The sequence below is a fragment of the Anabas testudineus genome, chromosome 10, assembly GCF_900324465.2.
Source record: "Anabas testudineus chromosome 10, fAnaTes1.2, whole genome shotgun sequence".
NCBI classification, from domain to species: Eukaryota; Metazoa; Chordata; class Actinopteri; order Anabantiformes; family Anabantidae; genus Anabas; species Anabas testudineus.
Window position 1 is genome coordinate 21,860,834 of NC_046619.1, and position 68,062 is coordinate 21,928,895.

The following is a 68,062-nucleotide window of genomic DNA, read 5'->3' on the forward strand; positions in this document are numbered from 1 at the left end:
ACCAAACTTCAGCAACATTGTATCAAGAATTTCTTCGTGAAACTTGTGTGTGATATTTGTCTGAGTCGAATTAAATGTGATTGTATCTTTGAAATAAACAGAACTTCAGAGAAACTCAGAGAAACATCAGTTTATGTCGAAACAAAGAAAAGAAGAGAAAGAAGCTTCAACCGCTGCTGGAGCTCCGCCTCCTGTCCTCTATCACGTCCGCAGAGCAGCAGTAAAAAGCCCCAGTCGGACTCCGAGCTCCAGATCCGACTTTGATCCGACGAAGAAGATCGGTGAACGATGAGTGGAAGAGGCAAAGGCGGGAAGGGACTCGGGAAAGGAGGCGCCAAGCGGCACCGGAAAGTTCTCCGGGACAACATCCAGGGAATCACCAAACCCGCCATCCGACGTCTGGCTCGTCGCGGCGGAGTCAAGCGCATCTCCGGTCTCATCTACGAGGAGACCCGCGGGGTGCTCAAGGTGTTCCTGGAGAACGTCATCCGTGATGCCGTCACCTACACCGAGCACGCCAAGAGGAAGACGGTGACCGCCATGGACGTGGTCTACGCCCTCAAGAGACAGGGCCGCACTCTGTACGGCTTCGGAGGTTAAACCTGCTCCTGGACTCCAACTACAACCAAAGGCTCTTTTCAGAGCCGCTCACAACATCGACAGAGCTGCTTCCTTTAACAGGTTCCTTTAGTTCTCTACAGAACACTCACTGTCAATAAACACGTTGTACAACAGTTGGTCTCAACCATCAAACACAAGAAGAAACTCAGGGAGACACGAGTGAACACGATCTGGACGAAGGATGAAAGGGGATCAATCATTAGAGAAGGGGAACTCGATTCTTTCAACTGACTCAGATCCGTGAGTGTCCAACTGTGTTGAACGACTCATTTTGTTCGTTTCACAGCGGGTTTCGGTGTCGCTCTCTAGTGGCGAAGTAAAAATGGCCGCGGTTCTCAGACACTACATAGTGAAGACAACATGGTTTGTTCAGCTGACAAATCCACGAACAGTGAACTGCTGCTGCAGCCTGAGCTGTGACGGCTGGAAAAGGACGAGAAAAACTTATCGATGTTGTTATTAATAATGTTACATTTAATTATTTTATGGAAGAGAATAACACAATTAACATGTTTTTAATTTTCCAAAGTATTTATTTACAAACATAATTTACATTATATACACAAAATAACTACACAACAACTACCACTAATTAATTAAGATTCCATAAATCCAAATGAACGTCAGATATCAGACATCATTCGTTACTTTGTTTCTCAGTCCACAGCCCGTAGCTACAGCTGTCACGTGACAAATGAACGAATCACTCACTGAGAGAACTCATTATTCCCCAGTCATATAAGAGATTAGTTCCCCACCTCGTTACAAAAGGAGAAAGGATTTGCACAGTTTAATGGACAAAGGCGAAAAGAACCTCCTGTAGTTCTCTGGAGAACTTGATGTTGATGAGTTTGGACAGCATCAGTTCATATAAAGTGGTTCCTCTCTTAAGGGTTAGAGGAAATAATGCCAAATCGAATATGTACTGGTGGATGACGATTTTCTGCAACTATGTATATATATATATATATATATATATATATATACATATATATATATATATATATATATATATATATAAACTCTTGTATAATGTCAAATATTTGCTTCTCTTTACAGATCAAATGAGTAAATATAAATGATATATTTTTCATAATATGTGTCCTGTAAGATACTATTGTGTGAAGTCCAAAGACATCAGAGAAGTTAAACATGAATCAACTCAATGAAATGAATCAATTAATTAAATTTGAGAAACTTTTTATTTATTTACTTCTCATTGAACTGTGGTGTCTGTCTGGCGCATGCTCAGTCGCATGCTGTGCACAGCCAATCGTGTGAGAGCGACAGCACAGTCGTATTTGCATGAAGCGACTATAAATCCACCGTCACGGCGTCACTGACTTCATCCGTGGAAGAATCTACCGAGGAACCAAAATGCCTGATCCAGTGAAAGCACCGAAGAAGGGCTCCAAGAAAGCCGTCTCTAAGAGCGTCACCAAGAGCGGCAAGAAGAAGAGGAGGACCAGGAAGGAGAGCTACGCCATCTACGTGTACAAGGTCCTGAAGCAGGTCCACCCCGACACCGGCATCTCGTCCAAGGCCATGGGCATCATGAACTCGTTCGTCAGCGACATCTTCGAGCGGATCGCCGGGGAGGCCTCCCGCCTGGCGCACTACAACAAGCGCTCCACCATCACCTCCAGGGAGATCCAGACCGCGGTCCGCCTCCTGCTGCCCGGTGAGCTGGCCAAGCACGCCGTGTCCGAGGGAACCAAGGCCGTCACCAAGTACACCAGCTCCAAGTAAACTGCTGCTGCAGCTCCATCAACACAAAGGCTCTTTTCAGGGCCAAACACCTCATCTAACAACAAACGTTCCTTCACTGTCACCAACGCTCGTTAGGAAACAACAACACTCACTCTTCATCCTCTCCTTCTCTTTCTGTCTCATCTTCTTCAATCACTCATCCTAAATCCATCAATCATTACTGATGCTCACTGGAAACCACACATTTCATCCACATCTTCCACTCAAAGGCTCCAGCTTCATCGGCTTCAACACATTTTAACCACACACTCATTATGTTGCAAAGCAAACGTAGAACCGGATCTGAGCGTGTTTGTCGGGGAGAGGCCTTCATTAACTGTCCTGGATAAAAACACTGCTGCAACAGGAGCCTGTTACCTCTACCTGCTTTGAACAAATCATTAAAATTCCAACAATAATACAATGACCAGCAACAGTCGATCTACATTTAAACATCATAATCAATGTTCAAAAACAACTGCTCGTGTGCAAAACAACATTGATAACAATAATTATAACAACATCAATAATCATGTTCATGAAAACGGTAATAATTATATTATAAATATCATTAGAATAACAACACCAGCAACAATATAATATGGGCTAAAAGTGCAGGATGAGCAGTCAAATGTTCAGTAAGAACCAGTGCAGCTGTTGTTCTTCTTACTTCAGAGTGTTTTACTGTCTATTACAGTTCATTTTCCATAATTGTCCACGTCTCCAACAGCTCAGCAAAAAAGGGAAAATGTAAAAGAATAAAAACTGCTAAAAGTAAGAATGAATGAACATTGACTAAAAGTTAACTTTTAGAAATTGCTTTTGAGTTTTCATTTATTTAAAGAAAAAGGTTGATTTTATAAATCCTTCTTTTGAACCACTACTGAAAAATGATTTCAGACTTTTCATGAACCTTAACGTTTCACATTTGTTCCGTTTTTCTTTAATCGAGAGGAAACAATAACTAAGTCCATGTCTGTAAATAATGCTCTGAAAGGTGTCGCAGTTACATTAAGAGAAAGATGCAACAAAATATCTTTATGTTACATGTAAATCTTATTATTTAAAACTATGTTGTTTCACGATTATCTTAATCTTAATCTTTCGTGCATCTCGGACACAAATGTTTTCAGTAAGAAAGAAAAACTAGTTCACTTGTGGTCATCAAAATCCTTGATGCCATATGTCGATTATGTAGTTGTACTTCTTTAGATGAGGCGCGTGGCTCTGACACGAGGCCTTGTTTCTAGAATCAGTCCCTTTATGTAGTTTTTTCCTCTTCCAGATTACGGTTCTAACAAAGCTCACTGGAACATTGAAAAGTGTAGAAATCTGTCAGTAACGAATTTATCGGTAGAGAACTGTTTACATTTTAAACTAGTTTTAAAGAAAACAATTTACATATAATAGATGTACATAAGCATCTGTACATGTGTTCACAAACAGAAGCAGGAAAATACTGAATTTATTGATAATTGACTATAGAAGAATGATGATGAGTGGAGTAAATGAGAGGAGGTGAAGTGAGAGGTGTGTGTCTTTAGAGAAGGAGTGTGTGGCTCTGAAAAGAGCCTTTTGAGTGGAGCAGCTTTGCTGTGAGCTGCTCACTTCTTCTTGGCCGCAGTCTTCTTGAGCGGAGCTTTCTTGGCAGCAGCAGCAGGAGCCTTCTTGGGGCTCTTGGCGGCCTTCTTGGGGCTCTTGGCGGCCTTCTTGGGGCTCTTGGCGGCCTTCTTGGGGCTCTTGGTGGCCTTCTTGGGGGTCTTGGCTTTGGGTTTCTTGGCCGCTGCGGGTTTCTTGACCTTCTTCGGGGACTTGCTGGCGGCTGCCGGCTTCTTCGCTGCCGCAGCTTTGGTCTTCTTAGCGGCGGCGGCTTTGGCCGGTTTCTTGGCGGCGGGCTTCTTGGCTTTAGGAGCGGCGGCGGCGGGTTTGCGTGCCGGCTTCTTGGGCTTGGTGTCCGCCTTCTTGTTGATCTTGAAGGAGCCGGAGGCTCCGACGCCCTTGGTCTGGAGCAGAGTCCCCTTCAGCACCAGGCTCTTGATGGCGGTCTTGACGCGGGCTCTGTTCTTGTCCACGTCGTAGCCTCCGGCAGCCAGAGCCTTCTTGAGGGCGGAAGCAGACACGCCGCTCCGCTCCTTGGACGCGGACACGGCCTTAACGATCAGCTCGCCCACGCTGGGACCAGTCTTCTTGGGCTTGGTGGCCTTCTTCTTGGCGGCTTTGGCCGGAGCGGCGGCCGGAGCTGCAGCTGGAGCTTCTTCTGCCATTTTGTCTGCGAGTCGTTTCACTTGGAGTGTGGAGAATCCCGGAGCAGGAGGCGGCACTTAAACACAGCATGAGGACCGTGGAGACTCAGCCGCTCCGGGGCTCCTCGGTGCGCTGTGAACACCGGGACTCTGTGTTTTCTCTGCACCGATCAAACCCAGAAAAAGCCCCGTGGGAGCGGACACGAGGGCGGAAAGTGAGCGGAGCTGACAGCGGACATGCGGGTCTTCATATTCGGCTCGTGTCGAGTCTGAAGTTCGCTGCATTTTGTCGGTGAAGCCTCCAAACGTCCCCGTGTTCCGCGTCCTGACGAGCGCTCCTCTGCTCATTTCTCTCCTCAAAGGACTTGAAACGGATCCAGAATCCACCAGAACCGGTTCCTCCGCTGCTCCACATGTTTGTTCGGGGACTGAAAGTCAAATCAACCGTCTGCTGATGATCCTGTTGTAGTGAAGTGAAGATGTTCTGGTCGCAGCAAACACACTGATGAGGATCATGGTGGAGTTCAGTCAGACTGAAAACAGGTTGGAATGAAAAGTGTTGTTCTAGATAAAGAATAAACTGGAACACGTTGTTTGTAGAATGACTGATATTTTCAGATCTAACGATCTAAATAAGAAGTTACAGTGTCACACAGATCAATGTATCATCACGGTGAAGGAGTTCAGTCGGTCAGTGATTTACTTATGGAAACCTGCAGACAGCAGAATTAAAGAGGCTGTAGAGTCATTTAAGAAGAACTGCTCATTTAAAAATACATCTTTTTAATATGAAATCAATAAAATCTTGATGGGTCTCAACTGATTTCTGGATATTTATGATTCATGATTAAATAAACTTTATTAATCCCTGAGGCAAATTGTTTTGCCTTGTTCTCAACTCAGACAGAAAGAAAAACAACAACAACCAGAAAAGAACCACATCAACACAAATACAGAATATGTGAGATAGATTAAAATAGGTGAATGAAAATGGGTCAATGACAGTGATGATGACAGAAATTGTCAGTTCCCCACTTCTTACAGAGGGGGGAGGAATTGTACAGTTTGATGTTCACAGGTAGAAAGGATCTCCTGTGGTTCTCTGGAGAACTTCTCTGGCTGATCGAGTTCCTCTGTCCAGCAGCACACTCTGTAGTGGGTGGGAGGGATTGATTGTTATTTACAACTCATAAATATGTATTTATTACATGTTATACAGATATGTCAGAGCAATAACTATTCAAGTTTTCTTAGTCTTTGTTTATACTTTTTGTATTGTTCACTGACCAGGACCTATTCGATTTATTAATCATATTTATTATATTATTATTTTTATTGAGATTCAGTTGTTAGATGCTTCCATTCAAAGCAGACAACAAATCAGGGAAGTGCTGATCTTTCTCATGGGGAGGGAGACGTGGTCAGTGAAGCTTAGTTGGTCGTCACTAATGACCCAGTATGGCCGTATTAATATTAAAGAGTTTGAATCGGAATATCCATGATCACTTTGAAGATAAAATAACATTTGACATAACATGAAATTATCATTACAGCTATCTACAATTGCATTCTGACCGTTAGGAATGACATTTGAAGATACACACCACTAGTTACAATTCCTTGTTATTGTAGATATCATTAATAACATCAATGCCATGGCACCAATTTAGCGTTTTTGCGACAAAACAGCTCATATTCCAGATATATCTGCTATGACTAACTAGTCAAATGTGTAATTAAAGATATCTGAAATCCATCCTGACTAATCAGAATGACTCACTGACTGCACCACTAATTTAAGATATCTACAATACACTTTTGCCTTGTGAAGTCCAGATAAATTTAATTAAATGATAACTAGGTGAAATTCAGATGACACATGTGTTTAATGGCATTTGGAATAGTAAGAAATAATCTATAATTCCTAATAACAATGAATTTGTTTTTTTCTTCAATTCAATTCAATTCAATTTTATTTGTATAGCGCCAATTTACAACAGAAGTTATCTCAAGGCACTTTACAGTGTAAGGTTTAAGACCTTACAGAAAATATTTATACAAAATATTAGAGAAAACCCAACAATCCCATTTGAGCAAGCTTTAGGCAACAGTGGAGAGGAAAAACTCCCTTTAGAGGAAGAAACCTCCAGCAGAACCAGGCTCATAGTGGGCGGCCATCTGCCTCGACCGGTTGGGGTGAGTGGAAAGAGAAGAGAGAAAAGAACAGCAGGCAATAAAGACAACAACAAGCAATAAAGACAACAACAAGCATCAAGAACATTGGGCAGATGAACTGGATTCTGGAGATGTACAGCTCCAGGCCGAGGATACCTGCAGAAAAGTACAGAGAGAGGGAGACAGAGAGGAGGAAACACAACTACAGGAGAGAGAAGACACAAAGTTAATGACATGAAATGGGGGCATTTGCATTGATACAGGAGAAAGGAGAGAGGAGAGGAGCTCAGTTTATCAGTAGAGGTCCCCCAGCAGAATAACCTATATCAGCATAACTAAGAGATGGTTCAGAGTCACCTGATCCATCTCTAACTATAAGCTTTATAAAAAAGGAAAGTTTTAAGTCTAGTCTTAAATGTAGAGACGGTGTCTGCCTCCCGAACCTGAACTGGGAGCTGGTTCCACAGGAGAGGGGCTTGGTAGCTAAAGGCTCTGCCTCCCATTCTACATTTGGAAACTCTAGGAACCACAAGTAAACCTACAGTCTGAGAACGGAGAGTTCTGTTTGGAAGATATGGAACTATGAGGTCTTTAAGATAAGATGGAGCCTGATTATTAAGGGATTTATAAGTTAGGAGAAGAATTTTAAATTCAATTCTGGATTTAACAGGGAGCCAATGGAGAGAAGCTAACGTTGGAGAAATATGATCTCTCTTGCTAATTCCAGTCAGAACTCTGGCTGCAGCATTTTGGATTAACTGGAGGCTCTTTAATGAGTTATTGGGACAAACTATTAATAAGGAATTACAATAGTCCAGTCTGGAAGTAACAAATGCATGGACTAGTTTTTCAGCATCACTTTGGGACAGGATGCTCCTAATTTTAGCAATGTTTCTTAGGTGAAAAAAGGCAGTTCTAGAGATTTCTTTTATGTATGAAGTGAAGGAGATATCCTGATCAAAGATAACTCCGAGGTTTCTTACAGTATTACTTGAGGCCAGAACTAAGTCATCAATGGTGAGAATGTGTTTAGACATAGTGTCTCTGAGATTTTTAGGCCCAAACAGTATAACCTCTGTCTTGTCCGGATTTAGGAGAAGGAAATTGGAGGTCATCCAGGCCTTTATGTCTTTTAAGCATTCCTGAAGTTTGACTAATTGATTAGTTTCTCCTGGTTTCATAGATAAATATAGCTGGGTATCATCTGCATAACAATGGAAATTTATAGAGTGTTTCCTAATAATATTGCCTAAAGGGGACATATATAACGTGAAAAGAATCGGTCCAAGCACAGATCCCTGTGGAACTCCATAGCTGACTTTGCTGTGCATGGAAGACTCATCATTAACGTGTACAAACTGAAATCTATCCGATAGATACGATTTAAACCACTCTAGTGCTGTTCCTTTGATTCCAATGACATGTTCCAGTCTGTGTAATAAAATGTTGTGATCTATAGTGTCGAATGCAGCACTAAGATCTAACAAGACGAGTATAGAGAGTAGACCATTGTCTGATGCTAATAGAAGATCATTAGTGACCTTTACCAGTGCTGTTTCTGTACTATGATGTACTCTAAATCCTGACTGGAAATCTTCATACAAGTTATTGCTACGCAGGTGGTCGTACAATTGCTTAGAAACTATCTTTTCAAGGATTTTAGAGATAAAGGGCAGATTGGATATTGGTCTATAATTCGCTAAGACCCCTGAGTCCAGAGTAGGCTTTTTGAGTAGGGGCTTGACTACAGCAACCTTAAAAGCCTGTGGTACGTAGCCTATTTGTAAAGACAGATTGATCTGATCTAATATGGACGTGCTGATCAAAGGTAAGACATCCTTGAGGAGTCTAGTTGGGATGGGATCTAAGACACATGTTGATGGTTTAGAGGAATTAATTACTGAAATTAATTCAGAATGATCTACAGGGAGGAAGCAGTCTAAGTACGAGCGTGGATCTAGAGTTGTTGTACAGTCCATGCTATATGCAGGGAGGATCTGATCAATTTTTTCTCTAATAGTTATGATTTTATTTGTAAAGAAATTCATGAAGTCATTGCTGCTGAGAGTTGAGGGAATACTAGGCTCAACAGAGCTATGACTCTTTGTCAGCCTGGCTACAGTGCTGAAAAGAAACCTAGGGTTGTTCTTATTTGCCTCTATTAATGAGGAGTAATATGAAGTTCTAGCTTTACGCAGGGCTTTTTTATATATTATTAAACTATCTTTCCAGGCTAGGCAATATTCATCTAAATTGGTGGAACGCCACCTCCTTTCCAGCTTACGTGATTTCTGCTTTAAGCTACGGATTTGTGAATTGTACCATGGAACTAACTTCCTCTGACTCACTAGTTTCTTTTTCAGAGGAGCAACAGTATCAAGTATTGTTCCAAGTGAAGCACCAGTACTATTAACAAGATAGTCCAATTGTGCTGGAGTAACATTGAAATAACTGCCTTCCTCTGTGTTGGTACATGGCTCTGAAATAAAAGATGGAATCAGTTCCTTAAATTTGTCAACAGCATTTTCACATAAACATCTACTGTAGTGAATCTTATCTGTAGGTTTAGTAAAGTCTGGTACTGTAAATTCAAATGTAATTAAGAAATGGTCAGATAAAAGAGGGTTTTGGGGAAAAACTATTAACTGATCAACTTCCACACCGTATGTCAGAATAAGATCAAGGGTGTGGTTAAAACAGTGAGTGGGTTTATTTACATTTTGGGTAAAACCAATGGAGTCTAATAGTGAATTAAATGCAGTGTTGAGGCAGTTATCATCAACATCTACATGGATATTAAAGTCACCCACTATAATGACTTTATCTGCACTAAGAACTAAATCAGATAGAAACTCTGAGAATTCAGTTAAAAACTCAGAGTAAGGGACAGGAGGACGGTACACAATAACAAACAGGACTGGCTTTTGATTTTTCCAGTTAGGATCAGAGAGGCTAAGAGTGAGGCTCTCAAATGAATTCAAACTATGTTTAGGTCTGGGGTTGATTAACAAACTTGAGTGGAAGATTGCTGCTACTCCTCCACCCCGACCTGTGCTTCTAGGAACATGATAATTAACATGACTTGAGGGGGTCGACTCATTCAGAGAGACATATTCATCCTGCTGCAGCCAGGTTTCAGTAAGACAGAATAAGTCTATTTGATGGTCAATTATCAAATCATTCACTAAGAGGGATTTAGACGAGAGAGATCTGATATTTAAAAGTCCACATTTGATTGTTTTCTTGTTATTTTGTTCTAAGAGAGGAGTCGTCTTTATTTTTATTAGGTTTTTATGAATAACTCCTCTTGTGTTAGTTTTAGATATAAATAATTTAGGTACTCGGGGAGCAGACACTGTCTCTATGGGGTTATAGTAGTTTTTGGGGGGTGACGGCTGTAAGGAAGCTGCAGAGAGGTGTGTAAGACTGCGTCTCTGCGTCCTGGGCTCCACTCTGACATGTCAGGGTTTAGGTCGTCTAATAAACTCTGTCATATTTCTAGAGAGTTGAGACGCACCATCTAAAGTGGGATGGATGCCGTCTCTTCTAATCAGCCCAGGTTTTCTCCAAAACGTTTTCCAATTGTCTATGTAGCCCACGTTGTTAGTGGGACACCACTTAGACAGCCAGCGGTTGAATGACGTCATGCGGCTAAACATGTCGTCACTGGTCAGATTGGGAAGGGGCCCAGAGAAAACTACGGAGTCCGACATCGTTTTTGCAAAGTTACACACCGATTCAACATTAACTCCTGTGTGAATTATTATCTTACTATATTTACGTTTATCCTTACACAGGAGTTTTAAATAGGACTCGACGTCGCCCGCTCTGGCCCCAGGAATACACTTGACTATGGCCGCTGGAGTCTCTAACTTCACGTTTCTGACTATGGAGCTGCCAATAACCAGAGTGGGTTTGTCAGCAGGTGTGTTGCTGAGTGGGGAAAACCGGTTAGAAACGTGAACCTGGTCGTGGTGAACCTTGGGCGAGTGTCTAGGGTTATGCTTCCTACGAACCGTCACCCAGCTGGCCTGACTTCCCGGCTGCTCGGGAACTGCCGGGGGACAGATAACAGGAGCTACGCTAGCTGGCTCCACACCGGCTACCGGGACCTGGCTAGCTGGCTTATTTTCCACGGTGCGGAGCCGAGTCTCCAAATCAGTCAGCCTCGCCTCCAAAGCTGCAAATAAACTACATTTATTACAAATTCCCTTCTCACTAAAGGAGGCAGAGGAAAAACTAAACATGTGACAAACCGAGCAAGAGAGAGCAGGAGGAGAAGAGGGAGAGGGAGAAGAAGAGGGAGAAGAAGAGGGAGAAGCAGCCATGGCTAACAGAGTTAAGCTAGCAGACCTCACAACACAAGAAAACAAGAGTAATAAGTAATAAGTATTATGAATGGTCCTTAAGCAACACAGATGTATGTTATAACTCTTACGCCAGTAGTGCTTTTCACTAACACTATGAATTTAGCTTAAAGTTTGTTAAATTTAGCAAAACAAACAGAGCAACTGAAAAGCGAGTCAGCGTCAGCGTCGACAACAGGAAGAGATACGATACGCCTACCGTTTCTTGATGTCTCAAACTAAGATGAAGTACTTTAAAATCAATTAGAGATTTCTTTCATTGGAATTGTGACTAGTCAAACTGTGACTGATGTGAATCCCGTCTACCTTGTAGATGTTACATGTGTTTGCTGTACCCCAAACTCCCAGCAGACTTTGTGGACAATCACTCAAAAACTCTTGATCTTGAGTTGATGATGATGTTGTATGAAAGGTTTGGCTGCTAAGAACAGAACTTCTGTTTCTGTCAAAGTTGAGCAGCTAAATAAGAAATTACCATGTCAAGTAGTGATGGGCAAATGGTACAGAGACTTTGGCACTTCTGTCACTCTTCATGAAGCGCTGTGATACGGAACGCAGTGTCCGAGCTTGTATAAAAACACCAGTGTCACGTGACCGATGTTTCTCTTCACGCTTCGTTCCTTCAAAATGTTTCAAAGCTTTTCATTGGCTTGTGGTGTTTCAATGCATTCTGAGCCAATGACAGCTTGACAGGTTTTACAGATTTGAGATTTTGAGAGTGAGAGTATTTTGACAAGTTTCATTGTGAGTACCATCAAATTCTGACAAGAGCAGAGGTTCCCCTGAAAGACCGGGTGGCACAAAAAACTTCATATCCAACGCTGTGGAAACTTGCATGCAAGTATCAGTGCATCCCAGCATCATGCATCTGAAGCTGGGGAGCTGATCAGCCAGAAGAGGAGCCGACTGAAGCCTGCGACAGTAGAGAAAATGATATTTCTCAATAAAAACCTGTGACGAGAACAAACTGCTTGTCTGCTTCTGTAAATAATCATTTCAAATCAACCATACAAGTCCTCAAATGACAAATGACAAACCATTATCTTTAAAGGTTTTCCTTAAAAACACTAGAAACACACACAAAAGATAAAATGTTTCAAACACTGATCATCTGCAAAGTAGAAAGGATCTCTAATCCTGTTAGGGACTAAACCCTGAACCAACATTTAACCCATAATATAATTTGCATTGATGATGTGTTTTAGAGTATTGGAGAGAGCATCTGCATATTTTATGTTAATGACTATATAATCATTATTTGATTGAACAAAACATTTAAATGACCACACAGACCTTTCTGAACTTTTATTGCTGTCATGGGATTGAAACAGCGCCAGAGCTTCAGTCGTGCTCTTTAGAGGCGGCTATGGCTTCAGTTGTCCATCACTAGTTTCAAGTTTAGTTAAAAAAACAGAACAATCTATCACATATTCTATAGATACACACAGTTCTGAGATTTCTGTGTTGGTGTTATTCTGTGATTGTGTTGATGTGGACTTTTTCAGCTCTGCAGATGTTGTGAGCGGCGGATGGCGGGTTTGGTGATTCCCTGGATGTTGTCCTGGAGAACTTCACAGTGACGCTTAGCGCCTCCTTTCCCAAGTCCTTTGCTGCCTTTTCTTTTTTTTTTTTTTTTTTCTTTTAACAAATTTTTATTGAAGTTTCCAGGATAATACAAATGTTTACATTTAAACATAAAAAAGTGCAAATAACACATCAATACTTCATAACAATAATAAATATAACGACGATATCATCAATTATTAATAGCAAAAAAAATTTAAACAAAATAACAGCAAAAGCAGCAGCAACAATAATAAAACAGCTTAAAGGTGCAGAGTGAACAGTCAAATGTCCAAGAAGAACCAGGTCAGCTGTTGTTCTTTATCCAGAGTTCTTCTACTTCTTCCACTCATCGTTCACTGATCTTCTTTGTTGGATCAAAGTCGGATCTGAGCGTTTTCCACTGCCGAAAATGTTGAAACGTTTCTTTTTACATTTTTAAAAATGATTTTAAGATTAAGATGCCACAGTGATTAAATGTACTTATGATCTTCTCATCGTTTTTTATATTACCTTGTCTGTATATTAAATGCAATACTTCAACACCAATAAATATTTTTATCAACAACAACAAGGATCAAATGTAAAGATTTGCAGCCAAGTAATAAGTTCAAACAGAGTAAACATTTAATACGACTCACTTGATTGACAAATAAATAACAGAGGAGGAGGTAGTTATCAAACTGTTTAGGGGAAACTGAACTTGGATCATGTTTTGTTCCAACACAATTTCTCCTCTTGTCTTTCAGATATGAAATTAAAAAGTTTCCACAACACTTTTTGTTCCAGTTTACTTTGTTGTTGAATGATGAATTCTACTTTCTAGTTTTGTTCAGTTTTTCACGTGGTTCCATCCAAACCAGTTTATTTATCATGGAAGCTCTTTGGACACTGATTCACTGGATGTCCCCGAACACGTCCTGTTTATTCCGTTTCCGTAGTGTAGTGGTTATCACGTTCGCCTCACACGCGAAAGGTCCCCGGTTCGAAACCGGGCGGAAACATGTTGCTGTTTTAGTTTTTTCTGTTCCACCCAAGATCACATCTAGAATCATATTCTATCGTTGGTCCTCGAGAGAACATTCCTCCGCCACACAATCCTTTCGAGGATAGACTGTATAAAACAGTGCATCTTGGATAAACATTTCAATACAATGTTGTATTCCTGAATAAAGTTTGATGAACTTGTGGAGATATTTTATAACTTTGATTCTTTTAATCTTGAAGACTTAAGGTCATCAGCAACGTATACTTTTACAATTCGGATGGAAAAAGATGTGACCTGACCTCACAGCTGGGAGCAGCCTCTGATTCCTTTGGCGTCAAAAGGGGAACGATGTTTGATCGTTCTGTTAGAAGCAGCTATACCATAGCTTCCTTAAGTGCTTTCCTCAGCTGCTTGACTTGTTGGCTTGTTCGTGTTATGACCTTCAATTGTTGACCAAAAACTAAAAACTATAAAACCTGGGACTGTAAAATGACCCATGCTTTAAATACGAACATCAGAATTTTGCTGTTCTTTCATATAAAATCAATTCTGATTTCTAGAAAGAGAAAGACTTAACTTATGGCACTGAATAGTTTTCAATTGGTTTGTGTGACACCCGGTAGGTCCCAAGACAAAACCAGGTCCAGAACACTTACCTTTACCAGACGCTTTTATCTAAAGCAACTTACAGGGGTACGCAGGGTAAGCATAAGGAGATCTTGGTCCTAAGGACCCCTACTGGAGGTAGGCCACAGTTAGGATTTGAACCCCAGTCTCCCCCATAGAAGGTGGTGATCCTCCCACAACACTAACACGCCACTTGTTAGTTCTTATTCTGTTAGTTCAGCACTGCTGTCACACTAGGACACAGACAAAAACGTTAATCAGGAGTGAGTGCAACTGATTATATATATATTAAATTACAAACCAGCCGAATAGTCAATCCTCAATCTAACTGTAGCTGTTTCTGGAGAGCTGCCAAAAAGGAATCGAATGATTGCAGGACTTCAGGCACACATCCTCTATGAATGAATGAAATCCACTATTGATTATGTAGTTTATCTGTGTTGCAAACATCGTAACAACTAGACGTTATTTGGAATTGCTCTCCAGCCTCTAATTCTGTTTAACTAGGCCTCCCTGCTTTTTATTCTACGCAATTATATTATTTTCTTACCTGCCACCAGAAATTGACACTTTCAAGCAAGATTTCTGAAGTGGATGGACTCGAGTGCTCTGGTTGATCCTGAAACAGCCTTGTAACATCTGTGTTCCCAGAATGTCTTTTCAACTCACTTAACTCTCACTTAGTTTTCACAAACACTTTAAAACGAGACTCTATTCTCTGATGGACTCAGCTATACATGTTCGCAGTTATTGTAATTCACCAAGGGCAGGACTACTACCTTTCTGGTCTTGTACTGTGAAAGTAGTTCAGACGTATCTCGAGTCTCGCTGCTGTGGTGGCATCTTGTTCCCATTTCCACTTTGGGAGATAACAAGGTGCATGAATCAGATGAAATGTGACTTTTCCTGGACGAGATGCTACATCTTCCTGCACTTCCGTTTCATCTAAGATTGATCTGCTCTGCTGAGACTGTGACGGATTCCAAGATGAAAACATCTGGTTCCTCTGCACCAGGAGTATCAGTATCAATACCATCAGTAACAGATTGAGGTTCAGCAAAGTGTCAATGTGGCCAATGCAACTTGGACTATTCTGCCACCGCTGTAGGAATGGTTCTGATCAGGTCATGGAGCCAGTTTCCCTGAGTTCATTAAGTCTATTATAAGTGTTGTTGTTGATCCAGTTATTATATTATTATAGTTTATTATGTATATTTATGTTTCTCTTCTTGATATTTTGGCTTTTCGTTGTTTTCTCCCCGTTTCTGCTAAATTGGACCAATTAAGATTAATTGATCGCTGTTAACCTGCACTTCTTCCAGACTGTATTTCACAGCTCTTTACTTTAATACATATATTCTGTATTTATGGTTGAGTGTGTACTAATAACAGGCAGCATTTGTTATTGACAGGATGGATTTAGTGGAGTTATAAAATACTGAAACGAACAGTTTTAATAGATTTCTTCTCTTTCTCTGATGTGTAAGTATGAGATGAGTTAAATGTTTGAAGTTGATCCAATTGTGGACATTTGGAGCTGTAAGAAATGTAGATGATAAAAATGAGGAACAGAAGTGGATCTTTAGTTCCAGGTGAGTGGCTCTGAAAAGAGCCTTTGTGCTGGTTGGTGTGGAGCGGAGTCCTTAAGCTCGCTCTCCGCGGATGCGTCGGGCCAGCTGGATGTCTTTGGGCATGATGGTGACCCTCTTGGCGTGGATGGCGCACAGGTTGGTGTCCTCGAAGAGCCCCACCAGGTAAGCCTCGCTGGCCTCCTGCAGAGCCATGACGGCCGAGCTCTGGAAGCGCAGGTCGGTCTTGAAGTCCTGAGCGATCTCCCTGACCAGGCGCTGGAAGGGCAGCTTGCGGATCAGCAGCTCGGTGGATTTCTGGTAGCGACGGATCTCTCGGAGAGCCACGGTACCGGGCCTGTAACGGTGGGGCTTCTTGACTCCGCCGGTGGCCGGGGCGCTCTTACGGGCAGCCTTGGTGGCCAGCTGCTTCCTGGGAGCTTTGCCTCCGGTGGATTTACGGGCGGTCTGCTTGGTTCGGGCCATTTCTTCGACTGTTTGCTCTGAACAAGACAAATGTGGAGCAGAGAGCGGAGCCGCTGCTCTTAAACCGGGGGAGCAGCTGGGACACGGTGACGCTGCAGCTCAGCTCCGCCTGGAGGAGCGAGTCCCGCCTGAATCTCCGCTGCTTATTGGACAAGAGACTTTTGAAAATGTCCCCAACACCCGGAGCGGGCCGCCCTCTGCTGCTGGTTGGTCTGATGGGAACCGGGCCGCCCTCTGCTGCTGGTTGGTCTGACGGACGGGCCGCCATCTGCTGCTGTTGGTCTGGCAGACGGCCGCCCTCTGCTGCTGGTTGGTCTGACGGGAACCGGGCCGCCCTCTGCTGCTGGTTGGTCTGGCAGGAACCGTCCGGGTCCCGCGCTCTGCGGGGACGTATAAAGGAGGCTTTGGTCGGTTGGAGCCACATTTTCTCAGAGCAACGTCTGTAGAAAAAGACCCAAGTCAACATGTCAGGCCGCGGAAAGACCGGTGGAAAAGCCAGAGCGAAGGCCAAGACCCGCTCGTCCAGAGCCGGACTCCAGTTCCCCGTGGGTCGTGTCCACAGGCTGCTGCGTAAAGGCAACTACGCGGAGCGCGTCGGCGCCGGAGCTCCCGTGTACCTGGCGGCTGTCCTGGAGTATCTGACCGCTGAGATCCTGGAGCTGGCTGGAAACGCTGCCCGCGACAACAAGAAGACCAGGATCATCCCCCGTCACCTGCAGCTGGCTGTCCGCAACGACGAGGAGCTCAACAAGCTGCTGGGCGGAGTCACCATCGCTCAGGGCGGCGTGCTGCCCAACATCCAGGCGGTGCTGCTGCCCAAGAAGACCGAGAAACCCGCCGGCAAGGCCAAGTAAACCGGGACCGGCTCCGACCACCAGCACAAAGGCTCTTTTCAGAGCCACACACACCTCAACTAGAGAACAACTTCCCTTCATATTCTTAAATTCATAGACTTTAAATTACTGTTACAGTTTAGTTAAAACGTAAAATCAACAAGTAGAATTCATTTTATAGAAACTAGTATTTTTATTTTTTTTTTTAGATTCTTCGCGGTTCTCAAACACTATAAGCTGAAGACAACATGGTTTGTTCAGCTGATAAATTATAATACACAAAATGCCACATTCAAACCATGTGATAACACTTAACGTGAAGTTACATTAAACTAACAACAAATAACTAAAATTACTTTTATAGAAACACATTTATTAACCAGGTTACTGTAGAACAATAACATGATTCAGTGTAATCTGAACATATTCTGTTGAATCTTTCTCTTAATGCAGCTGTCACACAAAGTTTTCTACAACACAGTTTACAGATGGTTGATAAAGTGTGAAATTACTTTTCAGTTTTGGTTCAACAGAAACATTTACACTGCTCAAAAAATAAAGGGAACACTAAAATAACACAACCTAGATCTGACTGAATTAAATATTCTTTTATTGTTATTGTTTTCATAGTTGAATGTGCCGTCAACAAAATCACAAAAAATATCAATGGAAACTAAATGTATTAACCCATGGAGGTCTGGATTTGGGGTCACGCTCAAAACTGAAGTGGAAAAACACACTACAGGCTGATCCAACTTTGATGTAATGTCCTTAAAATAAATCAAGTGTGTGTGGCCCCCACGTGTCTGTATGACCTCCCTACAACGCCTGGGCATGCTCCTGATGAGGTGGCAGATGGTCTCCTGAGGGATCTCCTCCCAGACCTGGACTAAAGCATCTGCCAACTCTTGGACAGTCTGTGGTGAACGTGGTGTTGGTGGATGGAGCTCTGGACACTACGCTGACAGACACAGCAAACCTTCTTGCCACAGCTCGCATTGATGTGGGTTGTAGACTCCGTCTCATGCTACCACTAGAGTGAAAGAACCGCTAGCATTCAAAAGTGACCAAAACATCAGCCAGAAAGCAAAAGAACTGAGAAGTGGTCTCTGGTCACTACCTGCAGAACCACCCCTTTATTGGGGGTGTCTTGCTAATTGCCTATAATTTCCATTTGCACAACAGCATGTGAAGCTGATTGTCAATCAGTGTGGCTTCCTAAGTGAGCAGCTTGATTACTCAGAAGTGTGATTGACTTGGAGTTAGATTGTGTTGTTTATTTTTTGAGCAGTGTATAAAATCAAACTAAAGAAACTGGACAAAAATGATGAAGCCACAGAAAAGACTGAAAATCCTTTGACCACAGAGACTTATTCAACTGCTGTGTGTCTGTAACGAACATCACAGATGTCTTCACAACTATTTAATGGGAGAAGTTGAATCACTGGACTGTTTGGTGTCATGGTGTTTACCACACTGAACATGAAGCACAGCAGACGAAGACTTAGGACCCAGGGTTCATCTCAAGACTGCCAAGACTTTGTGGAGCAAAACGTTCTGTCCAGTGTCAGAAAGCTTGGTCTCAGTGTGACGGGATAATAAAGGAAAACACGGGTAGAAACGGCCGAATCAGGGGAATATTGTGAAGCGACTAACTCCTATTGAACATGTGTGGAAAGAGCTGAAACATGCGACGGGAGAAGACGCTGAGACAACAAGGAGGGAAACAAAACACCTGTGGACAGGTGAAGACGTCTCAGTGAGAGTGAGAGAAACCGGTGGAGGGATGAGCAACAAAATATGAAGTTAAGGAAACCATCGTTTATATCCAGGACCGTTTACTTTATTTTATTAAATGAAAAGTCAAAAGTAATGTTTGATTTTCATGATTGAACTTCAATTTTCATTGATTATTATTTGGACCAGTTTTGTCCTGGTGTGTAATTTTCTCTGTGAGCTGAAGTGAGAGGTGTGTGTCTTTAGAGAAGGAGTGTGTGGCTCTGAAAAGAGCCTTTTGGAGTGGAGCAGCTTTGCTGTGAGCTGCTCACTTCTTCTTGGCCGCTGTCTTCTTGAGCGGAGCTTTCTTGGCAGCAGCAGCAGGAGCCTTCTTGGGGCTCTTGGTGGCCTTCTTGGGGCTCTTGGCGGCCTTCTTGGGGCTCTTGGCGGCCTTCTTGGGGCTCTTGGTGGGCTTCTTGGGGGTCTTGGCTTTGGGTTTCTTGGCCGCTGCGGGTTTCTTGACCTTCTTCGGGGACTTGCTGGCGGCTGCCGGCTTCTTCGCTGCCGCAGCTTTGGTCTTCTTAGCGGCGGCGGCTTTGGCCGGTTTCTTGGCGGCGGGCTTCTTGGCTTTAGGAGCGGCGGCGGCGGGTTTGCGTGCCGGCTTCTTGGGCTTGGTGTCCGCCTTCTTGTTGATCTTGAAGGAGCCGGAGGCTCCGACGCCCTTGGTCTGGAGCAGAGTCCCCTTCAGCACCAGGCTCTTGATGGCGGTCTTGACGCGGGCTCTGTTCTTGTCCACGTCGTAGCCTCCGGCAGCCAGAGCCTTCTTGAGGGCGGAAGCAGACACGCCGCTCCGCTCCTTGGACGCGGACACGGCCTTAACGATCAGCTCGCCCACGCTGGGACCAGTCTTCTTGGGCTTGGTGGCCTTCTTCTTGGCGGCTTTGGCCGGAGCGGCGGCCGGAGCTGCAGCTGGAGCTTCTTCTGCCATTTTGTCTGCGAGTCGTTTCACTTGGAGTGTGGAGAATCCCGGAGCAGTAGGCGGCACTTAAACACAGCATGAGGACCGTGGAGACTCAGCCGCTCCGGGGCTCCTCGGTGCGCCGTGAACACCGGGACTCTGTGTTTTCTCTGCACCGATCAAACCCAGAAAAAGCCCCGTGGGAGCGGACACGAGGGCGGAAAGTGAGCGGAGCTGACAGCGGACATGCGGGTCTTCATATTCGGCTCGTGTCGAGTCTGAAGTTCGCTGCATTTTGTCGGTGCAGCCTCCAAACGTCCCCGTGTTCCGCGTCCTGACGAGCGCTCCTCTGCTCATTTCTCTCCTCAAAGGACTTGAAACGGATCCAGAATCCACCAGAACCGGTTCCTCCGCTGCTCCACATGTTTGTTCGGGGACTGAAAGTCAAATCAACCGTCTGCTGATGATCCTGTTGTAGTGAAGTGAAGATGTTCTGGTCGCAGCAAACACACTGATGAGGATCATGGTGGAGTTCAGTCAGACTGAAAACAGGTTGGAATGAAAAGTGTTGTTCTAGATAAAGAATAAACTGGAACACGTTGTTTGTAGAATGACTGATATTTTCAGATCTAACGATCTAAATAAGAAGTTACAGTGTCACACAGATCAATGTATCATCACGGTGAAGGAGTTCAGTCGGTCAGTGATTTACTTATGGAAACCTGCAGACAGCAGAATTAAAGAGGCTGTAGAGTCATTTAAGAAGAACTGCTCATTTAAAAATACATCTATTTAATATGAAATCAATAAAATGTTGCTGGGCCTAAAACTATTTCGTAATATTTATTATTGAAGATTAAAATTAATCCAAGAAGGAAATGATTTTGATAGAAAAGATCCACATTAACACAAATACAGCAAATCCTCAATACAGAAAACTCAGTATATATACAGAATATATGAGATAATTATATAATATTATAATTATGGACCAGGAATTGTACAGTTTGATGGTCACAGGTAGAAAGGATCTCCTGTGGTTCTCTGGAGAACTTAATGTTGATCAGTCTCTGGCTGAACTCTGAGCGATTGTCCAGGATTGAGAGGAGTGTGAAACAATCCAATCACTTTTTAAACAGCTATTACTTTTAACTCTTTAGTTGTAAATATGTATTTATTACACGTTATCCAGCCACGTTACAGCGATAGTTCTTTTCAATTCATTTCAGTTTTATTTGTATAGCACCAAATCACAACAGAAGTCATCTCAAGGGACTTTACAGTGTTTAAGAACTTATAAAATATAACTGTACACAGAATTATACAGAAAAACAACCCCTCTGAGCAGCATCAGTGGAGAGGAAACACTCAGATCCAGGCTCAGGGTGGGCGGCCATCTCCTTTTTAACAAGTCTTTCAAGAACAATACAAATATTTACATTTGAACTTTATAATAAATGTACAACAACATCTGTAGATGTGCAAAACAACAGTATAATTATTATTATGATTAAACAGCTCCATCATGTGCAGAATACTGAGGGAGAACATGTGGAGATGTTCCAACTCATAATCACAATACAAGGGGATCAACAAGGTATTTTATTATTATTATAAAACCAGATGTATGATGGTCATAAATCAAACTGTAATAGTAAAGATAATTTCATTATTGTTGCTGTTACTGGTAAGATAATTAATAACACTGATGTTATATTTGTAATTAGATGGGTCTTTGTACAGTAAATGTAGATTCGTGTTTTTGAAACTTTAATATTTAACCAGGACGGTTAATGAAAACCTCAAACAGCCACAGAGACAATAGAAGAATTGACCTGTTGTAAGAAGCAACATAATGAGTGTGTGGTTAAAATGTGTTGAAGCCGATGAAGCTGGAGCCTTTGAGTGGAAGATGTGGATGAAATGTGTGGTTTCCAGTGAGCATCAGTAATGATTGATGGATTTAGGATGAGTGATTAAAGAAGATGAGACAGAAAGAGAAGGAGAGGATGAAGAGTGAGTGTTGTTGTTTCCTAACGAGCGTTGGTGACAGTGAAGGAACGTTTGTTGTTAGATGAGGTGTTTGGCTCTGAAAAGAGCCTTTGTGTTGATGGAGCTGCAGCAGCAGTTTACTTGGAGCTGGTGTACTTGGTGACGGCCTTGGTTCCCTCGGACACGGCGTGCTTGGCCAGCTCACCGGGCAGCAGGAGGCGGACCGCGGTCTGGATCTCCCTGGAGGTGATGGTGGAGCGCTTGTTGTAGTGCGCCAGGCGGGAGGCCTCCCCGGCGATCCGCTCGAAGATGTCGCTGACGAACGAGTTCATGATGCCCATGGCCTTGGACGAGATGCCGGTGTCGGGGTGGACCTGCTTCAGGACCTTGTACACGTAGATGGCGTAGCTCTCCTTCCTGGTCCTCCTCTTCTTCTTGCCGCTCTTGGTGACGCTCTTAGAGACGGCTTTCTTGGAGCCCTTCTTCGGTGCTTTCACTGGATCAGGCATTTTGGTTCCTCGGCAGATTCTTCCACGGATGAAGTCAGTGACGCCGTGACGGTGGATTTATAGTCGCTTCATGCAAATACGACTGTGCTGTCGCTCTCACACGATTGGCTGTGCATAGCATGCGACTGAGCATGCGCCAGACAGACACCACAGTTCAATGAGAAGTAAATAAATAAAAAGTTTCTCAAATTTAATTAATTGATTCATTTCATTGAGTTGATTCATGTTTAACTTCTCTGATGTCTTTGGACTTCACACAATAGTATCTTACAGGACACATATTATGAAAAATATATCATTTATATTTACTCATTTGATCTGTAAAGAGAAGCAAATATTTGACATTATACAAGAGTTTATATATATATATATATATATATATATATATATATATATATATATATATATATATATATATATATATATATATATACATAGTTGCAGAAAATCGTCATCCACCAGTACATATTCGATTTGGCATTATTTCCTCTAACCCTTAAGAGAGGAACCACTTTATATGAACTGATGCTGTCCAAACTCATCAACATCAAGTTCTCCAGAGAACTACAGGAGGTTCTTTTCGCCTTTGTCCATTAAACTGTGTAAATCCTTTCTCCTTTTGTAACGAGGTGGGGAACTAATCTCTTATATGACTGGGGAATAATGAGTTCTCTCAGTGAGTGATTCGTTCATTTGTCACGTGACAGCTGTAGCTACGGGCTGTGGACTGAGAAACAAAGTAATGAATGATGTCTGATATCTGACGTTCATTTGGATTTATGGAATCTTAATTAATTACTGGTGTTTGATGCTTGAAGATGCGTGTAGTTATTTTGTGTATATAATGTAAATTATGTTTGTAAATAAATACTTTGGAAAATTAAAAACATGTTAATTGTGTTATTCTCTTCCATAAAATAATTAAATGTAACATTATTAATAACAACATCGATAAGTTTTTCTCGTCCTTTTCCAGCCGTCACAGCTCAGGCTGCAGCAGCAGTTCACTGTTCGTGGATTTGTCAGCTGAACAAACCATGTTGTCTTCACTTTGTAGTGTCTGAGAACCGCGGCCATTTTTACTTCGCCACTAGAGAGCGACACCGAAACCCGCTGTAAAACGAACAAAATGAGTCGTTCAACACAGTTGGACACTCACGGATCTGAGTCAGTTGAAAGAATCGAGTTCCCCTTCTCTAATGATTGATCCCCTTTCATCCTTCGTCCAGATCGTGTTCACTCGTGTCTCCCTGAGTTTCTTCTTGTGTTTGATGGTTGAGACCAACTGTTGTACAACGTGTTTATTGACAGTGAGTGTTCTGTAGAGAACTAAAGGAACCTGTTAAAGGAAGCAGCTCTGTCGATGTTGTGAGCGGCTCTGAAAAGAGCCTTTGGTTGTAGTTGGAGTCCAGGAGCAGGTTTAACCTCCGAAGCCGTACAGAGTGCGGCCCTGTCTCTTGAGGGCGTAGACCACGTCCATGGCGGTCACCGTCTTCCTCTTAGCGTGCTCGGTGTAGGTGACGGCATCACGGATGACGTTCTCCAGGAACACCTTGAGCACCCCGCGGGTCTCCTCGTAGATGAGACCGGAGATGCGCTTGACTCCGCCGCGACGAGCCAGACGTCGGATGGCGGGTTTGGTGATTCCCTGGATGTTGTCCCGGAGAACTTTCCGGTGCCGCTTGGCGCCTCCTTTCCCGAGTCCCTTCCCGCCTTTGCCTCTTCCACTCATCGTTCACTGATCTTCTTCGTCGGATCAAAGTCGGATCTGGAGCTCGGAGTCCGACTGGGGCTTTTTACTGCTGCTCTGCGGACGTGATAGAGGACAGGAGGCGGAGCTCCAGCAGCGGTTGAAGCTTCTTTCTCTTCTTTTCTTTGTTTCGACATAAACTGATGTTTCTCTGAGTTTCTCTGAAGTTCTGTTTATTTCAAAGATACAATCACATTTAATTCGACTCAGACAAATATCACACACAAGTTTCACGAAGAAATTCTTGATACAATGTTGCTGAAGTTTGGTTAAAGTGAAAAAATAAAAGTCTTCATTTGTTTCCATGCGCATTCTGTACTTTCAAAGTAAAAGGTTAAAGATTAGACTTTACCACATACTAACAGACAATAATATTAATCCCTAATTTACTGTTTGTCTAATTCAGTCTACAAATAGTTTTTTGACAGATGTGTGATTTCTTCTTGTGGCCTGCAGTGATCACCTGGGACCAGGTGCGAGTTGACCATGGGAAGGAATTTTACCTGACACGCAGGAGACTGCAGGAGATGCTGTCACATCATGGCTTCAATCAGCAGAGGCCACCTTATTGACAGACTTCATCCACAAGAGATTTCAGTACTATGAACAAAAGAACTGAAACTCTTCTACTACCACGTACATGCTTTTAGTACATTTAAGACATGTTTTTTGATCACTCAGAACCACACAGTTGGAAGGCTTTGGCCTGAGATCAACAACCAAGTCAACTGCCCACTGAAAACAGCCCTACTCCAGCTGATGGACCAGGAGGAGATGAATATGGGGGTCAACCTTGTAAGATGCTGTGTGTCCAACCTCACCAGCTGTGCCACATTGGTCTTGAAAGTGTGGCAGAATCGTGAAACGCTCACAGAATTCCAGATTAAAACGTGAATCCGATTATAGTGCTGAATGTTTTAATTTTGATACTAACACCTGCAGACCAAATCACTTAGCAGAACCTGGGTATAAAGGACAGATTTCTCCAGAGCCCTCGAAGCTGCAGACCTTTTCAGACAGCATTTGGGATGTGCACTTACACCATATTCAACTTTTGGAGCTGATCCTTTCACAACAGAACAGGAGCTAAGAGCTAACCCTAACCCTAACCCCAGAACAGAGAATGATTTAGCTGACATACATGCTGACATTTGACAGTTGTTTTTCAGGGCTGTAAACAGTGACTTTACACCATACAAAGAAGCTCTATTCTCTCTCAAAATAATTATATACGTACAGACGTACTCCTCTGTGAAAACTTATTTCAGCACAGAGCATGCAGCTGTTAGACCAGTGATTTTTATCAGACCATTGTTGGCCTTCCTACATCTGGCACATTGTGGGGAGGTCTCTAACCATGGTTCCACACGACTTGCAGCCAATGATGCTTCTGCAGCATTGTGAGAGCACTGGCTCCTCGTTGATGTCTGCAAATGTAAATTTGAAAAGTGTTATCCACGGCTGGAACAGAGTTCACAGTGTCTGTTCCAGGTCTGTCTCACAGCAGTTGTTTAGAAGCAGCATATTCATATATAGGGTTAAACTTTGGTGATTCTTGTAGGTTTTGCACAACAACAACACATTTCACCCCTCCCTTACACTAATCAAGATGGAAAGTGTTATTTTCATAGTTAGAATTCAGATCAGGGATAACTGCAGCTGAATGTACACGAGTATGTAGCTCTGTCTGCGTATTACGACGTCTCTAAACAGAAACTGCTGAGCAGAGAGTCGAATGTGGTTTAACAATGTTTTTACAATTAACAATGTGGATTCATTTCACATTTTAAGTGCTTAAAATGTCATTAAATTGTATTGATTTGTAGTGTAACTAGTAGCTGAATTCTGTCCATACTCATACAAACCACACAGCTAAATCCTTCCTTGATGGTCTGTAGCTTGGGAGCAGTAAGCATCATTCTCAGGATAACTGTGAGATCAGTGAGCTCTCTGATTGTTGCTGTAACAGCTGGAAGACTTTGAGATACCATCACCAGCTCTCTGGTCTCCAGAGACAGTGGTGTCAACATCTTTCCAGCTGCTACACACAAACAGGGGAAATAAACAGTTAAAGTCGCTTTGGATAAAAGCGTCTGATAAATGACAAAATGTAAATGTTAATGTAAGATAAAGCTATATTAAAAGAAGCTAATGTCCTAAAACTAAAAACTATGCTTCTGGCATGAGGTGTATTACACCATCATCACCATCACCACCAGGTGTAATACTGTGATTGCCTTGAACTGCATTGCTCTGTGCATCTGTTAAAATGATGGGGTTGTAATTGCCAATGGCATCTTGCACTTTTCCTACTATTCCCTGAAGAGTAGCCTCACGGTCTAGGAATGGTTCTTCATTAAGTTCATTGTAAGTGTTGTTGTTGATCCAGTTATTATATTATCATAGTTTATTATGTATATTTATGTTTCTCTTCTTGATATTTTGGCTTTTCGTTGTTTTCTCCCCGTTTCTGCTAAATTGGACCAATTAAGATTAATTGATCGCTGTTAACCTGCACTTCTTCCAGACTGTATTTCACAGCTCTTTACTTTAATACATATATTCTGTATTTATGGTTGAGTTGTCATTTGTACTAATAACAGGCAGCATTTGTTATTGACAGGATGGATTTAGTGGAGTTATAAAATACTAAAACGAACAGTTTTAATAGATTTCTTCTCTTTCTCTGATGTGTAAGTATGAGATGAGTTAAATGTTTGAAGTTGATCCAATTGTGGACATTTGGAGCTGTAAGAAAGGTAGATGATAAAAATGAGGAACAGAAGTGGATCTTTAGTTCCAGGTGAGTGGCTCTGAAAAGAGCCTTTGTGCTGGTTGGTGTGGAGCGGAGTCCTTAAGCTCGCTCTCCGCGGATGCGTCGGGCCAGCTGGATGTCTTTGGGCATGATGGTGACCCTCTTGGCGTGGATGGCGCACAGGTTGGTGTCCTCGAAGAGCCCCACCAGGTAAGCCTCGCTGGCCTCCTGCAGAGCCATGACGGCCGAGCTCTGGAAGCGCAGGTCGGTCTTGAAGTCCTGAGCGATCTCCCTGACCAGGCGCTGGAAGGGCAGCTTGCGGATCAGCAGCTCGGTGGATTTCTGGTAGCGACGGATCTCTCGGAGAGCCACGGTACCGGGCCTGTAACGGTGGGGCTTCTTGACTCCGCCGGTGGCCGGGGCGCTCTTACGGGCAGCCTTGGTGGCCAGCTGCTTCCTGGGAGCTTTGCCTCCGGTGGATTTACGGGCGGTCTGCTTGGTTCGGGCCATTTCTTCGACTGTTTGCTCTGAACAAGACAAATGTGGAGCAGAGAGCGGAGCCGCTGCTCTTAAACCGGGGGAGCAGCTGGGACACGGTGACGCTGCAGCTCAGCTCCGCCTGGAGGAGCGAGTCCCGCCTGAATCTCCGCTGCTTATTGGACAAGAGACTTTTGAAAATGTCCCCAACACCCGGAGCGGGCCGCCCTCTGCTGCTGGTTGGTCTGACGGGGACCGGGCCGCCCTCTGCTGCTGGTTGGTCTGACGGGGACCGGGCCGCCCTCTGCTGCTGGTTGGTCTGACGGGGACCGGGCCGCCCTCTGCTGCTGGTTGGTCTGACGGGGACCGGGCCGCCCTCTGCTGCTGGTTGGTCTGGCAGGAACCGGGCCGCCCTCTGCTGCTGGTTGGTCTGGCAGGAACCGTCCGGGTCCCGCGCTCTGCGGGGACGTATAAAGCAGGCTTTGGTTTGTTGGAGCCACATTTTCTCAGAACAACGTCTGTAGAAAAAGACCCAAGTCAACATGTCAGGCCGCGGAAAGACCGGTGGAAAAGCCAGAGCGAAGGCCAAGACCCGCTCGTCCAGAGCCGGACTCCAGTTCCCCGTGGGTCGTGTCCACAGGCTGCTGCGTAAAGGCAACTACGCGGAGCGCGTCGGCGCCGGAGCTCCCGTGTACCTGGCGGCTGTCCTGGAGTATCTGACCGCTGAGATCCTGGAGCTGGCTGGAAACGCTGCCCGCGACAACAAGAAGACCAGGATCATCCCCCGTCACCTGCAGCTGGCTGTCCGCAACGACGAGGAGCTCAACAAGCTGCTGGGCGGAGTCACCATCGCTCAGGGCGGCGTGCTGCCCAACATCCAGGCGGTGCTGCTGCCCAAGAAGACCGAGAAACCCGCCGGCAAGGCCAAGTAAACCGGGACCGGCTCCGACCACCAACACAAAGGCTCTTTTCAGAGCCACACACACCTCAACTAGAGAACAACTTCCCTTCATATTCTTAAATTCATAGATTTTAAATTACTGTTACAGTTTAGTTAAAACGTAAAATCAACAAGTAGAATTAATTTTATAGGAACTAGTATTTATTTTAGATATTTATTAGAGATGGGAAATTCGATTCTTTTAACTGACTCACATCTTTAACTCTCTGATGGTAAATTGAATGAGTCATTTTATTCATTTTACAGCAGTTTATCTGTAGTCGTTGTAAAAATGGCCGCGGTGCTCAAACACTATTAACTGAAGACAACAGCCCGAGCTGCCTTTCATGTGACAGCTGGTGGAGGACAAGTGAAAGTAAAACTCATTTTGACAATTACTTTTAAAGCAAAGGTAACATTAAGTTCCCTAAGATGTTGACATGGTGCATTTATTGTGTCCAAAACGTGACGTTATTATATTTGTTATTAATATTTTAATAGAAGGTTGGTTTTACTCTGTTTTGTGGGAACCAACCTTCATCTGCTAGAAAAGGTAAAGGTCAAATATCAACCATATATACCGTTTGCTTATAATCAAGATGAAGTAAAGTTTAATCTCTTTTACATAATAAAAACATACATAACATTAAATTGTTTGTGGACATAAAATGGCCAAAAAAGAGTCAACCAGACCCACATACGCTGGCTGAGTAACAAAAATATCACCACACTAGGAGGAAATTAAACAAATCTAATCAAAAATACAGATCCTCAAACCCTTAAATTGCAGATTACAGCTAGTAATATAGAATATAATCAATTAATACATTTCATGTCTTTATTATCAGTGCTGGAAGTAATCGCATCTTGTACTTCACTAATGAAAAATTACTGTGAACATGAACAAAGCTTCCATAAGATATAATAAAGACTAATTTAAAACTGTTCAAATGAAAACATACAACAAACAAAAAACGTATATGTTCTTCATTGTCAACCATCACTGGTTTCTAACGGCCGGACTGGAGCCGCTGATCCACAGCTACCGCCTTGGCTGCACCTGTCCCACTGCTGCCATCTGAGTCCAGAAAGGTGAAGTCACACTTGGGGGCGAGGATGCTCAGCTTCTCCTGGAATTCTGTGCTGAAACTACAGGATGTATAAAAGAAGGATTGAGAGATAAGAAAAGAACAAAGGTAAGAGGAGAGAGAAGAGGACAAAAATAAATGTAGGAATAGAAACTAGATAAAGACAAATTACATGTAGACATCTAATAAATTATAATGTCAATGTGTGCTTCATGAATGTAGCTGTAACAGTTCAAACTAAAATGAAGGAAAAGGTAAAAACATCTGAAATTCTCCTTTTGTGTCTGAAGCTGGGGCGTGTTAATGTTTGATTGACAGCAGCTGGAGGGGCGGGTCTGTGTCAACATGTCTGCCGGTTAAAGCAGCTTTAATATTAAACTTTTTGAAATCACAGGCTTTAAAATTCATCTTGATACATTTTTATTCTCACACAGTTTTACTTTCCCTCATGTTCGATTTCAATTTGAAATAGATTTATTAATATATCTGGTAGATATCACTACACAATTCTGTAAATATCTTAGTAAACACGTCATAAATACTTGTATTATAGATTTAATTCTCTTACATGTCTCTCTGAACACGTATATTTTGTGGGACCAATAAAGTTAGATCTTAACTTCTCTCTTACTTGGGGTGCTTTTTGTAGACCGTCCCATCCACCCCCACCGTGATCTTCAGCTGGTCCAGTCCACGGTTCTCCCGGATTCGCTCTGCTACAGCGGCTGTGGCGGCAGCGCAGAGATGTGCAGAACGGGTGGAGACGGTTTTACAAACCAGACGAACCACGTGGACGTCGACCATTTGAAACTCCAGTTTCAAATCAGTCAGAATTTTCTTGGTGTTTTCTAGACCTTTATTCAGCCTGAACCAGAGACACCGAAGTAAAGACAGACGACACGAGGGAACCAGAAACATTTCTATGTTAATGTGGTCATAAAACTCTGTCTGTCTGTCACAGGATCACTAATGTCTTGAAATAAAATGCACTCACTGCTCAATAGCAGAGATGAACTCTGTCTTAAAGCTGTTCTTCTTCTCTAGTTCTGTTGATGTCTGTCCTTTAAACAGCAGATTTTTCTCCGTCAGTTTAATCAGCACCAGTCGGACGATTTCTCCCAAATAAAGGCCACTGATCATCTTCTCAAAGCTGCAGGAGGAAACAAGCACATAGATAAAAATGAGAATAAATGTGGACATTTACATATAAAACTAGTTCCAAAAATGATCAGTGACATATCAACTGTTAATGTGTGAAAACAGAAGCTCTTCTGCACGCTGTCTTTATTTCCTGTTTATTTCTTGTTGTCCCCTTTTCATTTCAGGTACATCCCTCCTCCTGCATGTCTCCGATTCTCAGTCTCACCTCATCTCATTAACCCTCACCTGTTTCACCTGCGTCTCATTGTCTCCTCCTCACCACTACATAAGCCACTTTACTACTTCCCTGTCAGTCCATCATCTTCCCTTAAGGAATCACTGCCGCCTTGATCTGAACCTGTTCAACATGTTTCCTTGAAAAACTCTGAATTTGATTCCTGAACACTGTATGTTTGACTATTTTCCTGCAGCTGATCTCAGTTTCTACCTTTTGCCATTTTGTTTGGATCCTGTTGCTAACCTGTCATTAAAAGAGACGTTCACAACTTCAGCCTGAAAATTAATATGATGTTGATGAACAACAAATTTCCAACTTGGTGATGTTAAATATGTAAAATAATATAAGTGTTTATTAATTTAATATTATTTTCAGTTTGAATAATAAATCTGGGCTGAGACATTTTCCAAATGATCATCTTACATGTGGACACCAGGACTGTCTGATTTCTCGTCCACCATCTTGTCACACTCGGTCTGGATGTCTTTTAGTGAGCCGTCGTCTCCGAAGCCGCCCCACTCTGTGTTGATGCACATCCTCCCCTCCTCGCCCTCCACATGTTCCACGTTCTTCACTTCCTCCATGTAGCAGGCGTTGGTTCCTGTACCTGCAGAACAAGAAACACAAAAATGTGACTAAAGAATAAAATGAATCAGGGTCTGATTCAGATTTGTGTCTGTTTTTTTCTCGAGGTCTTTATTCATTAACGTCTTTTGTTACCTATGATCAAGCCGATCTCACAGTTCGGGTCCTGGTAGCTGCAGCTCAGCATCGTGCTGACAGTGTCATTCACCACTGCAACTTGGCCTATGTTGAAGTCCTGCCGAGAGAAAGAGACAAACAGTAATGTGTATGTCCTTTGTATTTCTAATCTCAAGATAAAAAAGCAGTAGTTATGTACTCAAAGTATTACTAATACAAAAGTACCTCTGTCGAATGTTTGTCAGTTACTGTTTTCAAATCCAGTTCAACATTGGGATTGATGAACTGGACATTAGCAATATTTAATGTTCAGTTGATGCACAGTCCAGATCTAAGTAACTAGTAACTACGAAAAGTTAAAATATTATATCTTGACATTTTTAATTATTTTCTTTTATCTGACACCACTCGTGTTTTTACTGACCCCCCTTTTGTGAATGGCCTCCTTCAGTAACTCCACCACATCTTTTCCTTCCACTCCAGAGCAGCTGAAGTCTTTAGTCCAGCGAATCAGAAAACACTGTGCAGAGAGAAAATGGACCAAAAACGAAAGATATTTACAACACAGAACGATTTCTGACTTCAGTTACAGAAGTCATTTTAAATTAAAATGTTCTGCAGTGATATTGATTTAAAATTGTAAACTAATAAATAATAAAGCTCAGTAAAGACATTAACTGTGTTTGTGACCTTGTCGATTGCTTCCTGTTTACAGGGGAAGGAGAAGCTGAAACCCAGAGGAAGAGTTTGTCCCATCAGATTCTGATCCTCCAGGAATTTACCAAGACGGCCAGCGATGTAATCGAAGGAACTGTTCAGAGAAAGAGACAAACAGAGGCGGGAAGAACGTCCAAATTAATGTCTCTCAGACTGTTTGGAGTCTATTTTGTACAGCTGAGCACAAATAATTAAAAAATATCCATAAAGATAAAATGTCATACATCTTCTCCAGATCCCTTCCTGATGGCTTCTTTGATGGACTCTGCTTCTTCATGTTTCATCTCCAGCTTTTTCTGTTTCTCGTTCACATGGACAAGTTGCACACGCAAGTTTGTTCCACCAACATCTAATGTCAGGTAGTCGCCTTTTTCTGCCGAGAAGAAAAAAGTTGTTTATTTACAGGGGGGCAGAAATGAATTAATACACATTTAAATCAATATTATAGAAAAAATTATAATTCTAATCTGACTTTTGCAAGTCATTAGGAAACCACTGGTTGGTGGTTATATCTCACAGTAAATTAGAGCTGCCATCAAAATGATTTAGCCCCCGTTGATAATTAGATGTACTGGTTACATTTACATCACCCAGCTGTCAAACACGAACATTTAACATTAAAATAACTCAACAAATGTTACAAGTGGTTTCTCCAAAGTCAACACAAATAAACATAATTTTAAAGCGGGGTTGATTTATTTTGAGTTCAGCTGCAGTTGTTTGTTTGTTTCTTGACTAAGTCAGATCAAGTTATCTGGTTCAGTATCTGCATGTTCAGAAATCTGGTCTCCTAAAGTTCCTCGATATAGTACTATAGTACTAATATTATTATTAAATATCCCAAATAAAAGCATAGTTACCGTTTCCATTTGGTAGGGACCTGACGAATGTGGGCAACATCTTAACAGGGGACGTGTCACCTGTCTGTTTCTTTAAACCTCGAATCAGGTCCTTCTTCAGACGATTAGAAACCACATTCAGCTTCTTTAAAGAGAGATTGAATTTCTGCAGCATCTCCTCCACCTGCTGAGGAACACAAATCTATAATGTTTAACAAGCAGTTCGATAAAATACAGTGCAGATTAATTAATTACTAAAATTGTTCAGCAGATTTAATAAATGAAAAACAGGTGATACTTACCTCACTGAGATTATCGGAAGAGGTGTTTTCATACATTTTAGGTTTCTTAGAACTGTGCGAGCTGTTTTTGACTGAAAAAGGATTTTAAAGAGTTAGTGCAGCTATAGAAAAGCAAACTTTTAGTCACATCTCAACTGGCTGGAATATATAATAACAACTGTTTATAACAACTGGTACCATCTATGAGCACATATTACTTATGTAACTTGTCTTTCATACGGGACGATTAATAACAGTGTGGTGTGTACTTGGAGAGCTGCAGAACATTATTTTTTTAAGTAGTATTCCTGTATTACTGTATTTCCTGCACACAAAGAAAACCAAATAGTTCCATCACCTGTATTCAATGTGTGATCTATAGGAGGGCATTAATATATTCATCTAGAAATGTGTTATTAAATGTAGAGTACATTCTTTCCTTTCCAGAAAGTAAAAGCTTCTTTTAGCACAAAGCTGCAGAGTTCTTTCCACTAAACAGTACATTTTACCAAAACGAAATATTTATTAAATGAAATACTACTATTATAAAAACCTCACACCTTAATATACATACACATTAACATTGAACAAATAAAAGGAAGTCTTACCTTAACCTTGACAGACTGAATGTAGAAACAAGGAGAATAGTTTTTTTTCGAATGAATCAAAAATGTACTGAAATTGTATAAGAGAGATTAAAAAGGATTCTTATTTGAACTGAGAACTGGGTTCAAACGTGAATGAGTGAGATTTTCTCAGAAGTTGATTTTGAACTTCTCAAATGGAACGTCCCCTTCTTAGAAGTAATATGTGCATCTTCATAGGAAGCTATAGTTACAGGAAAATGCATACATGACCTGAGGTAAAGTTTTGTCCAATCAGCAACAATTCAGTACATGTACGGTTAGAGTCTATAGCATAACCACATACAGCTGTGGTTGTGTTGTTTCAAGTCTATGTGTGCCAGCGGGGGTTGGTATGTGTGAACATCTATGTTATATGACCTGAACTGAAGTCAGAAGAATACAGAATATCAGCTTAGCTATGAAAGATGATAAGAAGTATCCAAGTATCAGACTCAGAAAATAAATCTGCATCTCAGTTCCTGATATCTGTGAGAAGATGAGAAGATGAAAAGACAGAGTGATAATGATTCTTTCCATCAGAACAGAGGTCTACAGCTGTACTGTCTCTATACAGTTAAGACGTGGGCCACTTCCCTATTCTGTTTCCTGAACATGCCACATGTACTTCTTTAAAAGTTGTTGAAATGAGGGTGTTAACTAAGGTCTGACTTTAGGAAAAGATGTGACTATGTCTAATGAAGTGTGCCGCTCTCTGTATCAGTGTCTGTGTAAGTTTATTGTTACAAAGCAGAAATTTCTGGCACAACTTCACCTACTGCCAGGGTGCATGGAAGAGAGGAAACAAACTGAAAGGATCACATTTCCAGCAACACTTGCAGATTGTAGATCAACTTTCTAATAATTATCACTCTATGTTGCTTGTTCTGTTTTTTTAAATTCAATGTAATTTTTTTTTGTATAGCACCAACTCACCACAGAAGTCATCTTAAGGCACTTTACAGTGTTTAAGACCATAACAAAATTAAACTGCTTACTGTTTCATATAAAAAACCCAGCAACCCTTGAGCAGCACTAAGCAACAGTGGAAAGGAAAAACTCCCTTTAGAGGAAGAAACTTCCAGCAGAACCAGGCTCATAGTGGGCGGCCATCTGCCTCAACCGGTTGGGGTGAGTGGAAAGAGAAGAGAGAAGAGAACAGCAGGAAACAAAGACAACAACAAGCATCAAGAACATTGGGCAGATGAACTGGATTCTGGAGATGTACAGCTCCAGGCCGAGGATACCTGCAGAAAAGTACAGAGAGAGGGAGACAGAGAGGAGGAAACACAACTAAAAGAGAGAGAAGACACAAAGTTAATGACATGAAATGGTAGAATTAGAGAGGAGAGAGGAGAGGAGCTCAGTTTATCAGTAGAGGTCCCCCAGCAGAATAACCTATATCAGCATAACTAAGAGATGGTTCAGAGTCACCTGATCCATCTCTAACTATAAGCTTTATAAAAAAGGAAAGTTTTAAGTCTAGTCTTAAATGTAGAGAGGGTGTCTGCCTCCATAACCTGAACTGGGAGCTGGTTCCACAGGAGAGGAGCTTGATAGCTAAAGGCTCTGCCTCCCATTCTACATTTGGAAGCTCTAGGAAACACAAGTAAACCTGCAGTTTGAGAGTTCTGCTTGGAAGATATGGAAAATATGGAGTTCTTTCAGATAAGATGGAGCCTGATTATTAAGTGATTTATAAGTGATGAGAAGAATTTTAAATTAAATTCTGGATTTTACAGGGAGCCAATGGAGAGAAGCTAACGTTGGAGAAATATGATCTCTCTTGCTAATTCCAGTCAGAACTCTGGCTGCAGCATTTTGGATTAACTGGAGGCTCTTTAATGAGTTATTGGGACAAACTATTAATAAGGAATTACAATAGTCCAGTCTGGAAGTAACAAATGCATGGACTAGTTTTTCAGCATCACTTTGGGACAGGATGCTCCTAATTTTAGCAATGTTTCTCAGGTGAAAAAAGGCAGTTCTAGAGATTTCTTTGATGTATGAAGTGAAGGAGATATCCTGATCAAAGATAACTCCAAGGTTTCTTACAGTATTACTGGAGGCCAGAACTAAGTAATCAAGGGTGAGAACGTGATTAGACATAGTGTCTCTGAGATTTTTAGGCCCAAACAGTATAACCTCTGTCTTGTCCGGATTTAGGAGAAGGAAACTGGAGGACATCCAGGCCTTTATGTCTTTTAAGCATTCTTGAAGTTTGACTAATTGATTAGTTTCTCCTGGTTTCATAGATAAATATAGCTGGGTATCATCTGCATAACAATGGAAATTTAGACTAAATTTAGAGTGTTTCCTAATAATATTGCCTAAAAGGGGACATATATAAAGTGAAAAGAATAGGTCCAAGCACAGATCCCTGTGGAACTCCATAGCTGACTTTGCTGTGCATGGAAGACTCATCATTAACGTGTACAAACTGAAATCTATCTGATAGATACGATTTAAACCACTCTAGTGCTGTTCCTTTGATTCCAATGACATGTTCCAGTCTGTGTAATAAAATGTTGTGATCTATAGTGTCGAATGCAGCACTAAGATCTAACATGACGAGTATAGAGAGTAGTCCATTGTCTGATGCTAGTAGAAGATCATTAGTAACCTTTACCAGTGCTGTTTCTGTACTATGATGTACTCTAAATCCTGACTGGAAATCTTCATACAAGTTATTGATACACAGGTGGTCGTACAATTGCTTAGAAACTAACTTTTCAAGAATTTTAGAGATAAAGGGCAGATTGGATATTGGTCTATAATTCTCTAAAACCCCTGAGTCCAGAGTAGGCTTTTTGAGCAGGGGCTTGACTACAGCAACCTTAAAAGCCTGTGGTACGTAGCCTATTTGTAAAGATAGATTGATCTGTTCTAATATGGACGCGCTGATCAAAGGTAAGACATCCTTGAGGAGTCTAGTCGGGATGGGATCTAAGAGACATGTTGATGGTTTAGAGGAATTAATTACTGAAATTAATTCAGAATGATCTACAGGGAGGAAGCAGTCTAAGTACGAGCGTGGTCTTACAGATGAATCTAGAGTTGTTGTACAATCCATGCTATATGCAGGGAGGATCTGATCATTTTCTTCTCTAATAGTTGTGATTTTATTTGTAAAGAAATTCATAAAACCATTGCTGCTGAGAGTTGAGGGAATACTAGGCTCAACAGAGCTATGACTCTTTGTCAGCCTGGCTACAGTGCTGAAAAGAAACCTAGGGTTGTTCTTATTTGCCTCTATTAATGAGGAGTAATATGAAGTTCTAGCTTTACGCAGGGCTTTTTTATATATTGTTAAACTATCTTTCCAGGCTAGAATCAGAATCAGAATCAGAATCAGAATCAGCTTTATTGCCAAGTTTTTCAACAAGGAATTTGACTCCGGTTCACTTCGCTCTCAGGTACAGTGTTTTTCAGGAAAGGGGAACATAATATGAAAAACTGTGTGATTATTTACAACATGTAGTGTGCTGTACTGACAAGTGTCTTTGTTGTGCATGTGCAGATGTGCAAAATTACTCGTGTGCATATACGCATATATGGAACTTCTTGTAAACATTATACCCTCAGTCCATATTGTTGTTGACACAATTATTGGTGAGGACCTGTTGTCACTCAGTGTTCAGCAGAGCTACAGCCTGAGGGAAAAAACTGTCTTTGTGACGTGTTGTTTTTGTGTACAGTGCTCTGTACCGTTTTCCTGAGGGGAGGAGTCTGAACAGTCCATTACCGGGGTGTGTGGGGTCTGCAGAGATGTTTTTTCCTCGTTTCCTGACTCTGGACCTGTGTAGGTCCAGGATGGAGGGAAGATCTGCTCCTATGATCCTCTCTGCAGACTGAATTGTCCGTTGCAGTCTGCTCTTGTCCAGTTTGGTGGCTGATCCAAACCAGACAGTGATGGAAGAACAGAGAACAGACTGTATGATGCCTGTGTAGAAGGTGACCAGCAGTTCCTGTGGCAGGTTAAACTTCCTGAGCTGCCTCAGGAAGTACAGCCTCTGCTGGGCCTTCTTCCTGATGGAGTCTATGTGTGAGGACCATTTCAGGTCCCGGGAGATTGTGGAGCCCAGAAATTTGACAGTCTCCACTGTAGGTACTGTGGTGTTGAGAATGGAGATAGGGGGCAGAGTAGGGGGGGACTTCCTGAAGTCCACTATCATCTCCACAGTTTTGAGCGGGTTCAGCTCCAGATGGTTCTGACTGCACCAGTGAGCCAGCTGCTCTACTTCCTGTCTGTATGCAGACTCATCGTTGTTCTGGATCATTCCAATGACCGTGGTGTCATCCGCGTACTTGAGGATCCTCACAGATGGGTCTCCTGAGGTGCAGTCGTTGGTGTAGAGGGAGAACAGTAGTGGGGAGAGTACGCACCCCTGGGGGGCGCCGGTGCTGATGGTTCTGATGCCAGATGTGATACTTCCCAGCCTCACCTGCTGAGTCCTGTCTGTCAAGAAGCTGTTAATCCACTTACAGGTACAGTCAGGCACTGTGAGCTGGGTGAGCTTCTGGTTGAGGATTTCAGGGATGATGGTATTGAAGGCCGAGCTGTAGTCCACATACAGGATCCGGGCGTAGGTGCCTGGGGAGTCAAGATGTTGTAGGATGAGGTGTAGTCCCATGTTGACTGCGTCGTCCTCTGACCTGTTTGCTCTATAGGCGAACTGCAGGGGGTCCAGCAGGGGTCCAGTGATGTCTTTCAGGTAAGTCAGAACCAGTTTTTCAAACGTTTTCATTGCAGCTGAACAAACAGCAACTGGTCTGTAACTGTTTAGTCCAGTGGTGGAGGGTTGCTTGGGGACCGGGATGATGGTGGAGCGTTTGAAGCAGAAGGGGACTTTGCACTGCTCCAGGGAGAGGTTGAAGATTCTGGTGAAGATGGGTGCTAACTCAGTTGCACAGGCTTTCAGACATGATGGTGAGACTTTGTCTGGGCCTGCTGCTTTCCTGGTCTTTTGTTTCAAGAAGAGTTTTTTCACCTCATCTTCACAGGCAAGATTCATCTAAATTGGTGGAACGCCACCTCCTTTCCAACTTATGTGATTTCTGCTTTAAGCTACGGATTTGTGAATTGTACCATGGAACTAACTTCCTCTGACTCACTAGTTTCTTTTTCAGAGGAGCAACAGTATCAAGTATTGTTCCAAGTGAAGCACCAGTACTATTAACAAGATAGTCCACTTGTGCTGGAGTAACGTTGAAATAACTGCCTTCCTCTGTGTTGGTACATGGCTCTGAAATAAAAGATGGAATCAGTTCCTTAAATTTGTCACCGTTTCAGCCTGGCACCAGACCAGCCGGGGAGTTCCCTCAGTTCTCCATCTCACTCTCCCTCTGGACTCCGCCCACCAGCCACTTCTCTCCCTCTGCTCACAGCAATCAGCTGAACATTGGACTCACCTGTGTCCCCTTCTCCTTACAAAACTCTCCTCAGCCCTTTCCCCTCTGGCAGTTTGTTGTCATTCCCCAACCTGTTTCCAGCCTGTGTTTTCCATGCCTGCTCAACCCTGCCTGCTCCTGCTTGTCCTCCTCAGCCCTGTCTGCTTCCCCCGTGGACTCTCTGGACTTCGTTCCCCCCTCTGAACTTTTGGACCTTGTTACCTGTTTCTCCTGTGAGTGTTTTCCTGCCTTTGAGCAGTGGTTTTGTTTTGTACTTTGATTCCTGATTTGTTACTTTGTCCTCCGCCACATTGGTAGTTTTCTGTTGTCACTTTGTTCTCGTGTAAATCCTATTGTTTTATGTTTTATTTATTTTAATATTTTCTTATTAATTATCTTAACAATAACAACAACAATAATGAAAGCACTAAAAGTGCAGAATGAGCAGTCAAATGTCCAGTAAGAACCAGGGCAGCTGTTGTTTTTCTTCTTCTTACTTGTCTGCAAACCGTGCTAAGAAACTGGCAGCCGCCAGCAATTCCCTGAAGAAGGTCAAGAAACCCGCAGCAGCCAAGAGCCCCAAGAAGGCCGCCAAAAAGGCCCCCACTGCTGCTGTGTAGAAACAGCCTTGGAGTCGTTACGCAGAAGGGGAATCAGAGTCTTATTTCATTTGGACAACCTGATTTTTTTTTTTTTTGTCTGATTTTTAATAATAACACAAACGTCGTCAGCGTAAGCCAGGGCCTTCACCCTGAGCGCGTCCACCACATGTGTGCCAGAGATGTGACGGTCATTATTCATCCTGTGGATTAATGGACTGATGGCCAACACGTAGAGAGCCGCGCTCAGAGGGCAGATCTGCTTCACGCCTCTCTGGACCTCGAAGCTGTCTGTTAAAACCCCCGTTAACCTTCACTCTGACTTTGGACTTAACATACAGACATTTAATCATTTGGATGAATGGAAGTGGGAAACCATATGCTTTCAAAACAGCCCAGAGATAATCTCTGGAGATATAGTCAAAGGCTTTTTTTTGATCCAGGCCTAAAATAACGAATCCTTTGCTTTCGTCTTTTTTATTTATAATTTCTCTCAGGATACATAAGTTATCCCACATCACTCGTCCTTTCACTGCACGTTTGTTTTTTGTCTTTGATTTCGTCTAATACATAATTTAATCTGTTCATAATAATTTTGGCTAAAATTTTATAATCTGTATTCATAATGGTTAAATGTCTGTAGTTGTCGACATCGGTCTCATCACCTTTTTTATATAACAAGCACATAACTCCTTCATAAAAACTCTCCCCCATACAGCCAGTCTGCAAACCTTCATTGAACATGGAAGTAAGAAGGTTTAAAACATCGTCATTGAATAACTGGTAAAACTCAGTGGGCAGACCGCCTGGACCGGGACTTTTCCCGGTGTTTAGTTGTTTAATTGATTCTAATACTTGATACTAATACTTTTTTAACATTACCAAGCAAAGAGCTGAAGGAACAGGAGCTGTATGAGGGGAGAGTTTCCAAAAAGGAGTTCACACTGTTGAAATCTGTGTTCATTTCTTTATAAGCGTCCGCACGGAGCTCTCGGATTATCTATCTTTTCATCTTTTACAATTTCACCATCTTTGTTTTTTTTTTATTTAATATATTTACTCTGAATTTGTTGTTGTCCTGATTTCAGTGCGAACGCTATGTTTCCTCTGTCGTCGACTTCTGACAGTTTAGTAATGTTATATAATAGCTCTAAATGATCTAATTTATCAATTTCTGATTTTATACTCGTCATCGTATTTTCCTCCGAATCTGATCTGGATGTCATCTGTTTTAAATTAATATACTTGGTCATTAATTTATCGTAATGAGCATTTTTAAGTTTAATTCTTTACTTTTAAATTTGAAGAAATCTCTCATTCTATGTCTTAATATTTCCCATATTTTAATATCAGATTTAACTAATATGTTTAATTGAGCTATTTTATGAATTTCATCATTTAATTCTGTTATTAGGTCTTTATTATTTAATGTCTGTGTATTTAATCTCCAGAATCCTCTATTTACAGAGGGACTGGAGTGATTCTAGAGGAATCACTCCAGTGATTCTGGAGTGATTCTGGAGTGATTCTAGAGGAGTGCTTCTTTCCAGAGCAAACCTCCACCTTTCCAGCTGTTCCTCTACCTGCTCTCTACTCTCACTGCAAATCACAATGTCATGTGATTCTAGAGGAATCACTCCAGTCCCTACGCACGCTTGGTATCTCTTGTTGATACCAAGAGATGGTCAGAGAAGTCATTTAACAGAGTTGAATAATTATTTACTTTAAAATGTTTGGAGACATAAATTCTGTCGATTCGTGTTTTGGTTTTTGAATCGAATCTTGCGAACTCTGTGCTGGAGGGTCGAACAGCTCTGCACACATCCGTCAACATTGTATCGTGACATGTTTCTTTTAAAAGTTTACCTTCTCGGGACAATTTAAAAGACACAGAACTGCATCTATCATTTTCTTCAGTGACAGTATTAAAATCACCACATAAAATTAAGTTATAACCCACAAATAATAATTCTTTCATACGTTTGAATAATTGCATTTTCTGTGTTCGAGTAGGAGAAGTATAGACATTAACAACTCTGTATTTATCCCCTTTATAAAAGCAATCAACCATGAGTAATCTACCTGGGATAACATCCCTTCTTCTAATAATTTCTACATCATGTGTTTTGAAGAATATCCCGACACCGTCTGCGCTGCTCTCTCGTATTGATATAACACATTTTCCTTTTTGCCAGAGATTAATGACTTCATTTACATCTTGGTCTTTTTTTAGTCTCAATTCTTGAATGCATAATATATCAAAATTACTTTCCATTAAATAGTTAATTTTTTGTTGTCTCGATGTAGTAGATTGAACACCTCGAGCGTTCCATGTAGAGATTTTTAGGAAGCTCATAGGAGAGAGGGGTTTAAGGTGTCGGTTTTTTATCTACCCGCTTCCCTTTGTTTAAAGGAGAAGGTCTAGCTCTACGTTTCTTGGAAACTAACTGAAAAGGTGTTTCTGTATGAGGATCAATGGATGATGGATCAGGGAAATCTGGTGTTGGGTAGAATGAACTTAAATTGTTATCAGATATGTTTGATTCTACCTCAGAATAAGGGGGGATGGGGGTGCTATTCACCTGCTGACCTGCTATTAACATAGATAAACAGGATTCAGAACTTGGGCTTTCACTAGCACTTTCATAATTTTGATCACCTTCATCTGAAATGTTTCCCTCACTGTGAACATCATCTTCGTTGTTGGAGTCATCATCACCCGACAGAGAGGAGTGGTCGACCAAGTGGGTGGTCGGTCATCGGACTCCTGCTGCCGCTGGGCGGGTGGTCGACACCGATCCCTTGCTGGTTTCTTGCTCTATTTACGTAAGAGCTGGGTTGTAAGGACCCAGAGAGATGGAGTTGGGGATCCTGACTAGATGGCTGTTGGCATCTTTACGCAGTCGGACTCTATATTTCCTTACTCCATACCAATCAGTCTGTCAAGGTTAAGGTAAGACTTCCTTTATTTGTTCAATGTTAGTAGATAATAATAGTAATAGTACTGTACCAATGAGTCTTCATTTATTCATTTTCAAACGTCCTTTGCTTTAGTGTACAACAGAAAGCAGAGTTTCATTGAAGTGTAAGGAACTAACTTTGTACTTAAGGGTGTGAGAAGTTAGTTGGTAAATTTTCCACCACAAGGCCTTTTGGTTTCCGTTAAAGGGGCCGTCACTAAATATGTACTAAGAAAAGGAAGTAATGTTTCTGAAATGTGTATATGTATCAGACTTTGTCTGAGAAAACCTGTAAGAAAATACTGGAATTAGATTTAAGATCACACAGGTTTCCATTCAGCCCAAAGGGGTTTGATAAAGGAAAGAATGTACATTTATACATTTATTAACACATTTCTAGATGAAAGTGAAGATAGAAAATATTACAAGTTGTTCTGTGCACAACATAAACACATCAACAGAATTCAAGAGATCAAATTTCCAGCAACACTTGCAGATTGTAGAATTATTTATCAAGTATAAAACTAAGAATATTTAAATAACAAGAAGTGTTGCAGCCAATCATAAGCAGCCACATACATAGAAGCAAAAAACAATGATTTTCATTGGTTGAAGGATAATCGCTGACTTAAGTGACACTATATATGGTAAAAAGAACGAAAATATGGGCGGAGCACTAACAAGTCTAGCTGGTGTGATGAACTTGAAACAGATCACAGCACAAGATGCTGAACAGATCTTTAAAGGCAAATAACAGTGAACAGAACAATAAAGAAACGTGTTCAAAACATAACAAGCTGGAATAATAATTAATATAAAGTCATATTGTCTTTATGATATGACTTTAGCCTCTTGATTTACGATTTAGGAAATTGACCCTCAATATAACCCTTTTTATTGGTTATATTCTTCAATTCTCTTTTAATATGAAACATAATAATCCAGTGATGGAACAAGGAACTATTTGGTTTTCTTTGTGTGCAGGAAATACAGTAATACAGGAATACTACTTAAAAAAATAATGTTCTGCAGCTCTCCAAGTACACACCACACTGTTATTAATCGTCCCGTATGAAAGACAAGTTACATAAGTAATATGTGCTCATAGATGGTACCAGTTGTTATAAACAGTTGTTATTATATATTCCAGCCAGTTGAGATGTGACTAAAAGTTTGCTTTTCTATAGCTGCACTAACTCTTTAAAATCCTTTTTCAGTCAAAAACAGCTCGCACAGTTCTAAGAAACCTAAAATGTATGAAAACACCTCTTCCGATAATCTCAGTGAGGTAAGCATCACCTGTTTTTCATTTATTAAATCTGCTGAACAATTTTAGTAATTAATTAATCTGCACTGTATTTTATCGAACTGCTTGTTAAACATTATAGATTTGTGTTCCTCAGCAGGTGGAGGAGATGCTGCAGAAATTCAATCTCTCTTTAAAGAAGCTGAATGTGGTTTCTAATCGTCTGAAGAAGGACCTGATTCGAGGTTTAAAGAAACAGACAGGTGACACGTCCCCTGTTAAGATGTTGCCCACATTCGTCAGGTCCCTACCAAATGGAAACGGTAACTATGCTTTTATTTGGGATATTTAATAATAATATTAGTACTATAGTACTATATCGAGGAACTTTAGGAGACCAGATTTCTGAACATGCAGATACTGAACCAGATAACTTGATCTGACTTAGTCAAGAAACAAACAAACAACTGCAGCTGAACTCAAAATAAATCAACCCCGCTTTAAAATTATGTTTATTTGTGTTGACTTTGGAGAAACCACTTGTAACATTTGTTGAGTTATTTTAATGTTAAATGTTCGTGTTTGACAGCTGGGTGATGTAAATGTAACCAGTACATCTAATTATCAACGGGGGCTAAATCATTTTGATGGCAGCTCTAATTTACTGTGAGATATAACCACCAACCAGTGGTTTCCTAATGACTTGCAAAAGTCAGATTAGAATTATAATTTTTTCTATAATATTGATTTAAATGTGTATTAATTCATTTCTGCCCCCCTGTAAATAAACAACTTTTTTCTTCTCGGCAGAAAAAGGCGACTACCTGACATTAGATGTTGGTGGAACAAACTTGCGTGTGCAACTTGTCCATGTGAACGAGAAACAGAAAAAGCTGGAGATGAAACATGAAGAAGCAGAGTCCATCAAAGAAGCCATCAGGAAGGGATCTGGAGAAGATGTATGACATTTTATCTTTATGGATATTTTTTAATTATTTGTGCTCAGCTGTACAAAATAGACTCCAAACAGTCTGAGAGACATTAATTTGGACGTTCTTCCCGCCTCTGTTTGTCTCTTTCTCTGAACAGTTCCTTCGATTACATCGCTGGCCGTCTTGGTAAATTCCTGGAGGATCAGAATCTGATGGGACAAACTCTTCCTCTGGGCTTCAGCTTCTCCTTCCCCTGTAAACAGGAAGCAATCGACAAGGTCACAAACACAGTTAATGTCTTTACTGAGCTTTATTATTTATTAGTTTACAATTTTAAATCAATATCACTGCAGAACATTTTAATTTAAAATGACTTCTGTAACTGAAGTCAGAAATCGTTCTGTGTTGTAAATATCTTTCGTTTTTGGTCCATTTTCTCTCTGCACAGTGTTTTCTGATTCGCTGGACTAAAGACTTCAGCTGCTCTGGAGTGGAAGGAAAAGATGTGGTGGAGTTACTGAAGGAGGCCATTCACAAAAGGGGGGTCAGTAAAAACACGAGTGGTGTCAGATAAAAGAAAATAATTAAAAATGTCAAGATATAATATTTTAACTTTTCGTAGTTACTAGTTACTTAGATCTGGACTGTGCATCAACTGAACATTAAATATTGCTAATGTCCAGTTCATCAATCCCAATGTTGAACTGGATTTGAAAACAGTAACTGACAAACATTCGACAGAGGTACTTTTGTATTAGTAATACTTTGAGTACATAACTACTGCTTTTTTATCTTGAGATTAGAAATACAAAGGACATACACATTACTGTTTGTCTCTTTCTCTCGGCAGGACTTCAACATAGGCCAAGTTGCAGTGGTGAATGACACTGTCAGCACGATGCTGAGCTGCAGCTACCAGGACCCGAACTGTGAGATCGGCTTGATCATAGGTAACAAAAGACGTTAATGAATAAAGACCTCGAGAAAAAAACAGACACAAATCTGAATCAGACCCTGATTCATTTTATTCTTTAGTCACATTTTTGTGTTTCTTGTTCTGCAGGTACAGGAACCAACGCCTGCTACATGGAGGAAGTGAAGAACGTGGAACATGTGGAGGGCGAGGAGGGGAGGATGTGCATCAACACAGAGTGGGGCGGCTTCGGAGACGACGGCTCACTAAAAGACATCCAGACCGAGTGTGACAAGATGGTGGACGAGAAATCAGACAGTCCTGGTGTCCACATGTAAGATGATCATTTGGAAAATGTCTCAGCCCAGATTTATTATTCAAACTGAAAATAATATTAAATTAATAAACACTTATATTATTTTACATATTTAACATCACCAAGTTGGAAATTTGTTGTTCATCAACATCATATTAATTTTCAGGCTGAAGTTGTGAACGTCTCTTTTAATGACAGGTTAGCAACAGGATCCAAACAAAATGGCAAAAGGTAGAAACTGAGATCAGCTGCAGGAAAATAGTCAAACATACAGTGTTCAGGAATCAAATTCAGAGTTTTTCAAGGAAACATGTTGAACAGGTTCAGATCAAGGCGGCAGTGATTCCTTAAGGGAAGATGATGGACTGACAGGGAAGTAGTAAAGTGGCTTATGTAGTGGTGAGGAGGAGACAATGAGACGCAGGTGAAACAGGTGAGGGTTAATGAGATGAGGTGAGACTGAGAATCGGAGACATGCAGGAGGAGGGATGTACCTGAAATGAAAAGGGGACAACAAGAAATAAACAGGAAATAAAGACAGCGTGCAGAAGAGCTTCTGTTTTCACACATTAACAGTTGATATGTCACTGATCATTTTTGGAACTAGTTTTATATGTAAATGTCCACATTTATTCTCATTTTTATCTATGTGCTTGTTTCCTCCTGCAGCTTTGAGAAGATGATCAGTGGCCTTTATTTGGGAGAAATCGTCCGACTGGTGCTGATTAAACTGACGGAGAAAAATCTGCTGTTTAAAGGACAGACATCAACAGAACTAGAGAAGAAGAACAGCTTTAAGACAGAGTTCATCTCTGCTATTGAGCAGTGAGTGCATTTTATTTCAAGACATTAGTGATCCTGTGACAGACAGACAGAGTTTTATGACCACATTAACATAGAAATGTTTCTGGTTCCCTCGTGTCGTCTGTCTTTACTTCGGTGTCTCTGGTTCAGGCTGAATAAAGGTCTAGAAAACACCAAGAAAATTCTGACTGATTTGAAACTGGAGTTTCAAATGGTCGACGTCCACGTGGTTCGTCTGGTTTGTAAAACCGTCTCCACCCGTTCTGCACATCTCTGCGCTGCCGCCACAGCCGCTGTAGCAGAGCGAATCCGGGAGAACCGTGGACTGGACCAGCTGAAGATCATGGTGGGGGTGGATGGGACGGTCTACAAAAAGCACCCCAAGTAAGAGAGAAGTTAAGATCTAACTTTATTGGTCCCACAAAATATACGTGTTCAGAGAGACATGTAAGAGAATTAAATCTATAATACAAGTATTTATGACGTGTTTACTAAGATATTTACAGAATTGTGTAGTGATATCTACCAGATATATTAATAAATCTATTTCAAATTGAAATCGAACATGAGGGAAAGTAAAACTGTGTGAGAATAAAAATGTATCAAGATGAATTTTAAAGCCTGTGATTTCAAAAAGTTTAATATTAAAGCTGCTTTAACCGGCAGACATGTTGACACAGACCCGCCCCTCCAGCTGCTGTCAATCAAACATAAACACGCCCCAGCTTCAGACACAAAAGGAGAATTTCAGATGTTTTTACCTTTTCCTTCCTTTTAGTTTGAACTGTTACAGCTACATTCATGAAGCACACATTGACATTATAATTTATTAGATGTCTACATGTAATTTGTCTTTATCTAGTTTCTATTCCTACATTTATTTTTGTCCTCTTCTCTCTCCTCTTACCTTTGTTCTTTTCTTATCTCTCAATCCTTCTTTTATACATCCTGTAGTTTCAGCACAGAATTCCAGGAGAAGCTGAGCATCCTCGCCCCCAAGTGTGACTTCACCTTTCTGGACTCAGATGGCAGCAGTGGGACAGGTGCAGCCAAGGCGGTAGCTGTGGATCAGCGGCTCCAGTCCGGCCGTTAGAAACCAGTGATGGTTGACAATGAAGAACATATACGTTTTTTGTTTGTTGTATGTTTTCATTTGAACAGTTTTAAATTAGTCTTTATTATATCTTATGGAAGCTTTGTTCATGTTCACAGTAATTTTTCATTAGTGAAGTACAAGATGCGATTACTTCCAGCACTGATAATAAAGACATGAAATGTATTAATTGATTATATTCTATATTACTAGCTGTAATCTGCAATTTAAGGGTTTGAGGATCTGTATTTTTGATTAGATTTGTTTAATTTCCTCCTAGTGTGGTGATATTTTTGTTACTCAGCCAGCGTATGTGGGTCTGGTTGACTCTTTTTTGGCCATTTTATGTCCACAAACAATTTAATGTTATGTATGTTTTTATTATGTAAAAGAGATTAAACTTTACTTCATCTTGATTATAAGCAAACGGTATATATGGTTGATATTTGACCTTTACCTTTTCTAGCAGATGAAGGTTGGTTCCCACAAAACAGAGTAAAACCAACCTTCTATTAAAATATTAATAACAAATATAATAACGTCACGTTTTGGACACAATAAATGCACCATGTCAACATCTTAGGGAACTTAATGTTACCTTTGCTTTAAAAGTAATTGTCAAAATGAGTTTTACTTTCACTTGTCCTCCACCAGCTGTCACATGAAAGGCAGCTCGGGCTGTTGTCTTCAGTTAATAGTGTTTGAGCACCGCGGCCATTTTTACAACAGCTACAGATAAACTGCTGTAAAATGAATAAAATGACTCATTCAATTTACCATCAGAGAGTTAAAGATGTGAGTCAGTTAAAAGAATCGAATTTCCCATCTCTAATAAATATCTAAAATAAATACTAGTTCCTATAAAATGAATTCTACTTGTTGATTTTACGTTTTAACTAAACTGTAACAGTAATTTAAAGTCTATGAATTTAAGAATATGAAGGGAAGTTGTTCTCTAGTTGAGGTGTGTGTGGCTCTGAAAAGAGCCTTTGTGTTGGCGGTCGGAGCCGGTCCCGGTTTACTTGGCCTTGCCGGCGGGTTTCTCGGTCTTCTTGGGCAGCAGCACCGCCTGGATGTTGGGCAGCACGCCGCCCTGAGCGATGGTGACTCCGCCCAGCAGCTTGTTGAGCTCCTCGTCGTTGCGGACAGCCAGCTGCAGGTGACGGGGGATGATCCTGGTCTTCTTGTTGTCGCGGGCAGCGTTTCCAGCCAGCTCCAGGATCTCAGCGGTCAGATACTCCAGGACAGCCGCCAGGTACACGGGAGCTCCGGCGCCGACGCGCTCCGCGTAGTTGCCTTTACGCAGCAGCCTGTGGACACGACCCACGGGGAACTGGAGTCCGGCTCTGGACGAGCGGGTCTTGGCCTTGGCTCTGGCTTTTCCACCGGTCTTTCCGCGGCCTGACATGTTGACTTGGGTCTTTTTCTACAGACGTTGTTCTGAGAAAATGTGGCTCCAACAAACCAAAGCCTCCTTTATACGTCCCCGCAGAGCGCGGGACCCGGACGGTTCCTGCCAGACCAACCAGCAGCAGAGGGCGGCCCGGTCCCCGTCAGACCAACCAGCAGCAGAGGGCGGCCCGGTCCCCGTCAGACCAACCAGCAGCAGAGGGCGGCCCGGTTCCCATCAGACCAACCAGCAGCAGAGGGCGGCCCGCTCCGGGTGTTGGGGACATTTTCAAAAGTCTCTTGTCCAATAAGCAGCGGAGATTCAGGCGGGACTCGCTCCTCCAGGCGGAGCTGAGCTGCAGCGTCACCGTGTCCCAGCTGCTCCCCCGGTTTAAGAGCAGCGGCTCCGCTCTCTGCTCCACATTTGTCTTGTTCAGAGCAAACAGTCGAAGAAATGGCCCGAACCAAGCAGACCGCCCGTAAATCCACCGGAGGCAAAGCTCCCAGGAAGCAGCTGGCCACCAAGGCTGCCCGTAAGAGCGCCCCGGCCACCGGCGGAGTCAAGAAGCCCCACCGTTACAGGCCCGGTACCGTGGCTCTCCGAGAGATCCGTCGCTACCAGAAATCCACCGAGCTGCTGATCCGCAAGCTGCCCTTCCAGCGCCTGGTCAGGGAGATCGCTCAGGACTTCAAGACCGACCTGCGCTTCCAGAGCTCGGCCGTCATGGCTCTGCAGGAGGCCAGCGAGGCTTACCTGGTGGGGCTCTTCGAGGACACCAACCTGTGCGCCATCCACGCCAAGAGGGTCACCATCATGCCCAAAGACATCCAGCTGGCCCGACGCATCCGCGGAGAGCGAGCTTAAGGACTCCGCTCCACACCAACCAGCACAAAGGCTCTTTTCAGAGCCACTCACCTGGAACTAAAGATCCTCTTCTGTTCCTCATTTTTATCATCTACATTTCTTACAGCTGCAAATGTCCACAATTGGATCAACTTCAAACATTTAACTCATCTCATACTTACACATCAGAGAAAGAGAAGAAATCTATTAAAACTGTTCGTTTTAGTATTTTATAACTCCACTAAATCCATCCTGTCAATAACAAATGCTGCCTGTTATTAGTACAAATGACAACTCAACCATAAACACAGAAAGAGTATATGTATTAGAGTAAAGAGCTGTGAAATACAGTCTGGAAGAAGTGCAGGTTAACAGCGATCAATTAATCTTAATTGGTCCAATTTAGCAGAAACGGGGAGAAAACAAAGAAAAGCCAAAATATCAAGAAGAGAAACATAAATATACATAATAAACTATGATAATATAATAACTGGATCAACAACAACACTTACAATGAACTTAATGAAGAACCATTCCTAGACCGTGAGGCTACTCTTCAGGGAATAGTAGGAAAAGTGCAAGATGCCATTGGCCTTTACAACCCCATCATTTTAACAGATGCACAGAGCAATGCAGTTCAAGGCAATCACAGTATTACACCTGGTGGTGATGGTGATGATGGTGTAATACACCTCATGCCAGAAGCATAGTTTTTAGTTTTAGGACATTAGCTTCTTTTAATATAGCTTTATCTTACATTAACATTTACATTTTGTCATTTATCAGACGCTTTTATCCAAAGCGACTTTAACTGTTTATTTCCCCTGTTTGTGTGTAGCAGCTGGAAAGATGTTGACACCACTGTCTCTGGAGACCAGAGAGCTGGTGATGGTATCTCAAAGTCTTCCAGCTGTTACAGCAACAATCAGAGAGCTCACTGATCTCACAGTTATCCTGAGAATGATGCTTACTGCTCCCAAGCTACAGACCATCAAGGAAGGATTTAGCTGTGTGGTTTGTATGAGTATGGACAGAATTCAGCTACTAGTTACACTACAAATCAATACAATTTAATGACATTTTAAGCACTTAAAATGTGAAATGAATCCACATTGTTAATTGTAAAAACATTGTTAAACCACATTCGACTCTCTGCTCAGCAGTTTCTGTTTAGAGACGTCGTAATACGCAGACAGAGCTACATACTCGTGTACATTCAGCTGCAGTTATCCCTGATCTGAATTCTAACTATGAAAATAACACTTTCCATCTTGATTAGTGTAAGGGAGGGGTGAAATGTGTTGTTGTTGTGCAAAACCTACAAGAATCACCAAAGTTTAACCCTATATATGAATATGCTGCTTTTAAACAACTGCTGTGAGACAGACCTGGAACAGACACTGTGAACTCTGTTCCAGCCGTGGATAACACTTTTCAAATTTACATTTGCAGACATCAACGAGGAGCCAGTGCTCTCACAATGCTGCAGAAGCATCATTGGCTGCAAGTCGTGTGGAACCATGGTTAGAGACCTCCCCACAATGTGCCAGATGTAGGAAGGCCAACAATGGTCTGATAAAAATCACTGGTCTAACAGCTGCATGCTCTGTGCTGAAATAAGTTTTCACAGAGGAGTACGTCTGTACGTATATAATTATTTTGAGAGAGAATAGAGCTTCTTTGTATGGTGTAAAGTCACTGTTTACAGCCCTGAAAAACAACTGTCAAATGTCAGCATGTATGTCAGCTAAATCATTCTCTGTTCTGGGGTTAGGGTTAGGGTTAGCTCTTAGCTCCTGTTCTGTTGTGAAAGGATCAGCTCCAAAAGTTGAATATGGTGTAAGTGCACATCCCAAATGCTGTCTGAAAAGGTCTGCAGCTTCGAGGGCTCTGGAGAAATCTGTCCTTTATACCCAGGTTCTGCTAAGTGATTTGGTCTGCAGGTGTTAGTATCAAAATTAAAACATTCAGCACTATAATCGGATTCACGTTTTAATCTGGAATTCTGTGAGCGTTTCACGATTCTGCCACACTTTCAAGACCAATGTGGCACAGCTGGTGAGGTTGGACACACAGCATCTTACAAGGTTGACCCCCATATTCATCTCCTCCTGGTCCATCAGCTGGAGTAGGGCTGTTTTCAGTGGGCAGTTGACTTGGTTGTTGATCTCAGGCCAAAGCCTTCCAACTGTGTGGTTCTGAGTGATCAAAAAACATGTCTTAAATGTACTAAAAGCATGTACGTGGTAGTAGAAGAGTTTCAGTTCTTTTGTTCATAGTACTGAAATCTCTTGTGGATGAAGTCTGTCAATAAGGTGGCCTCTGCTGATTGAAGCCATGATGTGACAGCATCTCCTGCAGTCTCCTGCGTGTCAGGTAAAATTCCTTCCCATGGTCAACTCGCACCTGGTCCCAGGTGATCACTGCAGGCCACAAGAAGAAATCACACATCTGTCAAAAAACTATTTGTAGACTGAATTAGACAAACAGTAAATTAGGGATTAATATTATTGTCTGTTAGTATGTGGTAAAGTCTAATCTTTGGCCTTTTATTTTGAAAGTACAGAATGCGCATGGAAACAAATGAAGACTTTTATTTTTTCACTTTAACCAAACTTCAGCAACATTGTATCAAGAATTTCTTCGTGAAACTTGTGTGTGATATTTGTCTGAGTCGAATTAAATGTGATTGTATCTTTGAAATAAACAGAACTTCAGAGAAACTCAGAGAAACATCAGTTTATGTCGAAACAAAGAAAAGAAGAGAAAGAAGCTTCAACCGCTGCTGGAGCTCCGCCTCCTGTCCTCTATCACGTCCGCAGAGCAGCAGTAAAAAGCCCCAGTCGGACTCCGAGCTCCAGATCCGACTTTGATCCGACGAAGAAGATCAGTGAACGATGAGTGGAAGAGGCAAAGGCGGGAAGGGACTCGGGAAAGGAGGCGCCAAGCGGCACCGGAAAGTTCTCCGGGACAACATCCAGGGAATCACCAAACCCGCCATCCGACGTCTGGCTCGTCGCGGCGGAGTCAAGCGCATCTCCGGTCTCATCTACGAGGAGACCCGCGGGGTGCTCAAGGTGTTCCTGGAGAACGTCATCCGTGATGCCGTCACCTACACCGAGCACGCTAAGAGGAAGACGGTGACCGCCATGGACGTGGTCTACGCCCTCAAGAGACAGGGCCGCACTCTGTACGGCTTCGGAGGTTAAACCTGCTCCTGGACTCCAACTACAACCAAAGGCTCTTTTCAGAGCCGCTCACAACATCTACAGAGCTGCTTCCTTTAACAGGTTCCTTTAGTTCTCTACAGAACACTCACTGTCAATAAACACGTTGTACAACAGTTGGTCTCAACCATCAAACACAATAAGAAACTCAGGGAGACACGAGTGAACACGATCTGGACGAAGGATGAAAGGGGATCAATCATTAGAGAAGGGGAACTCGATTCTTTAAACTGACTCAGATCCGTGAGTGTCCAACTGTGTTGAACGACTCATTTTGTTCGTTTTACAGCGGGTTTCGGTGTCGCTCTCTAGTGGGGAAGTAAAAATGGCCGCGGTTCTCAGACACTACATAGTGAAGACAACATGGTTTGTTCAGCTGACAAATCCACGAACAGTGAACTGCTGCTGCAGCCTGAGCTGTGACGGCTGGAAAAGGACGAGAAAAACTTATCGATGTTGTTATTAATAATGTTACATTTAATTATTTTATGGAAGAGACACAATTAACATGTTTTTAATTTTCCAAAGTATTTATTTACAAACATAATTTACATTATATACACAAAATAACTACACACATCTTCAAGCATCAAACACCACTAATTAATTAAGATTCCATAAATCCAAATGAACGTCAGATATCAGACATCATTCGTTGTTTCTCAGTCCACAGCCCGTAGCTACAGCTGTCACGTGACAAATGAACGAAAGAACGATCCGTATGAAGGACTCGCTGTCACGTGACAGAAGAAAGCGGACCTGAGCAGACACGTACAGTTGAGTGAGTCGTGAACGAATCATTTCTGTTTCCTGAGCTTATGCAGCTGCTGCAATGTGGCATAAATAATTCTGCACTCCCCATATATATATATATATATATATATATATATATATATATATATATATATATATATATATATATATATATATATATATATATTCTGCACGGGGAGTGCAGAATTATTTGGCAAATGAGTATTTTGACCACATCATCCTCTTTATGTATGTTGTCTTACTCCAAGCTGTAAAGGCTCGAAAGCCTACTACCAATTAAGCATATTAGGTGATGTGCATCTCTGTAATGAGAAGGGGTTGGTCTAATGACATCAACACCCTATATCAGGTGTGCATAATTATTAGGCAACTTCCTTTACTTTGGCAAAATGGGTCAAAAGAAGGACTTGACAGGCTCAGAAAAGTCAAAAATAGTGAGATATCTTGCAGAGAGATGCAGCACTCTTAAAATTGCCAAGCTTCTGAAGCGTGATCATCGAACAATCAAGCGTTTCATTCAAAATAGTCAACAGGGTTGCAAGAAGCGTGTGGAAAAAACCAAGGCGCAAAATAATTGCCCATGAACTGAGAAAAGTCAAGCGTGCAGCTGCCAAGATGCCACTTGCCACCAGTTTTGCCATATTTCAGAGCTGCAACATCACTGGAGTGCTCAAAAGCACAAGGTGTGCAATACTCAGAGACATGGCCAAGGTAAGAAAGGCTGAAAAACGACCACCACTGAACAAGACACACCAGCTGAAACGTCAAGACTGGGCCAAGAAATATCTCAAGACTGATTTTTCTAAGGTTTTATGGACTGATGAAATGAGAGTGAGTCTTGATGGGCCAGATGGATGGGCCCGTGGCTGGATCGGTAAAGGGCAGAGAGCTCCAGTCCGACTCAGACGGCAGCAAGGTGGAGGTGGAGTACTGGTTTGGGCTGGTATCATCAAAGATGAGCTTGTGGGGCCTTTTCGGGTTGAGGATGGAGTCAAGCTCAACTCCCAGTCCTACTGCCAGTTTCTGGAAGACACCTTCTTCAAGCAGTGGCACAGGAAGAAGTCTGCATCCTTCAAGAAAAATATGATTTTCATGCAGGACAATGCTCCATCACACGCGTCCAAGTACTCCACAGCGTGGCTGGCAAGAAAGGGTCTAAAAGAAGAAAAACTAATGACATGGCCTCCTTGTTCACCTGATCTGAACCCCATAAAGAACCTGTGGTCCATCATCAAATGTGAGATTTACAAGGAGGTAAAACAGTACACCTCTATGAACAGTGTCTGGGAGGCTGTGGTTGCTGCTGCACGCAATGTAGATGGTGAACAGATCAAAACACTGACAGAATCCATGGATGGCAGGCTTTTGAGTGTCCTTGCAAAGATAGGTGGCTATATTGGTCACTGATTTGTTTTTGTTTTGTTTTTGAATGTCAGAAATGTATATTTGTGAATGATGAGATGTTATATTGGTTTCAATGGTGAAAATAAATAATTGAAATGGGTATATATTTGTTTTTTGTTAAGTTGCCTAATAATTATGCACAATAATAGTCACCTGCACACACAGATATCATCCTAAAATAGCTCAAACTAAAAACTACTTCCACAAATATTCATCTTTGATATTAATTCGTTTTTTGGGTTCATTGAGAACATGGATGTTGTTCAATAATAAAATTAATCCTCAAAAATACAACTTGCCTAATAATTCTGCACTCCCTGTGTATATATATGTGTATATATATGTGTATATATATATATATATATATATATATATATATATATATATATATATATATATATATATATATATATATATATAAACTCTTGTATAATGTCAAATATTTGCTTCTCTTTACAGATCAAATGAGTAAATATAAATGATATATTTTTCATAATATGTGTCCTGTAAGATACTATTGTGTGAAGTCCAAAGACATCAGAGAAGTTAAACATGAATCAACTCAATGAAATGAATCAATTAATTAAATTTGAGAAACTTTTTATTTATTTACTTCTCATTGAACTGTGGTGTCTGTCTGGCGCATGCTCAGTCGCATGCTGTGCACAGCCAATCGTGTGCGAGCGACAGCACAGTCGTATTTGCATGAAGCGACTATAAATCCACCGTCACGGCGTCACCGACTTCATCCGTGGAAGAATCTACCGAGGAACCAAAATGCCTGATCCAGTGAAAGCACCGAAGAAGGGCTCCAAGAAAGCCGTCTCTAAGAGCGTCACCAAGAGCGGCAAGAAGAAGAGGAGGACCAGGAAGGAGAGCTACGCCATCTACGTGTACAAGGTCCTGAAGCAGGTCCACCCCGACACCGGCATCTCGTCCAAGGCCATGGGCATCATGAACTCGTTCGTCAGCGACATCTTCGAGCGGATCGCCGGGGAGGCCTCCCGCCTGGCGCACTACAACAAGCGCTCCACCATCACCTCCAGGGAGATCCAGACCGCGGTCCGCCTCCTGCTGCCCGGTGAGCTGGCCAAGCACGCCGTGTCCGAGGGAACCAAGGCCGTCACCAAGTACACCAGCTCCAAGTAAACTGCTGCTGCAGCTCCATCAACACAAAGGCTCTTTTCAGGGCCAAACACCTCATCTAACAACAAACGTTCCTTCACTGTCACCAACGCTCGTTAGGAAACAACAACATTCACTCTTCATCCTCTCCTTCTCTTTCTGTCTCATCTTCTTTAATCACTCATCCTAAATCTATCAATCATTACTGATGCTCACTGGAAACCACACATTTCATCCACATCTTCCACTCAAAGGCTCCAGCTTCATCGGCTTCAACACATTTCAACCACACACTCATTATGTTGCAAAGCAAACGTAGAACCGGATCTGAGCGTGTTTGTCGGGGAGAGGCCTTCATTAACTGTCCTGGATAAAAACACTGCTGCAACAGGAGCCTGTTACCTGTACCTGCTTTGAACAAATCATTAAAATTCCAACAACAATACAATGACCAGCAACAGCCGATCTACATTTAAACATCATAATCAATGTTCAAAAACAACTGCTCGTGTGCAAAACAACATTGATAACAATAATTATAACAACATCAATAATCATGTTCATGAAAACGGTAATAATTATATTATAAATATCATTAGAATAACAACACCAGCAACAATATAATATGGGCTAAAAGTGCAGGATGAGCAGTCAAATGTTCAGTAAGAACCAGTGCAGCAGCTGTTCTTCTTACTTCAGAGTGTTTTACTGTCTATTACAGTTCATTTTCCATAATTGTCCACGTCTCCAACAGCTCAGCAAAAAAGGGAAAATGTAAAAGAATAAAAACTGCTAAAAGTAAGAATGAATGAACATTGACTAAAAGTTAACTTTTAGAAATTGCTTTTGAGTTTTCATTTATTTAAAGAAAAAGGTTGATTTTATAAATCCTTCTTTTGAACCACTACTGAAAAATGATTTCAGACTTTTCATGAACCTTAACGTTTCACATTTGTTCCGTTTTTCTTTAATGGAGAGGAAACAATAACTAAGTCCATGTCTGTAAATAATGTTCTGAAAGGTGTCGCAGTTACATTAAGAGAAAGATGCAACAAAATATCTTTATGTTACATGTAAATCTTATTATTTAAAACTATGTTGTTTCACGATTATCTTAATCTTAATCTTTCGTGCATCTCGGACACAAATGTTTTCAGTAAGAAAGAAAAACTAGTTCACTTGTGGTCATCAAAATCCTTGATGCCATATGTCGATTATGTAGTTGTAGTTCTTTAGATGAGGCGCGTGGCTCTGACACGAGGCGTTGTTTCTAGAATCAGTCCCTTTATGTAGTTTTTTCCTCTTCCAGATTACGGTTCTAACAAAGCTCACTGGAACATTGAAAAGTGTAGAAATCTCTCAGTAACGAATTTATCGGTAGAGAACTGTTTACATTTTAAACTAGTTTTAAAGAAAACAATTTACATATAATAGATGTACATAAGCATCTGTACATGTGTTCACAAACAGAAGCAGGAAAATACTGAATTTATTGATAATTGACTATAGAAGAATGATGATGAGTGGAGTTAATGAGAGGAGGTGAGATGAAGTGAGAGGTGTGTGTCTTTAGAGAAGGAGTGTGTGGCTCTGAAAAGAGCCTTTTGGAGTGGAGCAGCTTTGCTGTGAGCTGCTCACTTCTTCTTGGCCGCTGTCTTCTTGAGCGGAGCTTTCTTGGCAGCAGCAGCAGGAGCCTTCTTGGGGCTCTTGGTGGGCTTCTTGGGGCTCTTGGTGGCCTTCTTGGGGCTCTTGGCGGCCTTCTTGGGGCTCTTGGCGGCCTTCTTGGGGCTCTTGGTGGGCTTCTTGGGGGTCTTGGCTTTGGGTTTCTTGGCCGCTGCGGGTTTCTTGACCTTCTTCGGGGACTTGCTGGCGGCTGCCGGCTTCTTCGCTGCCGCAGCTTTGGTCTTCTTAGCGGCGGCGGCTTTGGCCGGTTTCTTGGCGGCGGGCTTCTTGGCTTTAGGAGCGGCGGCGGCGGCGGGTTTGCGTGCCGGCTTCTTGGGCTTGGTGTCCGCCTTCTTGTTGATCTTGAAGGAGCCGGAGGCTCCGACGCCCTTGGTCTGGAGCAGAGTCCCCTTCAGCACCAGGCTCTTGATGGCGGTCTTGACGCGGGCTCTGTTCTTGTCCACGTCGTAGCCTCCGGCAGCCAGAGCCTTCTTGAGGGCGGAAGCAGACACGCCGCTCCGCTCCTTGGACGCGGACACGGCCTTAACGATCAGCTCGCCCACGCTGGGACCAGTCTTCTTGGGCTTGGTGGCCTTCTTCTTGGCGGCTTTGGCCGGAGCGGCGGCCGGAGCTGCAGCTGGAGCTTCTTCTGCCATTTTGTCTGCGAGTCGTTTCACTTGGAGTGTGGAGAATCCCGGAGCAGGAGGCGGCACTTAAACACAGCATGAGGACCGTGGAGACTCAGCCGCTCCGGGGCTCCTCGGTGCGCTGTGAACACCGGGACTCTGTGTTTTCTCTGCACCGATCAAACCCAGAAAAAGCCCCGTGGGAGCGGACACGAGGGCGGAAAGTGAGCGGAGCTGACAGCGGACATGCGGGTCTTCATATTCGGCTCGTGTCGAGTCTGAAGTTCGCTGCATTTTGTCGGTGAAGCCTCCAAACGTCCCCGTGTTCCGCGTCCTGACGAGCGCTCCTCTGCTCATTTCTCTCCTCAAAGGACTTGAAACGGATCCAGAATCCACCAGAACCGGTTCCTCCGCTGCTCCACATGTTTGTTCGGGGACTGAAAGTCAAATCAACCGTCTGCTGATGATCCTGTTGTAGTGAAGTGAAGATGTTCTGGTCGCAGCAAACACACTGATGAGGATCATGGTGGAGTTCAGTCAGACTGAAAACAGGTTGGAATGAAAAGTGTTGTTCTAGATAAAGAATAAACTGGAACACGTTGTTTGTAGAATGACTGATATTTTCAGATCTAACGATCTAAATAAGAAGTTACAGTGTCACACAGATCAATGTATCATCACGGTGAAGGAGTTCAGTCGGTCAGTGATTTACTTATGGAAACCTGCAGACAGCAGAATTAAAGAGGCTGTAGAGTCATTTAAGAAGAACTGCTCATTTAAAAATACATCTTTTTAATATGAAATCAATAAAATGTTGATGGGTCTCAACTGATTTCTGGATATTTATGATTCATGATTAAATAAACTTTATTAATCCCTGAGGCAAATTGTTTTGCCTTGTTCTCAACTCAGACAGAAAGAAAAACAACAACAACCAGAAAAGAACCACATCAACACAAATACAGAATATGTGAGATAGATTAAAATAGGTGAATGAAAATGGGTCAATGACAGTGATGATGACAGAAATTGTCAGTTCCCCACTTCTTACAGAGGGGGGAGGAATTGTACAGTTTGATGTTCACAGGTAGAAAGGATCTCCTGTGGTTCTCTGGAGAACTTCTCTGGCTGATCGAGTTCCTCTGTCCAGCAGCACACTCTGTAGTGGGTGGGAGGGATTGATTGTTATTTACAACTCATAAATATGTATTTATTACATGTTATACAGATATGTCAGAGCAATAACTATTCAAGTTTTCTTAGTCTTTGTTTATACTTTTTGTATTGTTCACTGACCAGGACCTATTCGATTTATTAATCATATTTATTATATTATTATTTTTATTGAGATTCAGTTGTTAGATGCTTCCATTCAAAGCAGACAACAAATCAGGGAAGTGCTGATCTTTCTCATGGGGAGGGAGACGTGGTCAGTGAAGCTTAGTTGGTCGTCACTAATGACCCCAGTATGGCCGTATTAATATTAAAGAGTTTGAATCGGAATATCCATGATCACTTTGAAGATAAAATAACATTTGACATAACATGAAATTATCATTACAGCTATCTACAATTGCATTCTGACCGTTAGGAATGACATTTGAAGATACACACCACTAGTTACAATTCCTTGTTATTGTAGATATCATTAATAACATCAATGCCATGGCACCAATTTAGCGTTTTTGCGACAAAACAGCTCATATTCCAGATATATCTGCTATGACCAACTAGTCAAATGTGTAATTAAAGATATCTGAAATCCATCCTGACTAATCAGAATGACTCACTGACTGCACCACTAATTTAAGATATCTACAATACACTTTTGCCTTGTGAAGTCCAGATAAATTTAATTAAATGATAACTAGGTGAAATTCAGATGACACATGTGTTTAATGGCATTTGGAATAGTAAGAAATAATCTATAATTCCTAATAACAATGAATTTGTTTTTTTCTTCAATTCAATTCAATTCAATTTTATTTGTATAGCGCCAATTTACAACAGAAGTTATCTCAAGGCACTTTACAGTGTAAGGTTTAAGACCTTACAGAAAATATTTATACAAAATATTAGAGAAAACCCAACAATCCCATTTGAGCAAGCTTTAGGCAACAGTGGAGAGGAAAAACTCCCTTTAGAGGAAGAAACCTCCAGCAGAACCAGGCTCATAGTGGGCGGCCATCTGCCTCGACCGGTTGGGGTGAGTGGAAAGAGAAGAGAGAAAAGAACAGCAGGCAATAAAGACAACAACAAGCAATAAAGACAACAACAAGCATCAAGAACATTGGGCAGATGAACTGGATTCTGGAGATGTACAGCTCCAGGCCGAGGATACCTGCAGAAAAGTACAGAGAGAGGGAGACAGAGAGGAGGAAACACAACTACAGGAGAGAGAAGACACAAAGTTAATGACATGAAATGGTGGCATTTGCATTGATACAGGAGAAAGGAGAGAGGAGAGGAGCTCAGTTTATCAGTAGAGGTCCCCCAGCAGAATAACCTATATCAGCATAACTAAGAGATGGTTCAGAGTCACCTGATCCATCTCTAACTATAAGCTTTATAAAAAAGGAAAGTTTTAAGTCTAGTCTTAAATGTAGAGACGGTGTCTGCCTCCCGAACCTGAACTGGGAGCTGGTTCCACAGGAGAGGGGCTTGGTAGCTAAAGGCTCTGCCTCCCATTCTACATTTGGAAACTCTAGGAACCACAAGTAAACCTGCAGTCTGAGAACGGAGAGTTCTGCTTGGAAGATAAGGAACTATGAGGTCTTTAAGATAAGATGGAGCCTGATTATTAAGGGATTTATAAGTTAGGAGAAGAATTTTAAATTCAATTCTGGATTTAACAGGGAGCCAATGGAGAGAAGCTAACGTTGGAGAAATATGATCTCTCTTGCTAATTCCAGTCAGAACTCTGGCTGCAGCATTTTGGATTAACTGGAGGCTCTTTAATGAGTTATTGGGACATCCTATTAATAATGAATTACAATAGTCCAGTCTGGAAGTAACAAATGCATGGACTAGTTTTTCAGCATCACTTTGGGACAGAATGCTCCTAATTTTAGCTTAATGTTTCTTAGGTGAAAAAAGGCAGTTCTAGAGATTTCTTTTATGTATGAAGTGAAGGAGATATCCTGATCAAAGATAACTCCGAGGTTTCTTACAGTATTACTTGAGGCCAGAACTAAGTCATCAATGGTGAGAATGTGTTTAGACATAGTGTCTCTGAGATTTTTAGGCCCAAACAGTATAACCTCTGTCTTGTCCGGATTTAGGAGAAGGAAATTGGAGGTCATCCAGGCCTTTATGTCTTTTAAGCATTCCTGAAGTTTGACTAATTGATTAGTTTCTCCTGGTTTCATAGATAAATATAGCTGGGTATCATCTGCATAACAATGGAAATTTATAGAGTGTTTCCTAATAATATTGCCTAAAGGGGACATATATAACGTGAAAAGAATCGGTCCAAGCACAGATCCCTGTGGAACTCCATAGCTGACTTTGCTGTGCATGGAAGACTCATCATTAACGTGTACAAACTGAAATCTATCCGATAGATACGATTTAAACCACTCTAGTGCTGTTCCTTTGATTCCAATGACATGTTCCAGTCTGTGTAATAAAATGTTGTGATCTATAGTGTCGAATGCAGCACTAAGATCTAACAAGACGAGTATAGAGAGTAGACCATTGTCTGATGCTAATAGAAGATCATTAGTGACCTTTACCAGTGCTGTTTCTGTACTATGATGTACTCTAAATCCTGACTGGAAATCTTCATACAAGTTATTCCTACGCAGGTGGTCGTACAATTGCTTAGAAACTATCTTTTCAAGGATTTTAGAGATAAAGGGCAGATTGGATATTGGTCTATAATTCGCTAAGACCCCTGAGTCCAGAGTAGGCTTTTTGAGTAGGGGCTTGACTACAGCAACCTTAAAAGCCTGTGGTACGTAGCCTATTTGTAAAGACAGATTGATCTGATCTAATATGGACGTGCTGATCAAAGGTAAGACATCCTTGAGGAGTCTAGTTGGGATGGGATCTAAGACACATGTTGATGGTTTAGAGGAATTAATTACTGAAATTAATTCAGAATGATCTACAGGGAGGAAGCAGTCTAAGTACGAGCGTGGATCTAGAGTTGTTGTACAATCCATGCTATATGCAGGGATGATCTGATCAATTTTTTCTCTAATAGTTATGATTTTATTTGTAAAGAAATTCATGAAGTCATTGCTGCTGAGAGTTGAGGGAATACTAGGCTCAACAGAGCTATGACTCTTTGTCAGCCTGGCTACAGTGCTGAAAAGAAACCTAGGGTTGTTCTTATTTGCCTCTATTAATGAGGAGTAATATGAAGTTCTAGCTTTACGCAGGGCTTTTTTATATATTATTAAACTATCTTTCCAGGCTAGGCAATATTCATCTAAATTGGTGGAACGCCACCTCCTTTCCAGCTTACGTGATTTCTGCTTTAAGCTACGGATTTGTGAATTGTACCATGGAACTAACTTCCTCTGACTCACTAGTTTCTTTTTCAGAGGAGCAACAGTATCAAGTATTGTTCCAAGTGAAGCACCAGTACTATTAACAAGATAGTCCAATTGTGCTGGAGTAACATTGAAATAACTGCCTTCCTCTGTGTTGGTACATGGCTCTGAAATAAAAGATGGAATCAGTTCCTTAAATTTGTCAACAGCATTTTCACATAAACATCTACTGTAGTGAATCTTATCTGTAGGTTTAGTAAAGTCTGGTACTGTAAATTCAAATGTAATTAAGAAATGGTCAGATAAAAGAGGGTTTTGGGGAAAAACTATTAACTGATCAACTTCCACACCGTATGTCAGAATAAGATCAAGGGTGTGGTTAAAACAGTGAGTGGGTTTATTTACATTTTGGGTAAAACCAATGGAGTCTAATAGTGAATTAAATGCAGTGTTGAGGCAGTTATCATCAACATCTACATGGATATTAAAGTCACCCACTATAATGACTTTATCTGCACTAAGAACTAAATCAGATAGAAACTCTGAGAATTCAGTTAAAAACTCAGAGTAAGGGACAGGAGGACGGTACACAATAACAAACAGGACTGGCTTTTGATTTTTCCAGTTAGGATCAGAGAGGCTAAGAGTGAGGCTCTCAAATGAATTCAAACTATGTTTAGGTCTGGGGTTGATTAACAAACTTGAGTGGAAGATTGCTGCTACTCCTCCACCCCGACCTGTGCTTCTAGGAACATGATAATTAACATGACTTGAGGGGGTCGACTCATTCAGAGAGACATATTCATCCTGCTGCAGCCAGGTTTCAGTAAGACAGAATAAGTCTATTTGATGGTCAATTATCAAATCATTTACTAACAGGGATTTAGACCAGAGAGATCTGATATTTAACAGTCCACATTTGATTGTTGTCTTGTTATTTTGTTCTAAGAGAGGAGTCGTCTTTATTTTTATTAGGTTTTTATGAATAACTCCTCTTGTGTTAGTTTTAGATATAAATAATTTAGGTACTCGGGGAGCAGACACTGTCTCTATGGGGTTATGTTAGTTTTTGGGGGGTGACGGCTGTAAGGAAGCTGCAGAGAGGTGTGTAAGACTGCGTCTCTGCGTCCTGGGCTCCACTCTGACATGTCAGGGTTTAGGTCGTCTAATAAACTCTGTCATATTTCTAGAGAGTTGAGACGCACCATCTAAAGTGGGATGGATGCCGTCTCTTCTAACCAGCCCAGGTTTTCTCCAAAACGTTTTCCAATTGTCTATGTAGCCCACGTTGTTAGTGGGACACCACTTAGACAGCCAGCGGTTGAATGACGTCATGCGGCTAAACATGTCGTCACTGGTCAGATTGGGAAGGGGCCCAGAGAAAACTACGGAGTCCGACATCGTTTTTGCAAAGTTACACACCGATTCAACATTAACTCCTGTGTGAATTATTATCTTACTATATTTCCGTTTATCCTTACACAGGAGTTTTAAATAGGACTCGACGTCGCCCGCTCTGGCCCCAGGAATACACTTGACTATGGCCGCTGGAGTCTCTGACTTCACGTTTCTGACTATGGAGCTGCCAATAACCAGAGTGGGTTTCTCAGCAGGTGTGTTGCTGAGTGGGGAAAACCGGTTAGAAACGTGAACCTGGTCGTGGTGAACCTTGGGCGAGTGTCTAGGGTTATGCTTCCTACGAACCGTCACCCAGCCGGCCTGACTTCCCGGCTGCTCGGGAACTGCCGGGGGACAGCTAACAGGAGCTATGCTGGCTCCACACCGACTACCGGGACCTGGCTAGCTGGCTTGTTTTCCACGGTGCGGAGCCGAGTCTCCAAATCAGTCAGCCTCGCCTCCAAAGCTGCAAATAAACTACATTTATTACAAATTCCCTTCTCACTAAAGGAGGCAGAGGAAAAACTAAACATGTGACAAACCGAGCAAGAGAGAGCAGGAGGAGAAGAGGGAGAAGAAGAGGGAGAAGCAGCCATGGCTAACAGAGTTAAGCTAGCAGACCTCACAACACAAGAAAACAAGAGTAATAAGTATTATGAATGGTCCTTAAGCAACACAGGTGTATGTTATAACTCTTACGCCAGTAGTGCTTTTCACTAACACTATGAATTTAGCTTAAAGTTTGTTAAATTTAGCAAAACAAACAGAGCAACTGAAAAGCGAGTCAGCGTCAGCGTCGACAACAGGAAGAGATACGATACGCCTACCGTTTCTTGATGTCTCAAACTAAGATGAAGTACTTTAAAATCAATTAGAGATTTCTTTCATTGGAATTGTGACTAGTCAAACTGTGACTGATGTGAATCCCGTCTACCTTGTAGATGTTACATGTGTTTGCTGTACCCCAAACTCCCAGCAGACTTTGTGGACAATCACTCAAAAACTCTTGATCTTGAGTTGATGATGATGTTGTATGAAAGGTTTGGCTGCTAAGAACAGAACTTCTGTTTCTGTCAAAGTTGAGCAGCTAAATAAGAAATTACCATGTCAAGTAGTGATGGGCAAATGGTACAGAGACTTTGGCACTTCTGTCACTCTTCATGAAGCGCTGTGATACGGAACGCAGTGTCCGAGCTTGTATAAAAACACCAGTGTCACGTGACCGATGTTTCTCTTCACGCTTCGTTCCTTCAAAATGTTTCAAAGCTTTTCATTGGCTTGTGGTGTTTCAATGCATTCTGAGCCAATGACAGCTTGACAGGTTTTACAGATTTGAGATTTTGAGAGTGAGAGTATTTTGACAAGTTTCATGGTGAGTACCATCAAATTCTGACAAGAGCAGAGGTTCCCCTGAAAGACCGGGTGGCACAAAAAACTTCATATCCAACGCTGTGGAAACTTGCATGCAAGTATCAGTGCATCCCAGCATCATGCATCTGAAGCTGGGGAGCTGATCAGCCAGAAGAGGAGCCGACTGAAGCCTGCGACAGTAGAGAAAATGATATTTCTCAATAAAAACCTGTGACGAGAACAAACTGCTTGTCTGCTTCTGTAAATAATCATTTCAAATCAACCATACAAGTCCTCAAATGACAAATGACAAACCATTATCTTTAAAGGTTTTCCTTAAAAACACTAGAAACACACACAAAAGATAAAATGTTTCAAACACTGATCATCTGCAAAGTAGAAAGGATCTCTAATCCTGTTAGGGACTAAACCCTGAACCAACATTTAACCCATAATATAATTTGCATTGATGATGTGTTTTAGAGTATTGGAGAGAGCATCTGCATATTTTATGTTAATGACTATATAATCATTATTTGATTGAACAAAACATTTAAATGACCACACAGACCTTTCTGAACTTTCATTGCTGTCATGGGATTGAAACAGCGCCAGAGCTTCAGTCGTGCTCTTTAGAGGCGGCTATGGCTTCAGTTGTCCATCACTAGTTTCAAGTTTAGTTAAAAAAACAGAACAATCTATCACATATTCTATAGATACACACAGTTCTGAGATTTCTGTGTTGGTGTTATTCTGTGATTGTGTTGATGTGGACTTTTTCAGCTCTGCAGATGTTGTGAGCGGCGGATGGCGGGTTTGGTGATTCCCTGGATGTTGTCCTGGAGAACTTCACAGTGACGCTTAGCGCCTCCTTTCCCAAGTCCTTTGCTGCCTTTTCTTTTTTTTTTTTTTTTTTTCTTTTAACAAATTTTTATTGAAGTTTCCAGGATAATACAAATGTTTACATTTAAACATAAAAAAGTGCAAATAACACATCAATACTTCATAACAATAATAAATATAACGACGATATCATCAATTATTAATAGCAAAAAAATTTAAACAAAATAACAGCAAAAGCAGCAGCAACAATAATAAAACAGCTTAAAGGTGCAGAGTGAACAGTCAAATGTCCAAGAAGAACCAGGTCAGCTGTTGTTCTTTATCCAGAGTTCTTCTACTTCTTCCACTCATCGTTCACTGATCTTCTTTGTTGGATCAAAGTCGGATCTGAGCGTTTTCCACTGCCGAAAATGTTGAAACGTTTCTTTTTACATTTTTAAAAATGATTTTAAGATTAAGATGCCACAGTGATTAAATGTACTTATGATCTTCTCATCGTTTTTTATATTACCTTGTCTGTATATTAAATGCAATACTTCAACACCAATAAATATTTTTATCAACAACAACAAGGATCAAATGTAAAGATTTGCAGCCAAGTAATAAGTTCAAACAGAGTAAACATTTAATACGACTCACTTGATTGACAAATAAATAACAGAGGAGGAGGTAGTTATCAAACTGTTTAGGGGAAACTGAACTTGGATCATGTTTTGTTCCAA

At 41.7% G+C, this 68,062-nt stretch overlaps 15 protein-coding genes and 1 non-coding gene across 16 annotated transcripts; 9 read left to right on the forward strand and 7 right to left on the reverse strand.

Annotated features, from left to right (window-relative positions):
• Positions 1–288: 288 nt before the first annotated feature.
• LOC113160388 (histone H4) lies at positions 289–1,053 on the forward strand. The gene has a single exon (XM_026357611.2). It carries the CDS (start codon positions 289–291, stop codon positions 598–600), a length of 312 nt encoding a protein of 103 aa, XP_026213396.1. The 3' UTR covers positions 601–1,053.
• A 904-nt stretch (positions 1,054–1,957) lies between these two features.
• LOC113160378 (histone H2B 1/2-like) lies at positions 1,958–2,429 on the forward strand. The gene has a single exon (XM_026357600.1). The coding sequence runs from the start codon at positions 1,999–2,001 to the stop codon at positions 2,368–2,370; it is 372 nt and encodes a 123-aa protein (XP_026213385.1). The 5' UTR covers positions 1,958–1,998; the 3' UTR covers positions 2,371–2,429.
• Positions 2,430–3,910: 1,481 nt separating this feature from the next.
• LOC113160350 (histone H1-like) lies at positions 3,911–5,452 on the reverse strand. Its single transcript, XM_026357570.1, has one exon. It carries the CDS (start codon positions 4,632–4,634, stop codon positions 3,975–3,977), a length of 660 nt encoding a protein of 219 aa, XP_026213355.1. The 5' UTR covers positions 4,635–5,452; the 3' UTR covers positions 3,911–3,974.
• An 8,197-nt stretch (positions 5,453–13,649) lies between these two features.
• Positions 13,650–13,722, forward strand: trnav-cac. Its single transcript has one exon. It is a non-coding gene; the product is annotated as a tRNA-Val (tRNA).
• Positions 13,723–16,838: 3,116 nt separating this feature from the next.
• Positions 16,839–17,289, forward strand: LOC113160370 (histone H2A-like). The gene has a single exon (XM_026357591.1). The coding sequence runs from the start codon at positions 16,852–16,854 to the stop codon at positions 17,239–17,241; it is 390 nt and encodes a 129-aa protein (XP_026213376.1). The 5' UTR covers positions 16,839–16,851; the 3' UTR covers positions 17,242–17,289.
• Positions 17,290–19,264: 1,975 nt separating this feature from the next.
• Positions 19,265–19,959, reverse strand: LOC113160351 (histone H1-like). The gene has a single exon (XM_026357572.1). The coding sequence runs from the start codon at positions 19,922–19,924 to the stop codon at positions 19,265–19,267; it is 660 nt and encodes a 219-aa protein (XP_026213357.1). The 5' UTR covers positions 19,925–19,959.
• A 1,997-nt stretch (positions 19,960–21,956) lies between these two features.
• Positions 21,957–22,429, reverse strand: LOC113160377 (histone H2B 1/2-like). Its single transcript, XM_026357599.1, has one exon. It carries the CDS (start codon positions 22,393–22,395, stop codon positions 22,024–22,026), a length of 372 nt encoding a protein of 123 aa, XP_026213384.1. The 5' UTR covers positions 22,396–22,429; the 3' UTR covers positions 21,957–22,023.
• Positions 22,430–23,194: 765 nt separating this feature from the next.
• LOC113160386 (histone H4) lies at positions 23,195–24,328 on the reverse strand. The gene has a single exon (XM_026357609.2). It carries the CDS (start codon positions 24,125–24,127, stop codon positions 23,816–23,818), a length of 312 nt encoding a protein of 103 aa, XP_026213394.1. The 5' UTR covers positions 24,128–24,328; the 3' UTR covers positions 23,195–23,815.
• Positions 24,329–27,902: 3,574 nt separating this feature from the next.
• LOC113160368 (histone H2A-like) lies at positions 27,903–28,354 on the forward strand. Its single transcript, XM_026357588.1, has one exon. It carries the CDS (start codon positions 27,920–27,922, stop codon positions 28,307–28,309), a length of 390 nt encoding a protein of 129 aa, XP_026213373.1. The 5' UTR covers positions 27,903–27,919; the 3' UTR covers positions 28,310–28,354.
• A 594-nt stretch (positions 28,355–28,948) lies between these two features.
• LOC113160320 (hexokinase-2-like) lies at positions 28,949–33,528 on the reverse strand. Its single transcript, XM_026357532.1, has 10 exons — positions 33,344–33,528; positions 33,063–33,228; positions 32,427–32,575; positions 32,176–32,296; positions 31,910–32,005; positions 31,504–31,603; positions 31,207–31,390; positions 30,400–30,555; positions 30,037–30,270; positions 28,949–29,466 (listed from the first exon to the last, which is right to left on the reverse strand). Exons 3-10 carry the CDS (start codon positions 32,477–32,479, stop codon positions 29,328–29,330), a joined length of 1,083 nt encoding a protein of 360 aa, XP_026213317.1. The 5' UTR covers positions 32,480–32,575; positions 33,063–33,228; positions 33,344–33,528; the 3' UTR covers positions 28,949–29,327.
• Positions 33,529–44,025: 10,497 nt separating this feature from the next.
• LOC113160319 (hexokinase-2-like) lies at positions 44,026–48,578 on the forward strand. Its single transcript, XM_026357530.1, has 10 exons — positions 44,026–44,183; positions 44,299–44,464; positions 44,952–45,100; positions 45,231–45,351; positions 45,522–45,617; positions 45,924–46,023; positions 46,137–46,320; positions 46,972–47,127; positions 47,257–47,490; positions 48,061–48,578. The coding sequence occupies exons 3-10, from the start codon at positions 45,048–45,050 to the stop codon at positions 48,197–48,199; spliced, it is 1,083 nt and encodes a 360-aa protein (XP_026213315.1). The 5' UTR covers positions 44,026–44,183; positions 44,299–44,464; positions 44,952–45,047; the 3' UTR covers positions 48,200–48,578.
• A 592-nt stretch (positions 48,579–49,170) lies between these two features.
• LOC113160367 (histone H2A-like) lies at positions 49,171–49,620 on the reverse strand. Its single transcript, XM_026357587.1, has one exon. It carries the CDS (start codon positions 49,605–49,607, stop codon positions 49,218–49,220), a length of 390 nt encoding a protein of 129 aa, XP_026213372.1. The 5' UTR covers positions 49,608–49,620; the 3' UTR covers positions 49,171–49,217.
• Positions 49,621–49,886: 266 nt separating this feature from the next.
• LOC113160362 (histone H3) lies at positions 49,887–50,488 on the forward strand. Its single transcript, XM_026357583.1, has one exon. It carries the CDS (start codon positions 50,043–50,045, stop codon positions 50,451–50,453), a length of 411 nt encoding a protein of 136 aa, XP_026213368.1. The 5' UTR covers positions 49,887–50,042; the 3' UTR covers positions 50,454–50,488.
• A 2,639-nt stretch (positions 50,489–53,127) lies between these two features.
• LOC113160387 (histone H4) lies at positions 53,128–54,084 on the forward strand. The gene has a single exon (XM_026357610.2). The coding sequence runs from the start codon at positions 53,330–53,332 to the stop codon at positions 53,639–53,641; it is 312 nt and encodes a 103-aa protein (XP_026213395.1). The 5' UTR covers positions 53,128–53,329; the 3' UTR covers positions 53,642–54,084.
• A 2,492-nt stretch (positions 54,085–56,576) lies between these two features.
• On the forward strand, positions 56,577–57,041 carry LOC113160379 (histone H2B 1/2-like). Its single transcript, XM_026357601.1, has one exon. It carries the CDS (start codon positions 56,615–56,617, stop codon positions 56,984–56,986), a length of 372 nt encoding a protein of 123 aa, XP_026213386.1. The 5' UTR covers positions 56,577–56,614; the 3' UTR covers positions 56,987–57,041.
• Positions 57,042–58,596: 1,555 nt separating this feature from the next.
• Positions 58,597–60,013, reverse strand: LOC113160346 (histone H1-like). The gene has a single exon (XM_026357566.1). It carries the CDS (start codon positions 59,278–59,280, stop codon positions 58,597–58,599), a length of 684 nt encoding a protein of 227 aa, XP_026213351.1. The 5' UTR covers positions 59,281–60,013.
• Positions 60,014–68,062: the final 8,049 nt, after the last annotated feature.

Coding starts and splice junctions, on each gene's coding strand:
- LOC113160388 (XM_026357611.2), top strand. CDS start 289: ATGAGTGGAAGAGGCAAAGGCGGGAAGGGACTCGGGAAAGGAGGCGCC.
- LOC113160378 (XM_026357600.1), top strand. CDS start 1,999: ATGCCTGATCCAGTGAAAGCACCGAAGAAGGGCTCCAAGAAAGCCGTC.
- LOC113160350 (XM_026357570.1), bottom strand. CDS start 4,634: ATGGCAGAAGAAGCTCCAGCTGCAGCTCCGGCCGCCGCTCCGGCCAAA.
- LOC113160370 (XM_026357591.1), top strand. CDS start 16,852: ATGTCAGGCCGCGGAAAGACCGGTGGAAAAGCCAGAGCGAAGGCCAAG.
- LOC113160351 (XM_026357572.1), bottom strand. CDS start 19,924: ATGGCAGAAGAAGCTCCAGCTGCAGCTCCGGCCGCCGCTCCGGCCAAA.
- LOC113160377 (XM_026357599.1), bottom strand. CDS start 22,395: ATGCCTGATCCAGTGAAAGCACCGAAGAAGGGCTCCAAGAAAGCCGTC.
- LOC113160386 (XM_026357609.2), bottom strand. CDS start 24,127: ATGAGTGGAAGAGGCAAAGGCGGGAAGGGACTCGGGAAAGGAGGCGCC.
- LOC113160368 (XM_026357588.1), top strand. CDS start 27,920: ATGTCAGGCCGCGGAAAGACCGGTGGAAAAGCCAGAGCGAAGGCCAAG.
- LOC113160320 (XM_026357532.1), bottom strand. CDS start 32,479: ATGAAGAAGCAGAGTCCATCAAAGAAGCCATCAGGAAGGGATCTGGAG. Junction 32,006..32,175: donor AACAGGAAGCAATCGACAAG/GTCACAAACACA, acceptor CTCTCTGCACAG/TGTTTTCTGATTCGCTGGAC. Junction 31,391..31,503: donor TGAGATCGGCTTGATCATAG/GTAACAAAAGAC, acceptor CTTGTTCTGCAG/GTACAGGAACCAACGCCTGC.
- LOC113160319 (XM_026357530.1), top strand. CDS start 45,048: ATGAAGAAGCAGAGTCCATCAAAGAAGCCATCAGGAAGGGATCTGGAG. Junction 45,352..45,521: donor AACAGGAAGCAATCGACAAG/GTCACAAACACA, acceptor CTCTCTGCACAG/TGTTTTCTGATTCGCTGGAC. Junction 45,618..45,923: donor AGGCCATTCACAAAAGGGGG/GTCAGTAAAAAC, acceptor TTCTCTCGGCAG/GACTTCAACATAGGCCAAGT.
- LOC113160367 (XM_026357587.1), bottom strand. CDS start 49,607: ATGTCAGGCCGCGGAAAGACCGGTGGAAAAGCCAGAGCCAAGGCCAAG.
- LOC113160362 (XM_026357583.1), top strand. CDS start 50,043: ATGGCCCGAACCAAGCAGACCGCCCGTAAATCCACCGGAGGCAAAGCT.
- LOC113160387 (XM_026357610.2), top strand. CDS start 53,330: ATGAGTGGAAGAGGCAAAGGCGGGAAGGGACTCGGGAAAGGAGGCGCC.
- LOC113160379 (XM_026357601.1), top strand. CDS start 56,615: ATGCCTGATCCAGTGAAAGCACCGAAGAAGGGCTCCAAGAAAGCCGTC.
- LOC113160346 (XM_026357566.1), bottom strand. CDS start 59,280: ATGGCAGAAGAAGCTCCAGCTGCAGCTCCGGCCGCCGCTCCGGCCAAA.